The sequence below is a fragment of the Cyprinodon variegatus genome, unplaced genomic scaffold (assembly GCF_000732505.1).
Source record: "Cyprinodon variegatus isolate N-32 unplaced genomic scaffold, C_variegatus-1.0 Scaffold300, whole genome shotgun sequence".
In the NCBI taxonomy this organism is placed as follows: Eukaryota; Metazoa; Chordata; class Actinopteri; order Cyprinodontiformes; family Cyprinodontidae; genus Cyprinodon; species Cyprinodon variegatus.
This window is the reverse complement of record NW_015150753.1, coordinates 890379-945033: the sequence shown is the minus strand read 5'-3', so window position 1 is coordinate 945033 and position 54655 is coordinate 890379. Positions and strand designations below refer to the sequence as shown.

At 38.0% G+C, this 54655-nt stretch overlaps 4 protein-coding genes across 4 annotated transcripts in view; 1 reads left to right on the top strand and 3 right to left on the bottom strand.

The window, feature by feature from the left end:
• Positions 1 to 11762: 11762 nt before the first annotated feature.
• LOC107090577 (forkhead box protein I2-like) lies at positions 11763 to 13245 on the bottom strand. Its single transcript, XM_015384035.1, has 2 exons — positions 12747 to 13245; positions 11763 to 12658 (listed from the first exon to the last, which is right to left on the bottom strand). The coding sequence occupies exons 1-2, from the start codon at positions 13243 to 13245 to the stop codon at positions 12159 to 12161; spliced, it is 999 nt and encodes a 332-aa protein (XP_015239521.1). The 3' UTR covers positions 11763 to 12158.
• A 7654-nt stretch (positions 13246 to 20899) lies between these two features.
• lcp2 (lymphocyte cytosolic protein 2) lies at positions 20900 to 39138 on the bottom strand. The gene is made up of 21 exons (XM_015384028.1): positions 38630 to 39138; positions 34554 to 34616; positions 34348 to 34394; positions 33931 to 33996; positions 31986 to 32011; positions 31378 to 31415; positions 30466 to 30643; positions 30163 to 30257; positions 27934 to 27997; positions 27689 to 27766; positions 27567 to 27592; positions 26524 to 26543; positions 25953 to 26063; positions 25844 to 25862; positions 24817 to 24829; positions 24617 to 24698; positions 24307 to 24359; positions 24017 to 24087; positions 23621 to 23695; positions 23100 to 23249; positions 20900 to 21411 (listed from the first exon to the last, which is right to left on the bottom strand). The coding sequence occupies exons 1-21, from the start codon at positions 38699 to 38701 to the stop codon at positions 21262 to 21264; spliced, it is 1497 nt and encodes a 498-aa protein (XP_015239514.1). The 5' UTR covers positions 38702 to 39138; the 3' UTR covers positions 20900 to 21261.
• Positions 39139 to 45944: 6806 nt separating this feature from the next.
• Positions 45945 to 51594, bottom strand: zmat2 (zinc finger, matrin-type 2). Its single transcript, XM_015384020.1, has 6 exons — positions 51554 to 51594; positions 50045 to 50144; positions 49684 to 49807; positions 49480 to 49553; positions 48910 to 49055; positions 45945 to 46502 (listed from the first exon to the last, which is right to left on the bottom strand). The coding sequence occupies exons 1-6, from the start codon at positions 51569 to 51571 to the stop codon at positions 46359 to 46361; spliced, it is 606 nt and encodes a 201-aa protein (XP_015239506.1). The 5' UTR covers positions 51572 to 51594; the 3' UTR covers positions 45945 to 46358.
• Positions 51595 to 51919: 325 nt separating this feature from the next.
• The window catches only part of LOC107090576, a 5949-nt gene continuing 3213 nt past the window's right edge, over positions 51920 to 54655 (top strand). The window contains exons 1-2 of the mRNA XM_015384034.1: positions 51920 to 52003; positions 54333 to 54499. Coding sequence (XP_015239520.1) covers positions 51920 to 52003; positions 54333 to 54499 — 251 coding nt within the window. The remainder of the gene's footprint in view (positions 52004 to 54332; positions 54500 to 54655) is intronic.

Below are 54655 nucleotides of genomic sequence, written 5' to 3'. Positions count from 1 at the left end.
TCCCAGTTTAGCAGTCATCAGATATTTAAATTGTTACTGATAGAAACACTGCTCCTGTTCATTTTTTTGTGGGATCGCTTGCTGCTATTTATCATTTCCTCATATTTTTCTTTAAATATTCTTTATGATTAGTAGGCCTAGAGCAGGTGTTGACTTCATCCAACCCAACAGATAATAAAGCCTTTGCTTGTTGTTGCCTTTGCAGAGTTTATTTTTTATTTTTTAAGCTTTTATGCATTTAAAGTTGATCCTGGTTTAACTCCTCCTGGTCAGTAAGTGGTGCACTCAAACACACCCTCCTGTCGCCTACTGCTTGCCAGCTGGTCTGCTAAAGCTGGAGCTTGAACCTGTCTGAGCAAATGAAAAGCAACAACCTCTGCTTTACTGTTTACATCTGCAAAATAAGGGAACTCTGTCCTCCTGAAAACTAAAGCTCTTTTAAGAAACAGATATGTTATCACAGAACTCAGCAATGATTACCTTCAACCCCTTATTAAGGGATATACTGATTTAAGGACTGTGTTTTGGGAAAGTTTATTTTATACGATTTTGTTTTGCATTTTTATGCGCTTTTATCTACACATTTTTTTATTTTAGCATTTTATTATTATTTTATTGAACTTTATTGTTCTCACATTGGAGATATTAACCTCTGCATTTATCCCATCCCCTTAGGGAGCAGTAGGCTGCCACTGTGCAGCGCCCGGGGAGAAATCGGGGGTTAATGGTCTTGCTCAGAGACACAGTGTCAGTCTGTGGGAGTGGGATTCCCACTCAGAACATCAGGATTCCAAGCTCTCTGCCCTGACCACTAGGCAGCCACTCCCCATAATATTGCGTCTCCCCATTATATTATTACCTGTTTCTATGGTGTAACAAAAAAAGATGCACTATAGCCAGTTGGCTACTTCTGGTGTTTTTACAGCAATGTTTATTATTTACATTATCGTCCCTGAAAAAAAGTTGCTCATTGACAAATAACTGCAATTATTGAATTTAACCACTAGATGTCAGCAGATCACAGTTTAAACTACATGTTTGCTGTGAATTATTAATGCTTCATTCCACATGGTATTACCCTAACCTCTCCCCTAAAAAATCTATTCTCAATAACCCATGATGTTAATGTGAAAAGGCCTTTTTTTTAAAGATTTCGATAGAAAAGGGAAACTAAGAAATTCCATTTATATCAGAATTCATAATTTTTGCTAAAATTTTCTTGACCTACCTTTGCTAGCAAATATGACCTGTAGTCTTATTGAATAAAAGGCCATTCAGCTGCAGGGCATTTCAAGTTTCAACATCAGTGCACAGCCATTTTCCTATCTCTTCACAGGTTTAAGTCTGGATTTTGGCTTTGCAACTCAAGGACATTCACAAAGTGAATCTGAAGCCTCTCTTTCAGACCTTGTCTGGGTCTTTTGGGTTCTTTCCTCAGTCTGCAGTTAAACAAACTGTAGAGGGTTTTTATCCATTAGCTCTCTTTATTGCTGCATTCATCCTTTTATAGTACGTACAGTTTGATTTTTACGAGTCTGTCAGTTGCTGCCTCTGAAAAGCATCCCATAACATGATGCTTCCACCACCATGCTTTTTTGTAGGGGTGATTTATACTTAGTAATTACATGATATTCACTTAAAAGAGTTCAGTTTTTATCTCATTGAAACAGAGCATTTTTTTCCTCATGTCTGTGAGTCATTTCTGGGCCTTTTGGTCAACTACAGGTGGGCCGTTTTATGCCTTTCATTAGCAAGTGGCTTTCATCTAGCTGAATAGCTGGAATGCTGCAGAGAAACACTGGAGCTCAGGGGTCTGCAACCTTTCAAATCCAAAGAGCCGTTTTGCCCTGAGTCCAACTAAGTAAACGTCACAGCTGCAAAATTTGATTGACTTTTTAATGAAACCCAACTTATTATTTTTGTTAATTATCTGCCTAGGGAAATCTGTTGTCATTTAAAAAAGCAACAGTTTATTGGTAATTTTAGCTTTAGAAATCATAAACACATAAACCTGTAGCTTATTAAAAGTACATTTGCTCTAAAGTCTCATTTCTGGTTCTTCAATGTCACTTTGTTGTGAAAATTCAATTAAAATATACTATATTAACAACCTCTTAGTACATTTTGAAGTGTAACAGTTACACCTAGAGTTAAGTTTAACCAATCCCACTCTGGATTACTGTTAACTATTTCTATATAGTCCATATCTTACTCCAATGGTTCTTGTAATAACTCTGAAAGAATCCATTTACTTTGAAAATGCACATTCAACACTGTGGAATTTACTGCGTCAGACTGATGTTTGTGGTTATAGTACATTAGTTAGCTCTTTATATCATTTTTAGCCACTATTTAGAGACATTGTGGAGGAATCAAAGAGCTGCATATGGCTCTAGAGCCATAGGGTCATGGCCCCTGTTTTAGAGTGAGGTTCTTGGCCCCCTTCTCCCCCCATCACTCAGTTTAAACAGCTTGGCAGCTCTAGTTCTAACATTCACTGCCAACTGATCTTAAATATAAAGGCCAATATTTCCTTTTCCAGATCACATTCAATCAGCTGAATTCACAGAGGAAAATGACTCACCTTGGCTTTATTCAAAGCTCCTGTACAGTAAATACTCAGATAGATTAAAGTTTGTTTCACTTTCAGGATGTGCTGTATGTTCATTGGACCATTAATAACCAGTAATAACGGTGCTGCAATGCCATTTCATAACTGCCGCTTTATCAAACCGTCTTCTTTTATTTTGATTATTGTTAAAAAGACATTTCCCTCTTATCTAGACCATTAATCCTCTACATCTTAATCTTTTATTAATCAAGTCATCAAAGACCATCAAACCAAATGATTTGTTTAATTGTTATAGTAATTCATACTGTTAGCTGTTTTTTTTTTTTTTTTTTTGTCTGCTTGTGTTTAACTTAATTCTCTTGCTGTAAAATATATGGAGATATTCTTTAATGGCTGTTGGCTACTATGTTCTAAGTCTTTTAAAGTTGCATTTTTTTTATGTAAATTTTTAATTCCTCCTGTTGGAAACGGCCTCATGACAGCATTGACTCATAATGTTTTTAGATAACTTAAAACATTTTATTTTACAGTTGATCACCTTTGTTTTGTTCAATTATACATATGAAGTTCTTGACAAAACAGTTTTTGACAAATTACTTTTTTTAAACAAACTGGTCCTAGTTGTGCTGAACGTAACCCAAATGGACTGCTTCTTTCTGATGAAATTCACAAAAAATAAACAATCAACAAAAATAACGTTAAGCTTCATAATATCTGCTGAGAGCGACTGCTCTGGATCATTTAAACCAAAAAACAGATCAGCTACTGAATTTCTGCTCTATTGCAAGAATCTGATGAAACCATCCCACCCCTGGAGAAGATCTAGCTTTTGTTTAGATGAATCCACACTCTTTTATTTAAGCTTCTCACTGCATCTTCTTCTCTCAGTTATGACATCAATACTGAGAGGATGTTTTGGCTGGTTGAGGATCAACAAGCAGATAAAAGTTGACAGGAAATTGTCATGATTCTGCGCTTTGCCGACTTCATTTTAAAGATAATTTTTTTCCCCATAATTACACCGACATGTAGAGACATCAGGTATAAAGTAAGTACACCCCTCCTGCTTCTAAGGTTTCTAAATGCAGAGTAGCATCCATAGCATCCACCCATAATGGATCCATCAATGTCAGAACGTTCACTGAAGCAGGAGTCCTGCAGCATACAGGTGTGTCGACACAATATTAGAGTGAGAAGAAATCAGCAAGAATGTAGGTTCTGATCCCATTATTTACAGAACCTTCAAGAGATTTGATTGGACCTCCTGAGAACTCTTTAAATTTACACATTTAATTTGCATCCATATCTGCAGGTTGGTACCTCTGCCTGGGTAGGTTTAGTTCTTTCTGTTCAACCGTCCACACATGATGTGACATTTGATTAGATTTAGTCCCTTCCTCGTTCAATTCACTTTGTATTTACAATACAACTTCCTAATTTATAAGCACAGGTTCTTTAAATCCTGAACCAGCTTAGATTTGACAATAACACCTGTCAGAAACTAAGTGGTTCTTGAAGAACCACTTGAGGAGGATTAGATGCTTCCTAAATGGTTTCAGTCTGGAGGCTCTTTTACATCCATCTCTTAAAATGACTGCTGTAATTGTTTCACCTCCATGTTTCTTCAGATATGACGCTTTCTGCCATGAACTCTGACCCCTCTGGGGATCCAAGGGTCCGTTTGGCCCCTGCACTGACCTCTCTGTGGGGAGTAATGTGTTCAGGGTAAATTCGTCTGATTCTGGGTCAGTCTTTAAACTGTTGGAGCAGCTGCAGCTAACAGGTTTTCCACCGGCCCTCCTCCTTCCTCCCGCAGGCCTGCTCAGGCTCGTCTTCCCGATCCGATCCGTCTCCTCTGTGATGTTTATAAGCCCCCGTCATTGTCCTGCCCGAGGCAACAGGAACTTTCCACTGCAGAGCCAGCAGGGCCCAGAGGAGAAAGTGATGCGTTTTACTGGGCCGTCTGTCAGCAGCTGCATCTCATGTCGTCTTGTTGAGTTTATCTAAGAGTTTACTCTGTTCTTCACAATGGCTTTACGGTTGTTTTACAAACACTTTGGGGGGTTCTGTAGCTTTTCTCTAAATTTCCCAGAAGTTCTCCCACTATAGATGTCATAAGGTGATCACCGAAGGTAAAATATCTCCTAAATAGGCAGACAGAACCTCAGTGAAAATGCTGAAGGTCTCTTCTTGTCTTTCATGATTTACGACATAAACACCATTTGGTGTTTATGAAACATTTGGATTTCTTCAGGAAATTACCAGGAAACGAGAATTTTGGGTTCTTGGAAGAGCAACTGAAGGATCATAAAATGTATTGGAACAGTGTGTGACCATTCTTTTAGATTCTAGATATCTTCAAAATTTGTTTGTTTTAAAGATAAAAAATTTTCAAAGATGTTTTGATTGAAAAAAGCTTCTGGGATTAGAAGTAGAAAATCTATCTTCCAATGTCTGTACAGGGTCGGAGGCTGGGGTTCCTACCTGCATTGATCAAAGGCGTGGTACACACTGGAAAGGGTTGGTTTGCTAGTCCTTCACAGAGCCAGGAAAATAATATTGGGTTCTGAATGGTTTCCCATTCAGAACAATGCTCTCATGGGTGGTTTGTATTCTGTGTCTTAATCAGAACAGCTAGATGGTATATTTTACTTCAAATAAATGTGATGTTCGGCCCTAAAGAGGTTTCAGGATGTTTCTTCTTATGGGTTGGTTAAAAGGGGGTTAAGGTTTAACTGTAACTATACAGTCGCATGTTTACATCACTTTTTTCACCACAGTGTTTATTATCAAGGCTGCTGACCTTTATGAAGGTTGCACTTTAAAAAATTAAAAATTCTAGAAGAGCTGTACTAAAACATCATTTCGTTTTGTATACACTTGTGTGTACAAAATGACAAAATAAAATCTGTCTAAGTCTAATTTTGTTTCATCCAGGAAGTCCTAAATGTTTCTTTTTGTAAAATGCTGATAACGGGTTCTGGTTCATAAAAGAAGACTGTCTGATCGGGTTTTAAGGAGGGTTCTCTAAAAGGTCTCCCTAAAAAGTTCTTGCTCGGCTGCTCTTATCGCTTCGCTTGAGTTTTCAAATATTTTTGGACATTCTTCCACTAAAAGCCGAACTTGGCCCAATTATCATATCTTAACAGTTTTTTTCTTCCAGAGGAACAAAAATTCAACATCCAGCTGCTCTGGGTTTACCACATCATTCCAGCTTATGTTTGACCTCTGACCCAGATCACTCTTTGGTAAAGGGAACCCTTAACTCAATAATTCAGGAGAATTCGGGGTTCTGGGCTGGAGGTGGTGGTGGTGGACATGCCCTACTGTATATATGTGGTGTTCCATGTGAAACAGTAATGAAACTGAAGTTCTGAGAACGAACGGCTCCAGGAGGGAGGCCCTGATGTTTCCGCCTGACGTCCTCTGATGTAACGGACTCCACAGGAAGCATACGGGTCGGTTTCAGTGGATCTGTCAGGATACCAGCATGAGGAGGCGACCACCTGCTCACCTTTACCTGCTGCATGAGATGTAATGTCTTTATGGGGACATTAGGGTGTGTGCAGCAATCAGTCTCTTCATCTAATAAGTCTTTAAATAACTTAATAAAACTGGTTCATACGGGTCAAAGTCAGAATTGGGTCATTACACAGTTATGGGTGGATTATAGTTATTTTAGGGAAACCATTTTTTTTTTCTTGTAGTTTTTATTGTCTGTGTGAGGAATGTGTTCTTCCTCACCACATGCACTCACTGCAGTGTTTGAGTGGTCGTCAAGCTAACTGCCAGGATGATACTGACTGCATAACATTTGCATAACGTACCCACCCACCCATCCACCCCCAGACAGACTGCAGGCCCGCTTACTGACGGAGCCTCCAGCCTGATGAGACCTGATGACACGTCTCTTCACAGGAGGTTAACATCCATTGTGTTTGTGTGATTCCTGCATGTTTGGTCTCACTAACTGTTCATCCGCCGTCGTTTATTATTTCTGGGTCAGATCTCCACTAAACTCTGTTCAGTATTTAAACTAATCTTAAAAGCAAAACAAATCCATCCTAACCATAACACCACTGGCTTCAGAATAGTTGGAATCCAACAGAGTCTAATAATATTTTTGCTTAGAGACGGCTGCCAAGACTATGAAATCATGTTTAGTCACTCATGCAGCTTGATAAATAAAAGAAGATGAGCAAACTGAGCTGCTTACTAAAGAATGTATTAATCAAACAGAGCTAAACTGTTCAACCCATATCATCTGGTGCACAAGACCATCCATCTTCTCAGAAAGGATGTCCACTTAAACTGACAGGAGAGCAGAGAAGCAGATCTATAGTCTGCAGGTCTATAGTAACAGGCCCACTATTACTTGTCAGGTGAACAGGTGGCTGAACCTGTCTACAAAACTACTACTGAGTCTTTGCTCCACAAATGCAATATGACAAGAAAAGAATTATTGAGAGAAAATCAGAGAATATGTTTATCCAGTTTGGTACAAATGATGTATGAGACATAGTAGATATGTAGAAGGTATTTTGATCAAAGGAGACAGGCAGTTAATATCCAGGACCTACAGGCAAAATGCAAAATATGTAGAAAAAACTGCAACTGCACCTTATTCCTGTTGTGACGACCACCCTAAAGAGATCATGTTGGTAAGATTCATGGGCTATACTTGCCTGGTCAAAGTCCAGACCAAAATCTAAATGAAAGTATGTGGCAAGACTTAAAAACTCATGTTCTTGGGTGATTCCAGTCCAGTCAAACTTTACACAGAATATACAGAACCTGAATAAACCAGGCCATTTAAAGCCTTTTACACCCAGAATCAGAGAATTGAGTTTCTGGAGCTGGAGACCAACGACCTCCCAGCAGGAGGCTGATGTGTTGCTTCAGGCCCCTTCTTCATCCAGGTCCAGCTCCGTCTTCACCTCCCGCTGTCACATGCAAATGCTGTGCTTGAACTGTGGGGTCAGGGAGGCTGGTGGGGTGTTGGTGCCTGCAGCGCAGCGTGTGATGAGGCATGAGGCGGTAAACACACGGCACACTTTGACCCTCCTCCTGCTCCTGGCTCAATAACGCTCTCATGAAAACTATCTGATCCTGATACAACTGATAGCTGCTGTGTGTCTGTGTGTGATGACGTGTTGAGTGTAAACACGTGCCACACTTATGTGATTTTATCTCTCACAGACACTGGTACACCGTTTACAGAGCACAGCTTTATCTAAAATGGACTCTAATCCTGGTTTGGATCAGAAGCTCTCCAGACTTTATTAAGGTCCTTCAGACTTCAGCTTATTTTTGTTCTTACCTTTGATTAAATTCCTTATAGTTTTTCATTTCATTTCAAATACGTCAAAGTTCAGATAGTTTTACTGATGAGGTTCAACAAGCTACACATTTAAGTATTATTAAAACGAAAGTTTTTTTGATCCACAAAGAGAGAACAGACTGATGCCCCCGGAATTACATTTGTTGCCAGAAGAATCTTTTTTTGGCTCGTGTGGAATCTAATCATTGTGGTTAAAATTTTAAGCCTTAAATAAAATAAACCTCTGATAGTAGACTGAACCTCTGCATTAGCTTCAAGGCTACGTGGGAAGAATGGCTCAGGAGTTGGAGAGAATGTTTGGATCTAAGTGTAGATTGTCTGCTTCTCCATATTAAGAGAAGTCAGCAAACGGGGAGCAGCTTCACCCCACATTGAACTATTCAACAATCAAATCTTACATTTTTTTTCACCTAACATTTAATTAATATGTGTATTAGTTGATAACTAGAGTTATCAAACATTTTAAGTATCACAAAAAATTAAAAGATGCCTTTCCTCACCAAAAAGTAGATCATCAGACTAAAGCTGACTGAGGTCAGTTCCTATTAAATAAGCTGCAGTTATAGGCATGCATTTTAACAAACCTACCAGATCAGGAAAACAATGAGGATTTTATAGAATTTCAAATCACTTTACATTTGTAATGACTGTGTCATGCTTGATGCACTCCTGTTCTAAATAGTGCATGTGTATTAGAATCATAGGTGAGTCAAAATAGGATACACTATGCTTGCAGGGACATCACTGTCTTATAATTTGTGTTCATTTTATACAAAATATTTTATTAACTGAACAGAATTTTCTAAATGTCAATATTCTTTGAGAGCCTGTCAATAACAAGCGATCAGCATACTGAGGTGGGTGAATCCTCATCAGTACCGACAGAACATTGGTAAAGTTTATCTTATGTGAGTGTTAAAACGTTGCTGTGATGTATGAGTCGTAATTCACTCAATAGGCGGGTTTTAGTCACGTGATGATTATGACGCGGCCAGGAGGCGCAATTTCAGATGGAGGGCAGGAAGTCTATGAAGTTAGCGTAAACATGGAGGACACCGTTACCGAGAGCCCGTATTGTATGGAGTTAGAGCCTGTTTCAAGACGATACAAGGAGTTGATTGACAGATATGTTGGACGTGACCCGTACCTCATGAAGATGAGTGAGTTTTCGGTGGACCTTCAAGATTTGCCGACAGTGGAGGCCGTTGACATAACGAACTATCTGGTCCTTCAGACGTCGTATTACACCAAACAGCAAATGAAGGCCTATAAAAGTATGGAGGCATATAACTTCTTTGTCAGCGGGTGGGTCCACAACCTCGGCACCAAATGTCTCCGCGACTATCATCTTTTAGTCTTTGCTTGGGTGAGTGTTTGTTCTTATATTGTTTTATGTGTTAAAAGATGCTAGCGTTAGCAGTAGCGGCTAGCCTGACAGTTGTTTATGTTTCAAGGTAAAGCACTCACAGCGTTGGAGCGAAACATCTCTGAAGAGATGCTTCTGATTTGGGCTTAGTTTTTTGGTAACCGAGGTTGACCGTCGGAGCCCAGTCTACCGACTCAACGTCACCCAAAGCGCTAGGACAGCCTAAACAGTCACAATGAAGTCCATATTAGACTACCGGTAACTTATTAATCATTACTAAGTAAATGAGCATTTAACGACAACCTTATGCTATATAAACACAACCGCAAAAAAAAGTTAGCTAGCTAACATAACGTTATAGCTTACCTCCGACGAAGCTGTCGCTGCAGAAACGGGCAATGGCAGACTCTGCTCCTCCAGACCGCAGACGTAGGTTTAAAATCCATTTCTTTCGGCGTTGTTCTGTGAGCTTTTTACACTTCTCACCTTTATGAACGACAATCTTTGGTACTCTGTAAAAGCTCTTTTCCTTTTCTCGGTTCGAACGATTGGAGCAGCCGTAAACTACGCAAAACATAGGCATTATTTCAGACGGCAGATCCTCAGCTACTTCACTTCCTGCCCTCCATCTGAGTTTCGCGGCGTCGCGAAGCAGCACTGTGACGTCACGTGAAACCAAGCTATTATAGGCATCTGTGGTATCTTGTTGTGTTAGTTAACTTTTTACCAAAACCTAGAAAATCTTTCATTAATAATTTTAACTTTTTTATTTTAGAGGCCTGAAGGCTCTAAAGGTTCAGTCAACTTAGCTGTTCAAACAATAGCAACCTCAGACGAGAAGAAACAATAGGTAACATAATAATATAATTGTTTGTTGTTTTTAATACCTGTTAGTAATGGTTGAAATTTTGCTCTACAACTCAAAACAGGTTTAAAGAAAACTAAAAACTACCTACTTTGAGAGAGGCTTATACCGTAAAGATACAGGTTCTAAACGTAATACGTATTAAACTACATCACTGTTTATCTTCATATTCTATAAATATGCTCAATCTGTTCAAAAAAGTTTACAGGCATATGTTGTTACGTTGTGTTTTTATTGCTTTTTGAAAACTATTGAAATAAATTGAGTTTTTAAATTGAAAACTTTCAATTATTAATATTACTACTAATCTTTTATTTCAAAAGTCTGTTTAGCAAGCACAGTATCCGTTTTAATATTGTTGTTAAACAGTTTTCCTGTTTTTATTTGGCATTTAATAACCCAGCAGGTCTTGGTTGATCAGAACTGGTCCCGACCAGTTTGAGTCGGTTTGATCAAGCAGAAGCATGATGCATTTTTTCTGTTCATGGACAGATTTCCCTTCAAAGCCATCATTTGATGGTGTTTTAAGGTTGACCAGCCTTTACTTTTATTTAATACAGTCATGTTTATTACATTAGAATCTGGGTTTTGAAAGGGGTTTAGGTATTTTTTGATAATGAATGATAATTACAACATTTAAGAACAGGCTGTTCTGTAACACATGTTTTTATTGGTCTGTTGTAAAATTACAATCCTAAATGTAATTAGCAGTGAGCTTAAAATCGTTAATAACAATACAAGAGGCTTGAACCATCTGTCTTTGTGAAATTAATCTATATTTTGTATTTAATTTAGTGGCAGAGAGTCTGAAGTTAATCAGTAAGTGATATCTTCCAATGGATATGACTGTAGATGCAATAATGTCTGTTTCTGTGGTCCTGAATGTCCAAGTTTAGAGTTGACTTTCCAAATTAGGCCAGGAAGAGGATATTAACCAGTTAAGCCCGTTTGATAATCAAAACCCAACAGTTTTTTTTACCCAAGTTTAGATGTCAGTGGGTTTCTTCATGTTTTGTATCTCTTCAATAAGTTGTTTTCCAAAGTAAGAGAGAATCATGCTCCTCTTTAAAAGCGAACACTTAGAAAAGTGGTTTCATTTATAGTGAACTCAGTAATGAGGCCGAAATGTTTTTTTTTTTCTTATTCTGAATGAGATTAGCAGAAATGCCGAAAATTCGGAAGTTATGCTACTAGATTAAGCAAAAAGTAAACCATAAAAATAAGATTATGAATCAAGAACATGACAGCAAGCAACAAGCAAAATATTTTGGAAAGTAATGCTTAGTCTGCTTCATTGTATATTGAATCACATAGTAATTATATAACAAAGCAGTGGGATATCAGCAATTGGGGATTGGAGGCCTAGTGGGGTGTAGAGCTTGGAATCCTGAGGTTCTGAGTTTGAGTCCCACTCCCACAGACTGACACTCTGGGACTCTGAGCAATATCCTTAACCCCACACTGCTCCCTGAGCGCCCAACGATGGCAGCCCACTGCTCCCCAAGGGGATGGGTTAAATGCAGAGGTAAATTTCTCCAATGTGAGATCAATAAAGTTTAATTATGAAATTATTAAATCAACAGAAAAATATTGCTGTGACTGATTTATAAACCACAAAATGATATGGGGCAAACCGGTCATGCAAAAGCAAAAGGTCTAATAAGGAACAGCATTATGAATGGAAAAGATTATGATTTGTTTATTAGCGTTATTAGCATTTTATTGATTTAAATAGCAGTTTCCAGTAGCTCCAAACTGGATATAAGAACCACCAGATGCTTCTCCAAAGAAACCAGTTAGAAATGCACAAAACAGAACAAATGCTTGGATGTAAGTCAGGTCACATATTTAGTTAGGGAAACCAGCAGTATACATATATACAGTAACAGGACAGTATGATGAATGTCTCACTTTAACACACAGCTAAAACATTCAAAGCCAAAAGAGATTCCATCATCTGTCAGATTAAATTAATTCTAAATGGATAAATATTGGTCAGTCTGTTCAGTCCATTTCACTGCTGAAGGTGTAAGGTGTCCAGTGCTTCACTGAAGACCCCAGAGAACCCAGGTTCTGGACCTGATGCCGCCTGCAGCTCAATGTAGTCCTGATGGTCGCCCAGGAAGGAAGGAGTCCACTGAGAGGAGGGGAAGAGAGGAGAAGAGTGGCTGCAGGGGTCCCACTGAGGTACCACAGCACTGGGGGAGAAGGAGTAGGGGTACCCCTGGGGAAGAGGAAGAGGAGCAGGAAGAGGAGGGGAGGCTTGTTCAGGAGCCAGCATGTTCACTGAGGAGCAGGAGGAGGAAATAGTCTGATGATGAGGAGGAGGGAGGGAGTCCTGGAAGCTGCTGCAGTGCATGCTGGGACGCTTGGTGCTGGGCTCTGACGGTGATGGGGATGATGATGGTGGTTTGCTTTCACTGGGATCAGACTTCCTCTTCCTCTTTCGGCGGAAGTTTCCATTGTCGAACATCTTCTCACATTTTGGATCCAGAGTCCAATAGTTTCCTTTACCTACAGGAGGAGGAGATGGAGGAAGGTCAATGATGTGATGTCATTTAGTTTCAACAACACTAATCTGAGGAGGAGGAGTAGCTCTTACCTGGATCGCCATCATCCCGGGGAACCTTCAGGAAGCAGTCGTTAAGCGACAGGTTGTGCCGGATGGAGTTCTGCCAGCCAGCCTTGTTGCGGCTGTAAAAGGGGAAGTTTTCAGAGACGTACTGGTAAATCTGACTGAGAGTCAGCCTCTGGTTGGGCGAGCTTTGAATCGCCATGGCTATGAGGGCTGAGTAGGAGTAAGGGGGCCGGACCAGACTCATCAGCTCCTCAGAGGACAACCAGGATCCACCGGGGAGGTTCAGGAGATGAGGAAAGAAGTTTTGGATAGCTGGAACAATTCCTGGGGGGCCTTCAGGGACTAGGCCCATGTCCTGTCTGCCGTAGGAGGATAATGGGGTCCTTGGAGAGGGGTCCGCTTCAGGAGGAGGACTATACAGGCTGAAGTCAGACCCATCCAAGTCCAGAGAGGGGAGCTCCTGCTGGGGGCAGCGTTCGGGCAGGAAGGAAGACAGAGCCTGATCCAGAATGAAGGAGGCCATGATGTCTGTACACCTGCTGCTCACCTGAGACTCTTATACCCTGCAGCCCCGCCCACAAGGCGGCTGATTGGCTCCTGGGAGTGAGTGTGCGAGGTGAGGGATGATTTGAATAAGAACAGGTAGAACCCCTGCCCCAGGCTGTTCAGAGCCCCAGGATCTGATGGAGAGGTATGTCAACAGTCTAAGGACTGCAGAGTCACTGATTCAGCCTAAAAGAATAAAGTTAAACCTTCAGCCACAGCTAATCTCTAAGGACATTCATCCTTATAGAGACCCTAAACCACAGAGAACCCCTTCAAGTCCTAATCAGAGAGATGGTACCTCAGGTTCTGGGATTTTTTCCTGCTACTAATACTTTACTTGACAGAAAGTTGACCGGTTATTTTTATGATATTTTTTAAATATGAAGTAAATACAAAATTAACTGATCACTGAAAAGTTTAAGACATATTATGCCTTCTTTGTGTTTTATTTTTTGGAGCTTTCCATGAAATTTCAAACATAAATAAAACATACAAATCTTCAGGTAATTTAAACATTAGTATTTCTGCTTTCATGAGATCAAGGGCAATGCTGCAATTATCTTGATTCCATCATTTTTTGTATTTCAGCTTGTAGAAAGTTCCAAAATGTTTTTCCTGGAAATGTTTTTCCTACTTCTAAATGATACCATTCCTTCTCCTGACACTTGAAGCTGTTTCAACATAGATGACATGAAGCAATGAAGGTGTTATTTTATCTCTCACTGATGGATATCAAACAGAACAGGAGCATTCTTTTTATGTTTTGTAAACTCTTTTTATATAGTCCAAACAGGACTGCAGGGATGTATTGGACTCCAGTGCAAACAGGATGCAGGCAGGACAGTGGTGAAAGTAATATAACACTAAAAATGATTGGGATTATAAAACTGTTACAGCAGACCGACAGAGAGCAGACAAGTGAGACAAGCTGAGAGTAAGAGTTGAATCTGACAGAGAATCAAGTGAGTATGTAAGTACTTGCAAGATCTGTATGCAAAAAAAAGACACTGACTAAAGACTACTACTACTTATAAAGCACTTTCAAACACATGATATGCAAAATAGTGCTGCCTGGATCAATTAACATTGAAAACACAAAACAAATAAAGAAATTATTAATAATGATAATACCGCATCTGGATAAAGAAAAGACCTCAACTAAACTAAACAGAATGGAATACACTTTGTAAAATGAACAGAACTTAATTTATCAAAATACAAAAAAAAAAATTAAAATAAAAAACACAAGAATATAGAAATGTAAAAATCAAATTACTATATAGACTGAGTGGTTCAAATCCCAACTGGGGGACCTTTCCCACATGGCATATCCCCTTCTCTTTCCATCTGTCTCCTGTTTGCAGCTGATTCAAAAAATGGCCACTATGGCAAAAAAATGAAAAATACATCAGCATCATGGGAACATATTCAGTTGACCCAAACAGCAGCAGTGCATAGTAAATGTTGCCTTAGTGGGCTTTAAACAACAAACAAACACACACACACAAAAAACACACACACACAAAAACTACTCCTGTACAGAAATATATCAACAACTTAATCCAACAATACCGACAGATTCAAATGACATAACATCTAAGATGTAAGAGTTTTTGTTGTCAATATTCTTACATGGAAACATATGAAACAGAATTTAGGTTGGAGAAATGGCTATATAGCTTTCACAGAGTTAATATAAATAAAAAGTCTATACATTTTTCTTTGTCATCAAAAAAATACAGTAAAATTCTGTCTATTATTTAGATTGATTAAAATGTTTTCTATCTAAGGAAACAGTGCAGTTTGCACTGAATCACTGATTTGAAGTATTCACTCCTCTTGGATTAACTTGTAGCTACAGCTGATATTGACTGTGTGATCTGGTTGAACTGTAAAGTGCCTTGAGATGACGTGTTGTGAATTTGGCGCTATATAAATAAACTGAATTGAAATTGAATTGATAGTTGCTTGTGTTGTTGTGTTTGCAACAATCCATCATACTGAGCCGGCCTTTAGCCACAGTGAAAAGAAAAACTAAACACTTAACAGGAAGAAACTTCTATCAGAACTAGGCTTATTATATACAGCAGTGTTCCGTGACCAACAAAAGGATTGAGAAAACAGAGCATACGCACAAAAGGAACCCAGAATCACTGATCCAAGAGTGTTTTCTATGTGTGCGAAAAGCAAAAAAGTAGATCCCTTAGTGGCATCATCTAGGACAGAAACATAGCTAAGCTGATTAAAAACTGAAAGACAGGAATGTCTTCATCATCTGTTGAAGAAAAATATGGAAGTTGTTGGGAAGTAATCCCAGCCGATGCTCTTCTCCTTCACACTGTCACAGCTGAACAGGCCAGATGTAGCTGCTTTGACCAAAAAAAGAAAAAAACAGAGAAAAAGCAGTGTAGTGAATAGTGTAGTGAAACTACAAGTCTCATTTTTACATCCGGCTACTTTGGCATCTTTAAGTCTTTAAAAGGGCTGGTTGCAGTTGTGGAGATGAATTATTTGATGCTGTCACTTTATTTACAAAGAGCACACTGCTTTACAAAACATAACCCCATATATTTTGTAATTTTAGCCACTTTGTGCACTAACTGTCCTATACCAACCAGTGGGCCCTAGAGGCATAAGATGGCAAGAAGTTTTAGCTGAGGTTGATTGTTAAGAGGTTAAAAAAGCAAATGCTTCTACTTTGGCATGATTTGCATTTTTTGGCTGTTGAGACTTAGATAAATTGCTGTAATGTGCCGGATTCAAGCTTTGGGTTTAACACCTGTGACCTAGACTCACTGTGTTTTGGATCAGCTAAAGGCTTTAACTGAATTTTGAGGGGAAAAAAACATCCATCTTTCAGCGTCACTTCTGGACACTAAACATTTATTCTGATGGTGAAAGAAGGGGGTTCTAGAAACCTGTTTAAGAAGGGATTTAAATATTGTCTGGTTCAAATATAACACCAAAGCAGCAGATGTTGCTCCGAAACCTCTGTTTGACTTTGCGGCTGTGAATTGAGCATATATTTATTGCTGTATTTATTTTTAAATATGGCAGAGTTGGTCCTCCATAGAAGTAGACATAAGATCAGCCAAGAAAACGGATACTCCCACAGACTGCCACCCTGGGTTCCTGAGCAAAGACCCTTAACCCCACACTACTCCCCAGGCACCGCACAATGGCAGCCCACTGCTCCACAAGGCGATGGGTTAAATGCAGAGGTACATTTCTCCAATGTGAGATTAATAAAGTTCAGTTATTATTATGTTTTAGGGAGGTTCCCCCTAATATTAATGTTAAATCTAAGAAACTACCAAGTCATCACCTCCCTTTCATTTAAGTTCTGATGTTTTTTAGGTGGTTAAAAAAGAAAATAATTCAGCCTTCAGGAGGGTTTCATGGATAATGAGACTGATGTATTTATTTACTTTAGTAAAGTTTAATGCTTTATCAACAATGCTGTTTTCAGCGTCTACTTCATATCCCAGACGTACAGATGAGTGTTATTCCCACAGGATTCCTGTTGTTGATGTTTGCAGGATAATAGTTAAAACCAGATCAGATTCAGCAGTTATCTGCAGCCATCAGACAGAACCTCCAGGAATCGGATTAGAAGCAGAAACAGACGCTGATGCAGCAGGCTGCCTTTATTTTCAGGACATTTAACAGTCTACATCAGTGACTAAGTTAGGTTGTCTGTGGCAACAAACTGGAGTTGTGCGCTTGACTGCTTTCTGCTGTGCAGAACTGGAATCAGCTAATCTGAAAATGCACAATCAAGCTTAAGGATTCCTTTAATATTTAACTGTTTTTTTTGTTGTTGTTTTTTTTTTGGCATATATCTAATTTTGGAGTAACAACCATGAGGAAAAGAACATTAGTTATTAGACTCTCACTTCCATTTTATTTAAAGTCACATTTTTGTAGAGTTAATGCAGTAAATGTCTTGGCCTAGTGCGTTTTTGCTCTGAGAAGGTTGCAAGTCCCCGGTTTGATCCCCACAGCCTCCACTCCTGGTTCCTTAGCAAAACCCTGAAGCCCACACTGCTCCCCACACAGTGGCAGCCCACTGCTCCCCAAGGGTAGGTATCAAATGCAGAGAATGAATAACCCCATTGTGGGACAATAAAGGGATTTACAAATTTATGTGTAGCTTGGTGTTTCTCTAATATAAACTATTTTCTTCCACCACCATAGCAGCAAAATTTCAGGTTTCAGCCGTTTAGGCTTTTTCCTCTTAATAAAAACTTTAATAAACATTATTCAAATTTTATCTTTATATTAAAAATACCTTTAGCTGCAGTTGGCTTATAAGTCAAACTTAATTCTCTCTTATTTAATTAGGATACAAACAATCAAAACTATTTAGTGCTAGTTTTGTTTTTAACTAAATGCTGAGAACAAAACCACATTCATTCAATCAACATTTCTGCGGTAAATCTGATGAATCAAATACCAAGGAGTATTAACAGTCTGTAAAATTTAAAAACTACTGAACTAAAAAAAAAGTGACCCTGTCAGGAGCTGAACCCTTATTTAGTTGAGTTTCTGTGCTTCGTATCTGGGGCAATGATTGTACCAATCATTAAAAACTAGCATTCTCATATTTTAAAGGGTTTGTGTAGATGTTCTGTGAAGTTCCCTCACCTGTTGTAGACACAGCTGTTTAGAAATGTAGAACCTTTGCATGTTCCCTTTAGAAGACTCTCAAACTGAAAATTATATTTTTAGTGGGATGTATCAGATTTTAACAGTCCTCAGTTTAACAACATAATGCTGTTATGTTTAGGGTTGGGGGAGTTTGGTTCAGCTGGCTGACTATGAATAAAATGCACCACACTATGTCATGGTTGTTTGGAGTTTGACCTACATGCAAAATCACATGTAAAAAGCACAGATTTTCAAAATTTTATTTACAAAGGCAAGAAAAATCTGGAAGTGGAGAATTGCAGTAAGTGAGTAGAACTTTCTGGTTGGTCTGGGGGAAGAAAGCAGAAAGCATGGGTTTAAGCCGGGCTTACACTGTGCAATTTTTTTGCCCTTTTCGGGTAGACTTTCCAGTCGTGCAAGTTTTTTTCGATGGGGCTGGCTTTCAGCTTGATTGTGGGTCATGTAGTGTACAGGGGGTAACGAGGGGCAATCAGCCTCTCATGACCACCTCCTGATTAGGAATCGTGAGGTCGGGAGAAAATCAAATTTGATTTTCAGTCGACTGTTGTGGGCAAATCGCTCAGTGCGCAAACAAGTATTCTTCTTCTCCCTCTCAGATGAAAACACAGAAGCATGGCGGGGGTGCAAGTGAAATGTAGTTCTTTCTGTAAAATTGACAGACCGTAGTAGCTACGTTTTCTCAGCCATGTCTTTGTCCAAATATGTCGCCACCTTTTTCTTTTTAGGGCTTTCAGCACTAAAATGCAAAATTGCCAAGGCAGCACATTTCTCTCTATAGTGAGCTTGATATTCCTCTTCTACTGGTTTGGCTTCCGGATAGACGAGTCCCAGTAGTGCCATCTCTCTCCGGAGCTGAGTCCGACGTGGTTTTTAAACGTACAGTGTTAGCAGGTGGATCGGATCAGAGCGTCGTGCTGAACACGCATAGTGAGCTATGAACTCACATTGTACGATGAAACTGCAGGATTTCATCGTACGATGAGCTGCAGCTGTGTGCAACGACTGAAAAAAATGCACAATTTAACATTAGCTTTAGTTACTTGAGAGACAAAGGGGAGCTAGCATTGATCTGTAGCGGTTTAATTCAGCGGGCTTTGCAGACTGTACCCCAGGGACCCAGGAAATGCGAGTGAGACTGAGAAACTGAGACCTGCTTCACATAGGTAAGAGATTTTCTATGAAGATTGTAGACAAACAGAGGTTCACTGGTTGTAAATTTCAACAGGAAAGATATTCCTGGTTTAGGTCTTTGCCTGCAATACCATCAGGGGTAATCATCCAGGAAAAAGAGATGATCCTTCACCTCTTATACATGCTAGGTATCATGACTGAGAAATGTTCACAGGTGTGCTCTCTGTGTGACAGGAAGCTCATTCACACCAGAAAAACAGCAGTGGCTGATATTTGTAAGGTAAGGTACCTCGGAGATATTAAATAGAAGGAACTTGAGCTCTGGAGGATTTCAGCAGCAGATCACTCTGGTTGTCATGCACTGTAGGGAGGGTACTGTCAGAACAACTTTATAAAACCCACTTTTTTAGAAACAAGCTGTTTGCAGGGATAACTTTTCTGTATTTTTTTTAATGTTTTTCGGCCTCAGGTGTCTTCTTTTTCCTCGCTATCAAGTTTTATAACTACTTACATTTAGTTTTCAGTTGCCATTGGATTTTGGTTTCACATTCAGCAAATATTTCCAGTTATTCTTTCAGCTGAGGTTAAATGTGCTCTGTGAGCCGTAAAACACACAAACCTGTGTAAGAACGTCTGATTCCAGGACAGTTTCTGACCTGTAATAAATGGGCTGTCACTCTGTCATCAGGGAGCTTTCAGAGTGGATTTAAAGATTAAACACACACACACACAGTGAGGAAGTCTCAGAGATCATTTCATTCATCTTCATCAATCAGTGTGAGAGCAGCAGCAGCAGCAGCTAACCAACTCTTTATCTGATCACATCCTGGCACCGAGGGCACGCTGATCCTCTCAGTCTGCTGGCAGTTGGAGGTTTGCAGCAATAATCTCCACCCTGCGGTGCCTTTACGGAGGGGGAAGTCAAAACAACAGCATCTGAGGCAACCGACGGATCAGTGCAGTTATACGGGAGGGGGCTGATCGGTTCTCTGCATGGGAACAGGTAACCAAACACCTTCAACTGTCGCACCTGTAGTGGCCGCTTTCAATTTAAAACTCCTTTTTCATTTTTTATTTTACATATGAATTATATTTTTTTCATTATGTATTGAATTAAATTTGTAATATTTTAATCCTCTATTTCATCTTTGTTTGTTTGATTAGTTCATTTTTTTTCCAGTTCTCTTTATTTAGAGAACCTACTGTTAGAAAACATCAGAAATTGTTGAAATAAAGAGTTTAACAAAAACTTTCTGAAAATATTCAAATGTCCTGGACTGTTTCACATTCTGGGATTTTATGTTAGAAAACAAGATGGAATGGCCACAGGTATCTCTGGAGGAGCTATTAGTCGAAGACTCTGCAAATCAGGCCCTTATGGAAAATGGTCCAGAAGAAGGATATTAAAAGAAAGACAAAGTCCTGTCTTAACCTTACAATAAATGAACAGGTGGATGAAGGTTCTCAGGTCAGCAAAGTAATTTATGAGATGAAAACTAATGCTGCGTTTTATATGGTAAGGCAAGGCGGGTTTATTGCTATACCAGAGACGTGGGAAACCAGTCAATACCTTCATTCAATTAGGATTTAAGCAAAAGATACAGCTCAGGTGACATGCTCATTAGTTTAGGTGTTCCATTTTAAGCCTTCCTTTAACCATGCCTTAATGCAGAAGTACCTTAAGTCCTTTAAAGTAATATTTATCAGTATTCAGTTTGAGTCCAGTCTTTGAACCTGACTTTAAAGAAATGTTGTGTGATTGTAAAACACGGGTTTATTATTGAAGACTCTTTGTGATTTAAATAAAACTCAAGAACATAGTTGGTGTTTCCTGATGTTTTAATGAGATCAGCTGAGTGGCAAACTGACAGAATCAAATAAAGCTGAGCTAAAGGTGGGAAGGTATGAGAATTTCAGCGGAGGCAAGAAAAAACTCTGCTTACGTTTTAAAGTTATAGTTTGTTTTTGGGGTCCATATGCAATAGATCTGACATTAGCTTTCGACGTTGTACAGAAATATTCCAGCACAAATATTCTTTAAGGTTTGAAATGTAGAAAGTACAAAAAAAAAGCAACATGTGCAAAGATGGAGCATTTTCCACTCGTCAGATTGTGTTGTCTGAAGTGAACATTCGTCAAAATTCTCCCTCTGGGTTTGTCTGGAGACCGATCCTCAAACTGGATCAGTCTGTCAGGACCAGTTCTGTCCCGTCATATAGTATCCAGCCGGGTCAGACAGCAGACACTGGTTCTGGTGGCTGGAGGTCCTGTTTTTGGCATCAATGAGGACCAGGGGGGAGTGGGAGTAATGATTGATGATGTCACAGACTGATGGGAAAAACTGGAAACACAAAACACAATAAAAAAAAATAAGAGTGCTGCCACCTAGAGGTGGAAAACTGAAATCACATCAGTCGACTACAGGTAAAACAGAGAAACTATATAGCAGAGTGCTGCCTCCTCCTGCTGGTGAAACACAACTACTAAAAATGAGTGTGTTCCTCACAGGTCAGCATATTTGTGTACTGACCTGTAGGGGGCAGCACACTCAGATAGTTGTGTTGCTTTCAACAGGCCAGTGCTCTAGAAACTTACAAGTAAGCAGACAAGCTGACATTAGGCAACCTGTAAATCAGTCCACAACATTTGTCAGCATCTGACCAAGCAGTGTTCACAGTTGTGTTCCGTTTGAAGATGCATATTGCATCTTGTGGTTGCATGTATTTGGTCTTTACTCTGAGGAGTTAACACTAACTCAGAAGCACTATAGAGAGCGTTCTGACCAGCTGTCTCACTGTGTGGTGTGGAGGCTGCAGCGCCTCGGACTGGAAGAAAGTGAGGAGAGTGGTGAGAACGGCAGAGAGGATCATCGGGGCTCCTCTTCCCTCCATAAAAGACATTTCATCCCAGCACTGTGTGTCCTGAGCCCGTAACATCATAAATGACCCCTCACATCCCCACCATGGACTGTTCTCCCTGCTGCCTTCGGGGAAGAGACCTCGAAGCATTGGATGCAGGTCTAGCAGATTCCACAACAGTTTCTTCCCCACTGCCATTAGACTGCTGAATGTTTTGTAAAATGGGTTTTGCATTGTATTTTATTATATTTATTACATCTTATCATTATATATATATATATATATATATATATATATATATATATATATATATATATATAAAGTTAGAACTGTACATTTTCAGTTTTTTTAGTATTTTTCAAGGCTGCACTTTTAAAAAAGAAATTGTCCAGAGAGCTTTTCCAAACAAATTTTCTTTTTGTTTTACACTTGTGTAAACAAAATGACGAATAAAATATACATAAAATCAAGTCTAACTTGTATCTTGTATCTGTGAATTTTCCAATTACAGCCACCATGACTTATGTCCCTCATCAATCTTTTTCTAGCTGCAGGAAACTTGGATTTTGACATTAATTTGTCCAATAGGCCTTGAAAAAATGCTGACCTGATGTACGACTTAGTAGTACATTTTTTGCCAGTCATCTTTGCCCTAATTTTGGCCTATAAGGCAAAAAAAACCTCACCAAATCCCTCATTTAATGCCATCCACTCATTACAGCTCTCTTGTGTTGTTGCAGGTTATTTCACCTTAAAGGTATAATGGAGGATGCTCTTTTTCTGCGTGGATTATAGAAATAAGTGGTCCTCCTAATTGTCAATCATTCTGGTGATATGTTTACGTAAGGCCGTCCCCATTTTCACTTACCAGTGGTGAGTCTGACATAGTAAAAAAAAAATCTTCTTTTTAAGTAAGCTTGTATGACCGGTGCAAACAGCAACTTTTAAACAGAGTGTGCACGAGGAGATTGGGTCTCTCGCACGCATTTAATAGCCAGGGTTGTGCATGTGCATTTGTTTTTAAATTGGAGAGGTCTTTTTAGAAATTTGCAAAAAAAATCCTTCACTATACGTTTAAATCCAATTAGTTACATGAAAATCCAACATTGAATAAAGCAGAATGTTTCTGTTAACTTGTGAAGTTCTCATTTATGCATGATTTTATATTCACCTCCTGGGCTTTGAGACCAGTTCCCAGTTGGAACTGTTGGTTCTGCTGCCTGATCTGGATGTTGTAGACTTTGTCCTGGTAGAAGACCATCAGAGTGAAGGGCTGGTTGGGTAGCTGCTTGGTGCTGTCCCTCACAAGGTATGCCCCATCCTAGACACAGACAACGAGAGACAGTAGATATCTTTTAAAATCCCCTCAAAGAAAAAATAACGGGGAAGCCTCCTTCATCAGGTGGATAAAGATTTTTATTAAAAATCTATGCGATAAACTTTCTACTTTGAAATGAAAAAAAAAAAATAAATCCTTAATAATCTCTGCATCTCCCTCTCTGTGTTATTCAGATTTTTCTGTTATTAGAAATAAAAATAAAAATGGGAGGTTGCCTGAAATGTTCTTAAAATGTGTGAAATTAGATCCCGCTGATTTTATAAATATCTAAACTAAATAGTTCTTCAGCATCTTAATGAAAAATGTCCTGGATTCATACATAAAACATAATTTAGATGTTGAGTTGTTGTTACCTTGTAAACTCTTTTCAGACATCCTTCAGCCTGACCCCGGGTCACTTTACCTACATACCAGTTAGGGTCCAAACCCTGCAAACAGACACACAAAACTCCTTAGTTCCTAGGCTGATTTAGACTAATACAACAGCACCCCCTACTGCTCAAACAGAGGAGCAGAAATATTTTTTCATCATATCAGCTGAGGAAAAAAACAAAAACCCAGCTTTATTCAAATAAGAATAAAACTATCTTGTTATTTCACAACTTCACTTAGCTAATTAAATGGCTATTACACTTTGTTTTTTTTTTTTCATTTTTACATATTATTAACACAGGATTATATTTCAGGCCACCCTCCTTTTTAAAAATCAATGGATCTTTATATAAAAACTGTGAATCTGAGTTTCTCACCTCGGAGGAGGCAACTGCAGGAGGAGCAGCATGACCGGGTCCCACAATGCTGCCTCTGTGTTCGGCAATGGCTGCAGAAAAACACAGCTGCACTTCAGATACACATTTCCAGCTAAACAACAACCTAACAGCTCTTCTTCTCTAAAAACACAGAGCACCAATTAAAATAAAGGTTTGTTATTTATTACTGAATGCAGCCTGAGAATACACCATTAAACAAAGCGATTCTATGAATCTTTAATCAGAAGATAGAATGAACATGTTTGGACTTTTTTTTAGGATTTTCTTACCCGATTGGAGTTTGTGAGGCAGAGAGCCTAAAGAAGGAATGCTGGGAGGCAAACTGATCAACAGGAAAAAAAAAAAAAAACATGTCAGAGATCATTTGGATGAGAAACTTTGTACTCTTGACCTCAGCTGGACAGTCGGACGAACTGTTAACCTGAGAACATTTGCATTAAACATTCAGTTGCACAGCAGAGTGCCTCAGGGGCCCATCCTGGGCAAACTGCTCTTTGTTTCATCCACATTTCTATAGGAAAGGCTAAAAATAAAGAGATTAAAAGAAACCAAATAGTCTCAGTTACTATAAAGATCTACCTGCTGTGCTGTGGGACAGGTCCAGGGATCCCAGGGCGGGGAGGCAGACTTTTTTGAAGAGGAAACGTATTGTGTTTAGAAACTACAGGAAAATGAGCAGAATAAAGAAACGTCCTTTATTAACTCAGTAGTCATCCAAAGCATCGAGTTCAAGAAATTAAGATTTAAAGCAATGGAAAGAACTGATCTATGAAACTTACCGTCTTGTGCTTGCTGATGAGAAAAAAAGAAAGAAATTGATCAAAGTTCATTCTCCTTCATTACTGATATAATGTCTGATCATTTATTTGCACCCATATCTATACTCTGTGCAGAAACTTTTATCGATTCAGGTCAAACTAAGAACCTAGAGATAAGGTATAACATTCAACCTTGTCACAGAAGTTCATAACATTTTTCCAACTGATCTGTTCTGTAGGCTCATTAAGATCTACTTGTTGTATTCTCAATAAAGGCCACAGTGGAACACGATTCCTGTTGATATTAAAGTCTGTGTTTCCATAAGAAATTTAAAAAATGAACTCAACCAACTGCTAACAAGCTCTCAATACTGTAATTATTATTTTTTTATTTCCATGGCAGAAGCCTTTGTTTATGTGTGATTTCTTTTTAAATTAACTAATATTGTAAGATTATTTATGGGCGACGGGGAAGTGTCTTATTAAACTATTTTTGTATATTTGCTGTTTTTATTTGTTGAAGGTGGAATGTAATTAAAATGAATTGTGCACTGCCAAAGGAAGCGCATATGCAAATTAGCCTTTGGCTAACTCTGATACAATGCATCAAATGGTAACATTAAGGTTTTAATTTTACATATTATTTACACATTTTACTAATTTAATTTTACACATTTTATATATATATATATATATATATATATATATATATATATATATATAAATACATATAAAATAATAAAAAAAAAACACTTGTATATACACTTAAAATGCTAGAAGAGGGTGTCCACGAGGAGTCTGAATATTTGTGAGATCAGCAAGGACAGTGATAACCTCAGGGTGGCAGATGAAGAAAGCAATGATTATAACATGATGGAATTAATCAGTTAGAGAACAAAGGTTTTGGTTTTTATGCAAGATTCAAAAATGAAATGCCTGGTCTCCTTACCCAAAAAGAAAATGGAGAAGATTTACAACCAAAAATCTTAAAGAGTTATCAGTAACTGTGGATAACTTTAAGAATTGTGTGTCTTGATATGAAGCTTACCTCTCTGTGTCCATCAAACCTGAAAAAACAAACAAACATCAAATTATCATCAGGCTATTATTACACCAAACTCTGAACAGATTAAATCCGAGCTGGGTCGGAGGAGGACCTGCTGGGTGGCGCCCCTCTAGCAGAGGAGTTGCTCCTTCCTACTGAAGAGTTGGGAGGATGAAGAATAGGAGGTTTGGACCTGAGTGGTTCAGAGGAATCCAACGGAGGCCTGAGAGGACCAGAACATTAAGACACATGATCAGTGGTTCTTGACATCTGATCTCATACTGTGATAAAACTAAACACCAGCAGGAAACATCCATCTGTTCAGCTAACTTATCAACAAATGGCACACTTCAAAAAAATAACATATAACCTGATATAGTTTTACACTCCTGCCCTGTGAACTTCAAATTTAACAAAGTATTACAAAAAGCATAAGGACTAATCTTGGCAGCAAGCTCTTTGGATTTCTTATATAGAACATGTTTTTCTGCTTCTTTATTACTGAGCTTCAGGTCTTTAACCTGCCATTAAGACATAGTTTGTTACTGCATTATTTGAATGTAATTTGATAGTTTTTTTAATTATGCTTTTTTCTTTTGTATTTTGCAGTTTATGTGTCTGTAAAGATAGCAAATCACAACTGGTGTGTGCAAGTGTGTGTGTGTGTGTGTGTATGTACAAACCCCCAGGATTGCCCACCAGGCTGCAAGAAAGAAAGAAAAAAAAAATCAAGTTACAAACAGAGCAGCAATTTTTGGTGTTGCATTTGTTGTGTGCAACATTGAGGCTCCTCGGGGTCGAGTTACCATATTTCCTTTTTTTTTTCCAGGAAATTTGTCACTCAAAGCTTAGTTTGCTACGGAGGCAAGTTAGAAAAAAAAACTGATAAAAGAAGTTCTAGTTTTTCTTTTCTTTTTTCCTGTTTTAGACTTAAAACTCTAAAACATTTTATTTAGTGTGTTAAAAATAGAAGACTGACATTTAAATCAAGCGGGGGTTTTTTCCCCCCACTGTTCTTTGAAGTTATAAATAGTTTGTTTCCAAATGACTTTTTATTCAACTGACATATACATAAATAAACTAATAACTACATATAAAGCATTAGCATTGATATTTAAATTGCTCCTACTTATTTCTTTTACCAAGGTCTAATTTATTGCAACAAGTTATGATAAGCATTTTTTGACAGCGAGTTTAGAGGTGATTTAAGATTAGGATAATTTGTAGATGTTGTCCTACATGTATCCAGGATCACCACTGTAATTTATTCTATATTGTTCATAAATATGCAAGGTCCAAATGATACCCACATACCATCGGCAACAATTACACTTTTTTTTTTTTTACTCTAATTGTACCTTATTTTGTTTGCAAAAAACTAGTCTAAATACGAATGTTGATTCTTGGAAACCAGGCCTCTGACTTTGAAGAATACAGCTGTCAGTATAGGTCTGTAGTTTTATTTCAGTGTCTCTAGTGGCAAAAAAAAAAAAAAAAAGTATTAAGAGAACAAATACTTAAAAAAAAACCTTTAATTTTTTCCACTTGCCTTTCGAGTTAGGAAAACTTAGAACTTTCCTTTTTTTCAAACTTGCCTTTCAGGGCTTCCGTAGTTTTTGGACTGATTGATAATGTTACATTTATAAAGACTGAGTTGAATAATGGTGGTAAATGTTTTAGCTGCTTTATGAGATCAAATGATTAAGTTTACTGAAATAAAACTTACTCTGTCTGCTGAATTGAACTGATGTCCTGAGAAAAAGAAGATCAACATTCAGCTCCAACAGAGTAGAGGATGGGATATGGAAGACTTGAAATCAGCCTACAGTCTAGATTCAGGGTTTTTACCTCTGACGGGGGAGTGAGTGCTTCTTGTGTCACGACCAGGTTTGCTGTCACGGCAAACCCTTGGCGGCCCTGGGGGAACTAAACATGAATATGTCAACAACAGCAATTATATAAACGCCTGTTGTTGGTTTTCAAGAATCATATGACCTGAAACAACCTGAAAAATCTGCTGATAAATGCAAAATGCTGGTTCTCCAACTGACAAAAAAAAAAAGCCCTGGATCAAGTTGATCTGTGAAACTTACAGTTTCCTGATGGTCGTGCAGGCGCATGGGGGGACGGATCTCGTCTGGACAGAGACTCTAAAGACTGCAAAAACACAAAAATAAAAACACCATAAAGAACTCACAGCTCATAAATGTCCAAACCCCCTTTCAAAAAATGTTTTTGTTTTTTTTGTAGTTAAGCACATGTTTAGCTATATTTATTCCCTATATTAGCTATATTTATTAAACTCAAAAAGGCAGATATTGGGGGGAGGAAAGCAGGAGAGAATATGCCTTAAACATGATGAGAAGATTTTTTTTTTATCAGGCGTTTCCAGCTAAAATTCAAATTAATCACCAGCCGGATGGATCAATGCATTTTTAACTATAAGATGTTGTTTTGTTGTTTGTTGTATTAATTACGATGGTCAGTGAAGTCAAGCCATCATGAAAATGTTTTTGAGCTAAAATACTTTATCAGCATTCGTGTCATTTCCTAAAATACATCAATTCATGCAGATCAGGCTTTAAAATACCCCAATAAAAGATTAAACTGATCTTTAAGTTTGGTTGTGATGGTAAAAAATGAAATAATATTAAAAAAGTGCCTGTCATAGAAACCTGGGACTCCAAACCAGACAAATTAAAAACAATAAAAAAGGAACAGCAAGCCAACAAAGTGCCAGTACTCTAACATAAGATTGAGTGTGAATTCAAGTATCAATAAATCATCAAAATATCTCTCTGAAATAGAGACTGTTTGTGATTCCCTGTAATGAGTAGAATATCATGAAATCATTGCGACATCTGGAGGAAAATTAGCTGGAGATCCTTGATGCCTGATCCCTTAGAAAACTCTGCATCAGGGACTTTTAGTCATTTAAACCTGATTGAATCGAATGGAGCAGGAATTATTTTCGAAAAGCTTGGTCAAGCTGCATTAAACAGAACACTGTTACTGACCATATCCAATTCCATCTCACCATAAATGTGGTCAAATAAATCATAATTCTATCATATCACAGCATATATACTGTAAGCTGTTCATCTCCATGGTGCTGCATGGTTTTATCAGGGTAATGTTTTGTACCGGTATTCTGATAAGGCTGTAATAGAAGAAAGTCCTGTGGATCTATAACAGATAAATATTTTACTTTAACACCACACCCTTATAAAGGGCCTCTACATATTTTATACCAAAAAAAAATTTAAAATGATTTTGGAAAGGCCTGGCTGAGAAAGAGGATTGGGCTGCCTGTGAATCTGACCAACAGATAATATTGCAGCAATACTAAAATATTACTAACCTGACTGGTCCGATTGTTTAGTACTCAGGTTTAGATCTACACATTATTAATCTGGGACTGCTCCGATTAAAATCTGTTTGGGGAAAGGTGGACCTTCAGTAATGCTTTTCAAATTGATAAGGTGAAGCGACAGTCATTGCCTACCAAAGATTGGTTTTACCCATTTAGCGTAACAATAGAAATAGCAGCGAACATTATAACAAACCACAACCGCGTACGCTTGTGATGCTTTTGCCTTTCCGCTTTCAAAGATGTGAATTGTGACAAAACGCATGTGTCAGCAGAAGCTAGGCATCTGTCCTCATGTGGCATCATGTTTATTTTGGTTCAGCTAGGGGCTCATATGTCTCACCTAAATTGTTTTCCTAGTGGTTAGAGCAGTGCGCTTGTGCTCTGAGAAGGTTACAAATACCCGGTTTGATCCCCACATGCTGCACTCTGGGTTCCTGAGCAAAACCCTTAAACCCCACACTGCTCCCTGGCGCTGCACAGTGGCAGCCCACTGCGCCCCAAGGGCATGGGTTAAATGCAGAGAGTGAATTTATCTAATGTGAGATCACTAAAGTAAATTATAATTATTAAACTGACTGGCTGACCTATATTGGGTTGGAGTCGAACAGTTGAAGCAGGAGTGGGACAAGATGGACTGTCGTGTTTTCGTGAACGCAAAAATGCCCTGAGAATTCAGCTTTCTGGTGAACCTCAACCTTCTGTCCGCTGTGAATAACTTTAGGTGTTAGTGGAAGGAATAGGAACATCCTAAAGTTAAACAAACTGGACTAAAACATGATAACAAAGATAAAAGAATCCATAAACGCTTGACGCTTGACTGTCTGCATTTAAAAAGAAGTCAAATTAAAAAATCTTTAAAATGTGCTATTCTAAATTAGTATTTTATGTTTCTTTGTATTTTCCAGTTTTGCAGGTTATGGTGCTTCAGTTTGATGCTTTTCATACTCACCATATGGCCTTTGGGTGCAGAAAGTGTAGAATTTGATGGGCGAGGTGATACAGCAGGGGGCTGTCCCCTGGTTGGCACGTTGCTATCCCTCCTATCTATATACACACACAAAACACACAGCGTTTAGTTTATCCACATTCAGCCTGGTGACTCCAGAGCAGCTCAGGCTGGATTTGGGTTAGTTTGTTCTGAACTCTTGATGATGCTGGAAGCTGAAGAATGCCCTGAACATTTTAAACCCAACTACCTCCTTAGCTGCTGACCTAAACCCCATTAACATGCATGTAGCAGTGGTATGAGTACCGATGTAATCCCCGTCCCCAATGGGCTGAGAAGGGCACAGTTTGTGAGTCAGATCATCTGCGGGTTCAGAGGGAGGAGGCTCGTAGTCGTTACCCGAGTCCAGCTCTTCGTCTGGGGACTCGTAGTCTCTATCTTCATCGCTGTATGGACTCTCGTAGTCATCAAAGTCTTCATCATCCTGTTAGAACAGATCACCTATGATTTAAACAAAACACTGCAAACAAAATCTCACCAGGTTATCATAAGAACTAGAGTAAATGACATTATGTATTTCATTCTATGAGCCAAGTAATCCTAAATCATACAGTTGTGTTTTTGCACGATTTCATGGAAGTCAAGGATCTCAGAGCAGCAACTTCTTCTGCTTATCTACCTGTGAAGAATTTTAAGGTAATTTAAAACTATTTCAAGTCCACCGTTCCTCACAGACATTCTGCTAAACGCAGGCATGCCCTAACTCGATCATTAAGGGTCCCTGTCCTGCTGGTTTTAGACATTTCCCTGCTTTAGTACAGCTGATTCTGATGATTGCAATTCAGCAAAAAACTGTTAATCAGCAATCAATGAAAATCAGTTTTGCTGATGCAGGGAAATCTCTAAAACCTGCAAGACAGCGGTCCGACTTTGAGCATCCCTGTGCTAAAGTACGTTGGTAATAAAGCAGGGTAAAGTAGGATCTACAAACTCCTGTACCATTTCTACTACTACTGGAAAAAAAATAGAGGCAGTTTGTCTGAAATCAAACTGCTTTTATTTTTCTTCCAGTAGCAGATCTCACAACCTCATATTCTACTTCAGACTGAAGGATTCTTCATTGAGGTTTGAATGACCTCTGAATAACACCAGAGAAACCCAAATATGATAAATCAATCTCAGAGAAGTAAAAAGAGAGCAGATAAATGTAGGACTCACAAACTCGTCTTCACCCCATCCTCCATCTGTGGTCATCTCTGTATAGCAAAGAAAACAAAACACTTTAGAAAGCTCCCATGTGACTACAAAGACATTAGGCCATGTATTAAGTCGCTAAGTTTCTCTGTATTCATAGACTGGAATAAAGATCTGTGGTTCTGAAGCCCAGTGAAAGAGCACTGCAAAGCTGAATATGAGCCCAAGTGGAGCAACTGGGAGTTGGATACTTTCTGGTTCCTGTCTATCTGGCTTCTGAGCCCAGTAAGTCTAACAGTGTTCCTTTAAAGTCCTGGTTTGCAGAATTAGTGTAATAATAGTCAAAATGAGCAGTAGGATGCAACATCCTACTCCTATCACTTTCACAAAGTCTTTCATTCTTTTCTGTGTGGGCTCATAAAATTGTGATAATCCAACTGGACCCAACCACAATAAGTTCTTCATTTATCAAAGATATGTTATAATATATTGTGTGTGCATTAATGTTTTCTTCATTAAAAAAGCGAACAAATAGAAGGATCCAAGGTTAATATTGGATCTCTTACTTATCAGGAAACAGATCATGAGTTTTCATGCTCATGAGAGAAACATGAGAAAGTAAACAAGCTCACCTGGTTCATTATACTTTGTTGTTTGTCTGTGGAGGAGAACAACAGGGTTGGATTTCATTAGGTTCTGTTGTTAGTCAGGCACAGTTATTAATCTGGTTCAGCTTTCATCTGGTTTAATTATTATTCTGGTGTAGCTATTTATCAGGTTCAGCTATTTTAATCTGTTTCAGTTATTAATCTGGTTCAGCTTTCATCTGGTTTAATTATTATTCTGGTGTAGCTATTTATCAGGTTCAGCTATTTTAATCTGTTTCAGTTATTAATCTGGTTCAGTTCTTAATGTGGTTCAGTTGTTGGTCTGGTTCAGTGATAAATTGAATTTAATTGTCATATCCTGTACTGTTATAAATCTGATTTCAGTTATTATTCTGGTAAAGTTTTAACCAGGTTCATTTATTAATAATGTTCAATTATTAATCTGGTTCAGGTATTAATCAAGTTTGGTGATTAATCTGGTTCAGATATTATTGTGTCATGATCTTGGCGCTAATGACTGACTTAATTACTAATTTCATTCACCTGTCTAACTCTGCCCGGTTTTTCATTACTGCTCATCTTATCCACCTGCTCCTGCCTCTATTTAGGCTCACTGCTACTAGTCATTAGCGCCAGATCATTCTTGAGCCCGAGCCAGTGAGAAGATTATTGATGAGCCAATGGTGCGATGGTTTCAGCATTACCTTAGTGTTTCTGATTTCCTGTTCTACCACCACTGAGCCTGCCTGTTCCCGTCGGATCTGTTTGCCTGACCTGTCTTCTGATCTTCTGATCTTCTGGGTCTGAATCCTGAGCACAGGCTTTGGCTTAGCCATCTGGAATAGCCTGTCTTCCTTTGTCTGCTTGGATTTGATCTCCTGCTTGTTCTAAGTTCTTTGGGGTTACAGCGTCTGAGCGGTGCCTACCATGTCTTGTTGTCAGCTGACCGGCTGGAATAAACCTCGTTCTCTGGGTACGAACTGAACTATAAAACCAGGTTAGTGCCTCACGTGTTCATAATCATCCTTCAGATTATCGTGGTCACTAACCTGTGTTTCTTTCCTGCAGAGTTTCCTGCCTTAGACGCCCTATCTGCTATAACTGCAGATCCAACGTTTTTAATTAACGCTTTTGAGTAATCCTACAGTCTGTCTACTTTCAATACTGGGTCTTCTGTTCTGAGCCGTGACGTATTCAGGTTCAGTTATTAATCAGGTTCCGTTATTATTCTGGTTCAGTTATTCATCAGGTTCAGTTATTCATCAGGTTCAGTTATTAATCTTGTTCAGCTATTAATTATGTTTTAGTAGGCTCAGTGGGCTAACTGGTTGAGTGGGATTATGCAAATTTGCTTAATCTTTGTGTAGAATATTAATCTGAAAATTAATAAAAAATGAATTAAACAACAGAAGCATAGAAGATGTTGTATCTTTGGGTAATAATCAAATATGTTGAAAAAACTGTTTCCTTTAACAGCTGAACACAGTGATCCAATAAGATCAGAGGTGGAGCATGTGTCCCAGTAAAGAGCAAATTATGTTTAGAGTAAAAAAAATCACAAATTCTTAACCAAGTAGGCTTCTCAGTAGAGGAAAAGGTGAATATGTCCTGGATAATTGCTGTCCTCAGCAGGTGTTTACATCTATCTGAGTCACAAAGAACTCCCTGGAACAGGTTTGAGCCTTAAACTGAGGTATCAAGTGAATGCCAAAACGTCAGTTCTTTGACAAGAAGGAGTTAAGCTGAAAATTGAAAGTCAGGGTTTACTGGCCCATCTTCGTTCAATGGCCGTGAGATATAAATCATGCATAAAAAAACAAGATCCTGGATACAATCTGCTGAAATAAGCTTTCTCTGCAGGTCACCTGGACTCCTGAACACTCGGAGGAAACTCTGAGTGGTGCTAAAAGCTTTAAAAGTGTCGCTTTTCATTGTATATTCTCGATTTGTGTGAAACATAGTTACATACTTTTTTCCAAAAATGCTTGATTTGGGCACTTTCTTGCTGATTTCACTGCTGAGCTTAGAGATCATTCTGCGCAAACAGAAACATACAAATTAGAGTCAAAAACACCTCAGAAAAAACATTAGACAGGAAATTGTTTTAATTGAAGGACTGAGCTCTGCAGGACATACTGAATGTAGACATGAATATAACAATAAAACAAAAGTAAATTATGTTAATATTTTAAACAAACATTATGGTTATTAAAAAAAAACCCATCAGATTACATTTTAAAGGCTCATAATATGTTTGTTGCTAAAAACGAGCTTTTAGAGATTTTATCCTAACAGTTTCTTGGAAACACAGCAATCCAAATACCTTCACAGAAAGAAACCAAGGAGCAGAAAGAAAGTTTCTATTTATTTTGAGGTATATACTTACGGAGCATGAATCTTAGGAAATTTCTGGAGGTCGTTATCTGTCAGATTCTGTAAAAAAAAAAAAATCAAAGCAAAAAAAAAAAAAAGTGAAGTTGATGCTAAATCAGGAAGATTGGACCGATAGCTTCATCCATCGCTCTTTCTCCACTCTGCTGCCTGACAAAGGACGTTACTATAGGATTTTCTGATCTTTGGTTTTTAACTCACCACAAATCTCGCACCATTGATGGAATTCTTCAACACAACTTTATCACAGCCCGGAAGATTCATCTGAAAAACAAACACGGTTTAATCTTCAAATCTTTAAAAGCAAAAAAACATTTGATTTCCATCTCAAACCTAAGAAACCTATGAAGAGATGATAAAGACCAAACAATTGTAAAAAAAAATCTGGCTGCTGAAAGAAATGAGAGATCAGAATAATAGACGGATGGTCTATATTAAGGGACAGCGACGTGCACAGATAAGACCCTATGTGGGGCTGTAGCACCGGCGCTTTTTTCTTTTGTGCAAAAAAGTGCCCGTCTGAAGTCATTTTTTTTTCTTCCTCTTCTTCATTTTATTTATTTACTGCATATATCATCTGGAAAAGTAAAAATTCTGAATCTAATAGCCTATTTTACCAGTGCACCACATCTTTTGTAAAATGTCCTCCTCCCCACCTCTGGTTTATGTATTTTATTACAAATACAAGAGATAAGTTAACTATGTCTGTTGAACGTTTCATTTAAATACATATTCAATATACATATTCACAATTAATTAGTTCTTAAAAAATGATATTAATAACTTAAATGTGAGGCATGCAGGCTAATGTATTTTAAATAATAGTTACTCAGAATTCTGAAGATAACTAATGTGATCATTTGGTAAATTTGTCAGCGTAACGTGCTTTGTTAGAACAAAAGTTTAGATTGTGCTTATATTTTTAGACCAAAGTACAGGCTTATGTAATCACGATGAACATGTTGTGTTTAGTGTCTAAAAATAAAAAATAGGGGTGATGTAGGGTTGAAATATGATGAGGATAGTACATCTTAAAAGCTGGTTGTGAGCCTCTAATAGAACTTTAAAATATCTAAAATAACAAGTCACATCACTGATCAAATCTATTTTTTTTTTAAATGCCTATAATGAAACCTTGTGTTTTCTCCCATTTAAGCTCCGTCAAAATGGTTAATGATTGGTGTGTCTAATAAAATCTTTTGTGTGTGTTTTTTTTTGTGTGTAAAATGTCTTAGAAGAGAACACTCGTTTAAGGTACACTGTTTTTCTGTCTTTTTAGTGAAATAAACTCAAGCAGACAGTCAAAGTGCTTGTGCAATTTGGGCAATGATGAGCAAAATGAAAGGTGTTAGTCTTTTTTATAAAAAAAAAAAAAATAGTTTTTCATCAACTTTTTTATTTTAATTGGGTTAGAAGTTATGTGTTCCAGCAATGTTTTGATTAAACCAACAAATCTAATTTGGCAGTGTTTTTACCCAATCTATATTGATAAAAGGACAAACCAATACACACTGACCAAAATACTTGTTAAGTATTATCGCAACTTTCAAAAGTCTAAGGTGGATGTTGACCCAACAACCTTAGGAATGGAAGTCAATGTCTTACAGCAGCTAACAGCAATGGTAACTGCACAATGGAAAGCAATACTACTCAATACTGATGTTACAATTGTACCAACCATTAGCTTGCTCAGATTTTGATCATTATATTGTTTAAAGCTACAGTGTGTAACTTTTAGCGACATCTAGCGGTCAGACTGCAGACTGCAGCAACATGAACATATCCCCCCCACCGCTTCTCCCCCCCAACAGTACGGTGAGCGTTACGGGACAAAATGTCTTCCACGACGTCCGCATCACCTACCCTCTCAAGTGATGAGGTTTGTTTACATAGATAATTTTACAGATAGTATTTCATTAGTCTGTGTAGGGTATAGATTTCATGTAGACTTAAGATAATAAATATACCCGTTATTTTTTCTACATCGTTGTGACGTTTTGGCGATCTCGCAATCACTAGTTTGTTGGCTCTGCGCTGCCGTAGCGCAAAGATGTCTGCCTCCATGGCTGCGAGACCCGCTCCTATGTAATTATAAATAACGAATTCTAAGGCAACGCAAATATTAAGGTTAAGAGGCTGAGCTCGTAGATGATGATAAATAACATAGTTATGTATAATATATTACATTTCTGACTGTATATCCCTGTAATTATTACACACTGTAGCTTTAATCTCACCAAAATTGTTTTAACCAACTAAATTGGATGTTTTCCCAACTAATCTATTCTTAGAATATATCCAAACTCTATCAAACTGACCGCAACTGTCCCACAAACTCCCACTTCTTGAATGAATACTGAAGCTTTGAGATGCCTGTCCAAGTTCCGGGCGAGCTGAACCACTTCCCGAAGTGGTCAAGTGGTATGGAGGGGTGGCGAGGCATCAGACGTCACCGATTTTGGCGCCTGAACTAAATGAAGCAAGCATTGTTATGTGCTTCTCGGAGACACCCCCTCCATTACTCAACGCACGCCTCGAAGCCTCAGGTTATCTGACCTGGCTTCGGATTCCTGGACCTCTGAGCCTGCCTGTTCCTATTCCCGTTCTGAACATAATTAAGAAAAGACAATACTAGGGTCAAGTAAAGGAACGCGTTTGGAGGGACCAATCTTAAAGATCCGAACTAATATATTTTTTATAATAATGATAATAATAATAAATAAAAAATGAGCCTTGTGATAGGAGTTATATGTGGGTAGAAATCCACTAATGCTTTATCATTTTCATTTTAAAATCTGCACAAATACAAGCGTCATTAAAAAAAAAAGGATGGAATGAAATGTGATTTGAGATGCAGTTTTTCATGCACGCTTGTAGGCATTTCATGTGGTTTTAGAGGGCTACCTGGTGCACCCAAGCCACAAATTGGTGACCCTTGATCCACTCGATTCTTCATCTATTAGCTGCAGTAAATTTACATCAAAGGCATCTTTATTTTGTGGCTCTTATTCAAGCTTTCTTTTTCTTTGGACATTAATATACATATCGTACGACTTTAATAACACCCTGTACTGAATCGAACTAGACTTTTTTTCATATAATAGAAGCTCAAATATCTACATTAAGTTAAGGTAGGTTAAATATCTCCCATTTCCAGAAGCCATCGGACTGCTGATGGTTTTTGGAAGTAACGCTACTCCTCCGCCGTTTACTGTAAAGTGCAAAAAAAATAAAAAAATCTGTGAATTACGAACGTTCAAGAAACCAACTTCAACTGGTTCTGTCTTCATAGGAGACGGATGATTAGGCAAACATGAAACAAAATAGGGGAAATCCCACTGGTATTTGACCTTTCATCCAACAACATCCTACAATCATACCTTTAAATACACAGCTACATTTTTATCATTATGCTGAATACGTTATCAGAATTGGAAGGACCAATGCAGAGATATTTGGCCATAACAAACTAAAAGTTAGTAGATGTTGGTCGCGAGGTCGGAAACATCATAAGTTGGGACGCCACAAACTCCTCTATGTACCAGAGCCTTCTAAAACCAAATGTGAGTCAGTCTTTCCAACAACCAAAGTATAGTCAAAACTGGTTCTTCAACAGAGCAAGGGTCCAAACACAGCAGCAGATTTTTAACAGAACAACTGAAAATAGGAGAAAAGAAATCAAGGAGATGCAATGGTCTGGTCAAAGACCAACCTAACTGATAAAAAAAAACTGTATTGGAACTTTCAGAGAAGCTGAGGCCGCTTTAAAAACGACTTTGCAAAAATTTTCCACACTGATGTGAGAGACTGAAAAGTCGGTGAGAGGAATGAGGTTTACACCCTTCTGAAGAACAACCTGCAAAAGGAGCCTCTAGAATCTTTAGAAAAGTGTTCCACCTGCTGCTGAAGGATGTTCTATTTTTATGGTTTGACCCTTAAAATCCTTGAAGCAGAATACCGATTTGCTTCCTTTTTGCCTTGCCCTTACATAAATGTACTTCTTGTTCTTGCTGGGTTCAGCATTAAAGAACATTTTGCTCAGTGTTAGCAGTTCAATGAGCAGGAAGCAGTTCCTGTTTACTGTGTCTTTATGGAGCTGAAATTACTCTTGGAATAAAGTAAAACTGGATCCAAGTCTCACGCAACGCCATAAAGCTGTCACAGTAGGACTCAGAACCTGTCCTTGATTCTACAGGTGCTGATTTCAGGCAACTTTTAAGTCCAAGAAGGCTGAAGTCGTGTGCTGCACAAAGAAAGAAAGCTCCCTGTTTCCTCACCCGCTTCAGGTAGTCAGCCAGCTGCTGGGGGTTCCACCCCAACACCTCCGTCTTGTAGGGCACCGAACTCATCCTGCGTCCTCCTCAAGTCTCCTCCGACCCTCGAAGACACAACTTCTATCCAGCTGATGTCAAAGCCAACACTTTTTACGGTCTACTGACAGGAGACCAACATCACCCTGAAAGTTTCTCTGGTTTCTATATTTGCTTCTGCAGCGCTCCGTTCCTCTGCTGCAAGTCAGTCCTCCACAGTTTCAGTCTTTCCAACCACTTTGAAGGCCTGGTTTCTTCACGTCTTCCTGTGATATGCAAAACCGAACTCAGAAAAACAAAATAACGGCCAAGTTTCTTCAGCTTTCACTTCCTTAATCCAACCCACCACCTTTTATTCTATAGACCTCTTCTAAAGAAACAAGAAGGTTCCAAAGATAGGACAGACTTGTCACTAAAAAGACTCAAGATGGCTTCCTTCTTTCTGTCTGCCTCTCTTTTCTCTCCTCCCTCCCTCCCTCTTTGAGGAAGTGAGCTTGCAGAGGGGGGTTGAAGCAGCATCATCCTCCTTCCCCTGTATGACCACAGAGCGAAACAGTCGCCGCAGCTGCACCCACTTGCTGCAACTTGGCCGCCGTCAAGACGCGCTGCTGAGAAAATATATCAGAGGAAGTAAGAGGTGACGACTGACTCTGGATCAGTGTTAATGCTCTGTACCATTTTTGCAACGCCTACTTTAAAATGAAAGTTTTTTCGGCATTTCAGCATCCTAAAGGTCAAACTGCATATCCAATGCAAAGGAAATATATAATTAATTAAACTTTTTTTGATTTCACATTTGAGAAATTTACCTCTGCATTCAACCCATCCACTTTTGGAACAGTGGGCTGCCATCGTGGGGCGCCCAGGGAGCAGTGTGTGGGAGTCGGAATCTCAGAACCTCAGGATTCCAAGCTCTATGCCCTAACCACTAGGCCACCACTACCCATCAGGATCATTTCTGTGGACAATTGATGCACATTAAGGGAAGCAGACCTGCACCCGCAATGTGTTTATACAGGGAAAAAGACTAAAGAAGTTATCTAGACCAGTTGAACCATCAATTATATACAAGTCACTTTATTCAACTGTTATTTCAGTTCGATTTAGTCTGAATGTAAATAAACATTGACAGACATCGGGGGTGGAAAAAAAAGGTATATTAAAGTAGGTCAGATACAAGAAATATTAAAAACAGAACATCATTGATATAAGTGAGAAATGAATAAAACTGCCTTTTCAGCAGTAATTCAGAAAATGGGGAATAGAAAAATAGGAATATTATTAATGGTTTCAAACCCTTTAATAAGTAATGTGGTTTATAAATCACTATTAAACCATTTATGAATTAAATGTGAAGAGGCTGGCTAGTTCAAGTGGTATGTCACATGACTTGCACACAGGAGGTCCCGGTTTGAATCCCTGCTGGGGGGGGGGGATTAGCTGTCAGTGTGGGTCCTTAGGCAAGATTGATCACATTAATCTCATACTTGTATCTACTTTGTTAGTTGCTTTGGATAAAAGCTGCTAAATGCATAAACATAAACAAGATCGCATGGACTATACATCTATACTCACCTGCTGGAAGGAGAGCATTCATCAGAGAAGTAGACAATCTAACATTTTGGCCTGAATGCCAATCACTGTGCAGTTAAAAACAATCACTGTACATCACCATGAACACACCATTTCTACATTAAAACACAATGACGGCAGCATTATGCTGTGGGGATACGGGGAAGCTGGTCAGTGCTGATGGGAAGGAGGATAAATCAAGGATAATCTTGAAGGAAAACCTCTTAGAGGATGTGGAATAGCTGGAGTTGGGCTTGATGCTCATATTCCGGACAGCATTATTCATGGTTTTTGGTCACTTCTGGGTTTTCATTGGAAGTAATTTACTCTGTTCCAGCAAGTAAACATTACATGTTGTAAGTACTGCTTTCATCAGTTGTGGAAAATGTTTTTCTGCAGCTAGAATTTCCTTATTTTGATATGTAAGGAGTCTTCTGAGAGTTTTATCTCTGCACGAGGGTCAGAAGCTTGAACCAAACCATGACAAAACACACACTGCAAAAAAAATATATATAAATAAGTCTTTTTTTTTTCTTAAAATAAGTGCATTTTTTCTTAAATTGAGGAGGTAAGTTAGACACTTTGCCAATGAAATGAGACAGTTTGCACTTAAAACAAGACAAAACAATTGCATTATCTTATTTCAAGTGCATGTTATCTAATTATCTTATTGTAAGAGTAAAAATACTAATTTACTAGCAAACAATCTTATTTACCTGCTCAAATTAAGAGTAAATAAACTTTATTTAAGACATTTTCCCTTATTTCTAGATTGTTTTTGCAGTGCAGGAATGAGGTTAGCAAATACAAAAATGAGGCGAACATACAAAAAAACTGCGGTTAAATATAAAGGCTGCCATCACAGATAAAGGGAAAGTGCAAATGTACTACAAACACATAAATTATGCCAACCCAATAAACACATGACACAAAAAAAGGAAGTAAATATATATATATATATATATATATATATATATATATATATATATATATATATATATATATATATATATATATATATATATATATATNTATATATATATATATATATATATCACTCTAAAGCTTTAAGGTAGCTCTATGTAACAATTTGACCAACAAATTTTAATGTACCAGCCACCAGAAACGCTTATCACAAAGTTTGCATCAGGAAACTTCTGCCTGTAAAAGTTTCATTTCCTTTGGTAAGCTGGTGGTTAGAAATGACCTGAAATAGTATAAACAACTATAACCGTAAAGTTATTTTACTACAATTAAAAAAACCATTAATATCCAACACTGCCATATGGTTAAAAGATGATTTGTTTAATTCTTCAGTGCTTCAGCTCTATTTGAATTGGTTTCCCATAAATATATACGGTTATTGTTTATAACATTACTTTACTACATTACTAAATATTATTGAAACAGTTTTTTTTAAATCTATTTATTCTTATGGTAACAATTAATTAATTAATTAGTGTTTAAATGACTGGTCATGGTTAATTGTTAATTAGTTTCCCAGGAACCTTGCTGTGCACTTCCACCTCTTACAGTCATGGTGAGCTTGCTGCCACTGAAACGACACTCTGAGTGACTCTACTGTTACATCAGAAGTGGGGATCTGCAGCAGGATCATAGAAGCTGGATCACAAATGCTTCCTGTGGGTGAGAACTCAGAAACCTGCAGCTGGGAGAGAGAGGTGCATTCTGGGACTGCAGACAATGGGGAGTCTTAACACGCAGAAGTGGTTTCAGCTTACAGTAACAGGTCTGCTGAAGTGTAAACATGTAAATTTAAATTCAAATATGATACTACACCACCAACGAAGATATTATCAAAGCATTAACCCTGATTTACAGGCAGCCTTCATGCTGTTATTTATACAGCCCTGTTGGATACTTAATCTGTGTAATCCAACTTTCTCAGTTACACATGAGAAGAAATCATTTTTGTTTTGAGACTGGGAATGTGGAAAGGAACATAATACAACTAGATTGTAGTTTAGCTGAGCATAAAACCCATAACCTGTATATCTATCAGACCTCGGTGGCAGAATTCCCCCACAGACCGATCTATAGTACAAAATTAGACTAACATTGTCTAAGTTATCTAAGTTAGTGGAGTTTTCTTAAAATAACTGTTTTCTCTTGATTTGAATGGGTAAGTAGAACAATTTACCAATTGAATGAGATAATGTATGTGTAAAATAATTTTTTTGAATCTAATCCCTTATTTCAAGTGGATAATAGAATAGAATAGAATAGAATAGAATAGAATAGAATAGAATAGAATAGAATAGAATAGAATAGAATAGAATAGAATAACATATGGAATAGAAAATCCCTTTATTGTCCCACAATGGGGAGATTCTAGTGTTACATCAGAAAAAAGATTCTAGAAAAAATGGTCTCACCAATGTGGACTATTTTATGGTTGATTTTATGCATTCTTAGAAGAATGCATAAAAATAACACAAAAGTGAAGAGTTAAAAGATAAACAAATAAAATACTGTACTGTAAAGTGTTTTAACAATATAAAACTGTGCACCTGGAGAATAAATAACCAATACACAGCTATGAATAATTTGACAGTAATGGATATTTGAAAATAGCAGCAACATCAGAGATGTGCAAAATAACAGCTGCATGTTGTATAACTGACTAAGGTAGAAACTGTGAAAAAATCAGCATGAATGTAACAACTTACTGAGGTTGTAAGGTCTTACAGCTGCATGGAGGAAGGATCTGTGATAACGCTCCCTGGTGAATTTAAGGTGCAGCAGTCTGCCACTGAAGGAGCTCTCCAGTTCTGTGACAGCTTCATGCATGGGGGCGAGACATTATCCAACAGAGATGTTATTTAGTTAGGATCCTCTTGTTTCTCTCCTCCACTAAGTCCAGAGGGCATCAAATCACAGAGCTGTCCTTCCTGATCAGCTTATCCATCTGCTTTTTCTCAGCTACAGATAAACCACTGCTCCAACAGACAGCTCATTAGAAGATGGCTGATGCCACAACAGGATAATAGAAGATCTTTAGGAGCGCCCCAGCTCTCCAACAGATCTCAGTCGCCTCAGCAGGAAGAATCCACTCTGACCTTTCTTGGATAATATTTTTAGATCAGCTCGTGTAATGATCACTTTATGAATCACATTAGGTTTTTTTCTCTACAATTGTCTTTGGGCATCTTATGTCTTTTACTAATATGTCAGTGTTTTTCATAATGTATTCTAGGAGATAATGATCAGTAAGTTATTTTGATTCTCTATCAGTACTTTGGGGTTTTTTTCTGCTTGTTGGCGGCAGATCAGTTAGACACTGCTACAGCATGAAGGTTAAGCAATGCCCAGTCAAAAATTAAACAAAAAAACACAAAGAAAGCTTTTAAAATTATAAAGACTAATCTGACAGACTATAGGAACATATGTTTGCAACCCAAAATAATTTTAGAAACTGGATCGGAATTTTCGGTTTGTGCCGTCAGGCTTCATCTTTAGAAGAGTTAAGGACAAAATTAGCACATATATTCAAAGTAGGGGGGAGTGTGATAATGTGGTGGAACAACACAACATCCTGTGATGATGATGATCTTCCCTAACATTAGCTCTGTGAACAAGAAGGTGCCCTCTGTCACATCACCTGGAGCCATTAAACCTGCTGTGTTTTGGGACAATAATTGCAAGATGTTTTTAAGCATAAAGATGAATAAAACTTATTTTAATTTTTACTTTAGAAAATGCTAAATCACTGAAAAGTGTGTTTAATACCAGCTAAAGGTTTGTTTCTTAACAATTTATCTTTGAAAATCATCTCCAGTGGTTTGCACATTCTACATGTTTAAATACAACTAAATAACGTAAATACTGAGTTAAACTTTGACTTAATAAGGTGCAGGCCTGTTTCAGCAATGGCATTGGACCACAAATAATGCCCACATCCTTACTGAAAGTGAGCGTCAGCAACTATGGTTGCTAAGCTGAACCTTATCAACAACTCCACTGCAGCACAGGAAATATAGCATATCAGCCTTTTATTTCCTCAAAATTCTGATAATTATGGCTTATAGACCATGAAAACCCACAAAAACATGGTCAGAAATGTGAATATTGTAGAAATGTTATGCAATGGAAACTCATGGTGTCACATGCTTATCAAATAACTTTCTATATTCATCTCCAAAGTTTTCCTGAGCCTCCGCATGGTCTCATTTCAAATCAATAGGGGTCAAGGTCACCTAAAAGACAAATATTGACATTTTTCACAGGTTAAACCATGAAAGCTCATTGTTTAAGCAGCTGGTTGTTCATAGAGTTCTGTATCCAACTGGATCAATAGAAAGTTGAGAGGAAGGAAGAAGTGTTTTATGAAAGGGGCGCCACCAGCAGCGATACCCACAGCCTAAAGAGGATTGTTTAAAGTCTGGAGGGTGAATAGAGATGAGCAGCGTCAACATTGCTGGATGTCCAGTGTGAAGTTTTTAGATTGCTTTGTCATTGGTTGGATCTCTTCCTCTGGGTTTTCTAAATATAAGTCAAACAAGTCATCTACCAGGACCTATGTGATCACTTTACACCGACAGGCTTTACAGGGATGATTATTTAGAACTCGGCACTTACATCACCAAAGGAAACAGAAGTTGGTCCAATGACTGTGATAATATTGAGCTCATCGGGTCTGACCTGAGCCCCCATAGAGAATCTAATAAACTTTGTTAAGAGGAAGATGAACGGAAGGCTGCGGTCAAAGAAAATTTAGCTTTTACTTAACAGCAGAACCAAAGGCGGGTCGACTGCTGGTAACACCAGCAGCAGCTTCACGTAAAAGGAGCACAGACCAGGTAGCAGAGAAATAAACGTACCTCTCAAACAACCCACATTTCTGTCTGAAATATTCTTGAACATCTCAACTCTCAAGTTATAATTCCAATTTTCTGAGATTTTGTTTTCATTGTGTAATGAATCGTTTTGTGAAATGGACGTAAAAGAAAAAAAAAATACTTCAAGCCTACTTATATTTTCAGCAAGGTTGTTTTTATTTGTTTTCTCATATGCAAGTTTCAGATCAAGTGATCAGCATTTTTTTTTCAGCTTCAAATATAGAACCTCAGTGAAGTCGGTTTCAGCTGGTTCTGGTCAATAATCAGCAGCTCTGAGGAAACAAACTTCCTCGTCTTCTTCCTGTTGATCAAAAGTCGATTCAGCCGTGGCATCACTGACGGAAGCTCAACATGACTTCCTCCTTTTGCTTCATGAAGTTCGGCCCCAAAAGATTCTGAATAAGAGCAGCTTTCTACCCTGAAGTAAAAGAAGCTGCTTTTTGATGCTTCTGGTTTTAATTTCATCTGATCAGAATATTACAATCGCTAAGAGATCGGAGGATGACGACTCCCCGCTCTCAAGTAGTGAAGCGAGTTGAACACTGGACCTAAACAATAAAACTATTAGTTAAAATGTGACGTCTGCTCTCAGAACCCGAAACTCATGTATTTTTATCAATGCGAGGTTTTAATATGAGATTAATAATCAATCAATCTGTACGTGAACAGCGTGGTTGATAAAAAAAAAAAAACAAAGCTTGGAGAAATCAAACGTTTATTAAAATATGACCTTGAGATCAACTGCAGCAGCTGTCTGAGGTCCTCTCCTTCTGAAGATTCATTAATTTCCGATTTTTAAAACACCCAAATCGTAAACTGCTCAAACCAGTTTTAAATGTTGTTGTATTTTGATCCAGAAGTGGAAAAACCCAGTCAGTGGCAAAGCAGTCGATCAAAGTAAAACTTTTACAGCCAGATAAACGGAGATGAGTCAGTCAGACTTTTGTCTTGAAGGAAAGTTCTGTAGATCTTGGTCCATATTCCCTCTTAAGTCTCTTCCTTCAGCTCCACTGCTGATCCATCACCAGTTCAGAGCTGCTTCCTGTCTCACATGTGAGCTGCAGCTTTGCTTTAAACAGACACCTAAAGACTCTTCATCCCATTACAGAAACACGGGTCAAATTACCAAAATAAGAGTCTGGCTGTGAATGAAGTCTGGAGCAGGGCGATGCTTCCACTGGGACCCCTCCTCTCTATGTTTTTATTATCAGTTTCCTCCACATCACAAAGTCTCTATGAACTGGTTTCCGGTCTGCAGGTGAGCATCAGTGACTCTTCTTGGACGATCCAAAACCAGAGAAACCCATCACAGCCGCCATCTCATCGTCCTCCTCAAAGTCCAGATCCTCCTCGGCTCGCCGCTTCCTCTCCTTCTGCTTCTCCTTCTTGTAGGCCTTTGCCTTCTCCTCCTGGAAAGACAACAATTAAGTCATCTAAAGCCAGGTCATGTGTCTATATAAGTCAGAGATAGTTATAGAGGACAGGATGCACACTTTGTGACAAAAAACTAGTCCAGAAAACAGCATCGGTCATGAAATCAGGAGCTTCTCAGACAAGGTTGTCCTTTAGAATTGTAACAACAAAATAATACAGGCTTTCTTGAATGTATCATCATCTCCTGTTTAGGGGTCTGTTCTGCCTCCACTCTTCTCGCTGTACACTAATGACTTAACCTCAGCTGACCAACAGTAAAACTCCTCAGTCTGCAGATAACATGACTGTCATTGGTCTGATCCATATCTGCGTAGAGATAGGAGGTTCATTTGATGGTGCACTTCCATCGTTGTGGTTTCACTCATCGACTTAAGCTTTTATCTTCGTCTCTTTGCGGCTTCAATATATTACTTTGAAAAAAAATTGGATTAATAATTGGATAGTAACGGGCACTTAATACAAATCTCTTTTATTACCACTTTAGGAGTAGACAAAAGAAGGTTTATGGCAGAAAATGTCCAAATTTACAGCCTGTTAACTGTCCTAGTAACTGTCATTCAGTTACCAAATTAGTTGAGGATTATTTCTGTTGTCATGATAAATTCAAATAATTGTTTCGGTCATAAACTCCTTTAAGGGTTCCTCATGGGTAACAAAGTCTTCGTTTGGACTGTTTATTAGCATCTGAGTGGCAGAGAACCAACATCAAACTCCCCGTGTTGAATATTGTTGTAATATGGCTAATTGATATTGTTCATAGGTTAAATAAATAAAATTGAATAAATACAATTCAGGTTAGGATTGTAGTGGTTTTATCGTATAAGTAATTCTCCACCAGATGACGTGGGTGCCATATGTCAGTCATTGTTTTCGTTTTTTTGTTTTTTTCTGACCAGCGAAGAAGTCAAGCGTTTCTCTTCTAGAAAATGTAGCTCAATGTGTTTGTGAGGGTTGCCACAGTTCAGAAGTAAAGCGATGTAAAATGAAATCAAATCTCCAGTCGTTTTCCCCAGCAAGATGGGATGTTCTCAGCAAAACCCACAACACCGTTTTACCTCTAGCTTTTAATAAACACAACACTGTAGTTTGTCTTTTTACTTATATTATCGCTTTACATTGACTACCATTTATTTAAGTTCATCTGCATTTCTACCTAACCCAACATTTACCTTACCAGTAAATTCCAAACCTTAACGTGAGTGTAATTCACACAACACAGGGTTTATAATTTTATGCTTCTTAATGCTCTTAGAAATAATTTTAATTCCATCAACAAGTACCCAAGACTCTCATATATATATATATATATATATATATATATATATATATAGCCATTTTCTGCGCCTCAAGCTTCTTCTCCAAACATACAGGCTTACGATCAACCAGAGGTTGTGTTTGATATATCTGACTAAATTGTTTAAATAAACTTTTTTTTTTTAAAACAAAGCCTTTTAAATGACACAATAGTCACATAATATGAACTTTAATGCCAATTAAGGCCTCGATAAAAATAAAAAAAAAATCATAATTTAATGACTTTTAATGGTTTTTAATGACCGGCGGAGACCCTGCAATACCTTTAAAACCCACCTAAAATTAAAAATGAGGTCTCGCCAAATTAGAACCAGACTTTGGCCTCATAAGGCTTATCGGTCCTCAGAAGGTTAGTAACCATATGACAAAAGGTCCTAAAAAAGTAACATAAACTAACATGTTTTTCTACATTTAAAGCAAAACGTTCAAAGGAATTATAGAGCACATATTTCAATTCTGCAGGTTCTATAATCCAACCTTAACTATAATAGTGACTGCTCTTTGTAGAGATGTTGCAAAAAAAACAAAAGGCCTTTGTTGTATGCTGAAAGTACAATGTTTAAAAAAAAATTCTCTGCACTCTACTTTTGACATCATCTAAGGCCCAGTTAGAAACTGCCTTTCTTGACTTGTGTGGTTTCAGAGGAAATGCTGAGGGATGACCTATAAATAACCTCCTACACATCATATGGGAAAAAGAAATATGAATTGTCTGGTGTTGATTGATTAAACTTAATTTTTCACACTGAGTGAGAATGAGTAGTGTATGGTTGGTTTCGAACTTAATCACCCAATACTAAGTTTTGTTTTAACACAATTTGTTGTTTTTTTCTTTTTGAAAGAAATATTTAAATTCCTGCCTTACATTAATGTTTCATATTTATTATTTGTGTTGAATTGAAGAGAAGTTTTCTGTAAGGTCTGGGACTGTTTGGAGTCCCAGTGGTTATACAGTATGTATGTAATGTTTGAAAATAAATACATTTTGGGAAAGAAGTCTGCTTTAGGAACCACAATTATCAGTAGAGAGAAAACAATCTAGTGACCAGCAGTTCCCTCCCTCCTCACCTCCTCCCGCAGCTCCTTCAAGCGCTCCTCAAAATCATACTCCTTCTGCTTCTCCTCCAGCTTCTTCTTATTGACCTCGAAACGTTTCTTCACCTGATCCAGAGATGATCGCTCCACTCGCATGGACATCCCCAGATTTCTCTGATCTGCACATAAAAGGTCAGAACTTCCTGTTACAACATCTAGATCCCCTTATTCCCCAGTCTGGACGACCCCTCACTGTGTGATCGTGATTTTATTGCTGCCTTCATGTTTCACTGAGAATTTGGTTTAATTCTACCTGAGCAAATAGTCGTGACCACATAATCAATAATAATAGACCACTAAATAAATGATTCAAGGTGTTTCCATACTAACATCTGAAAACAAATGTATTCAGTTTAGATGTTTAAAAATCGTCTTTATGGCTTTTATGTTAATTTTGTTCTTTATCAACATGTGTTTCATTAACTCATGTTTTAAATAAATCAGTATTGTATTTTGGTTGTGACAAAATGAATTTTGTTTCCAGGTTAACAGCAGCGCAGAAACCAGTTAGCTGGTTAAATATCAGGATAGATGAGGACTCACGTTTCTTTCCGTTGATGTGATCCAGGAAGTTGATGGAGTCCTTCACCACACAGTCGCACACATTACAGTAATACCTGAAACATAAGAGGAGGAAATGAGAGAAGATCCTAGCTTTGAGCTTCATTACCTACAGACAGCTTCAAAAACAGGCTCATCTCTAAAAACAGTTTCAGATTTGTTTTATTTTGTTAGAAAGCTAGATACCCGCCCATCTCCGCCTGAGGAGTTGTCTTCGTGATGACGATGGTCTTCCCCAGCTTGGACTCCAGGTCCACCTTGTAGTCTCGGTGACGCAGGAGTTCCCGCTTGACCGGTGGAGCAATTTTTCCTGAGAGGAACGGCAGATTAAAATATCATACATTTTTAACCGCAACCCTGATAAATAGACTTACAGTTTTAGAGCTCACTCATTTCTTGTCAAATATAAAAATCTATAAGAAATTATGCTTTCATCAGGAAAAACAAAATAGAAATTTATATTAAACCTGGAAAAGATGCATCAAATAAATCAGTAGAATCTATTATATTAAATGAAAACTCAGCAGGTTCTCCTCGTTCTCCTCACCATCTCTCTTTTCGAGATCCCTCTCCTCTGCCAGACGTTTCTGAGCGAGGGACTCGTACTCGTCTTTGTCCCATTTTCGACGGAAGTCGTTTTTATTTGACTGGAAGAGAAGATACAAAATTTTAAAATACAAAAGATTCCAGACTGTTGAATAGAAAACGAGTAAAACACCAAAAGCCTACCGAGTATCCCGCTTTTACATTTCTTTACCGGTGTTCTGTCAGATGAGCATACCCGGTCAGACCAGCATACCCATAGTCAATACCCGTTTATCCCTTTAGTTTAGCACGAAAAATAAACTTTAAACTACCTCAACGGGCATGTATCCCTTTAGTAACATGGAAATTTTTTTTAAAATACATACTTTGTGTTTTTTTTAATGAGTATTGCGATCTGACCTTAAATACTTTTTTTCCTACATGACCGTTGAGGTAATTTAAAGTGTATTTTTCGTACAAAAATAAAGGGATAAATGCAAATCTGACATCTTGTGCATGCGTATTGACTATGGATATGCTCATCTGACAGAACACTGGATCTGTTATTCTTTAGATTACATTTACTGTGAATTACTAGAAAAAGATGAATTCTTATCAAATATGCAATAATATTTTAGCTGGGTACAGTTTGGCAAAAAAAAATATTTTGCAGTGACAAGGCAACTATCTTAGATCTAGGAACAAGCGTTTAATAAACTGGTTGACAAATTATTTATAAGTAATGTCCAGATGATTATTGAAACGCCTAAAGATCTAATATATATTAGTTCTCCTTTTAAAACAGACATTTTCTGACAGAGAATTTTAGGTTTTCATTATAGCTCATTATTAGCCATAATCATTAATAGGAGAAAGTACAAAAAATATTACAATAGCAAAGCCTACAAAAGTAACTATCAACAAAATTTGGTCAAAGGTTTTAATAATCATCTGGACATTACTTATAATTTTCCAACCAGTTTATTAATAGCTTGTTCGTTGATTGTATATGTGAAATTTCTTACAAAAAGTACACTTAAATAAGAAGAATAGATACGGTTTATAATTTCTAAATGATGTAGAATCTATCGTGAGGTTTCCCCATCGGAATGCACAACTAGTTTGGAAAACATGTTGCCGCATTAGTACAAATGACGAGCTTTATTTTGACAGACCGGAAGTTTATTTGTAGGAGGTACAATCTATTCTAATAAACAAAGGCGTTTTTATCGTTTTCTCTAGAAAACAGATACTCACAAACAACTGATATCGACTATTATATCAACTACGACCTGTATTGACAAGCAAATATTCTTCATAATAGCCTATAATACTGTGTTATTAATATTGGGGGATTTGCCTGTTAGCTTGTTAGCCGGTAGCATCATCGCGCTGAGGTTGTTTAAAAGGGTGAAGTTGGAGCTACAAGCGGCTCTGGTTTAAAGAATAACGCTAACTGTACTATGAGACCGGAAAGTGTTTGATAATTTATGATTATAAACCCGTTATTCTACGGAACAAAAAAACTCACCCCACTGCTAGACGCCATCTTGTTTGATCTGTTACCGGAAATGGCTGAAAGGGAAAATAAAATTTTGTGAAGAACAACGCCCCCTGCAGATTGCAAGCGCTCTGCAGCGAGAAAATGATAAATAAATAGAAAAAAAAAGTTATTTTGAAAATATGTTTTCGTGTCTAGTTCTTTTAAATTAAGTCTGTGTGCGATTTTTTTTTCTTATTTTGAATCACAAAGACAACGCATGTGTTGTTCTAGTTTTAGAAGAATAACGGCACTTAAATTAGAAATGTCCAGGTGTATGATAGATGAGCTTGTGGCCCCGCCCCATGCCCCCACTGCCACAGGTGTTCCTCATTATAAGGCAGAGAAAGCCGAATGATGGCGTGTCTGTCTGCAGCGAAGAACAGAAATGTCTACCAGCGGAGTGGAACCCGCAGCCCAGAGTCCGCTGATGTCCTGCAGGTAGGAACCAGAACAAACAGGCAGCCAATATTCTAAACACACAAGTATTTTTTTTTTATTGCAATTTTTTTTTCTGCTCTTGAAAATCTGTTTAAAATCCAGATATTAGTTTTACTGTCACCTTCTGACCTGTTGGTCCAGATATATGCATATTGTTTGATTTTTCCTTATGTTTGCTGTTAGGGTTTGGGGTGTGGATTAAGGGCAAGCTAAACTAGGATCCTTACCAAAAATTTTTATCTTATCTTGGATCTATGGAATTGACACAAATGCAATCATGAGGAAGACTTGACCTGACAGCCTTCAGAGCAGGAACTTCCAAATGGACATCACTAAAATGTGCTGCTTCCAAGCAGTAATGGAAAGTTAAGTGGAAGGAAAAACTGTACAGAAAAAGACTAACTGCTGTCTTGAGATAAAGTTTTATTTAAGGGTATGGGGGAGGTTCATGTGGTGAGAGCAACTTGGCACTCTCTCAAAATTTCTGGAGATTTGCAGACTGGTTTCACACTCTGTAGATGGGGAAGTTTGCAGATCCTGTTCAGTCTCTGCTACAGGAGGTCTGTGTTTGATTGGTTAAAGGGGCATTTTCTCATATGCCTTCAAAGAAATAATTATAAAGTAAGGGTTATTGTATCAGGTTCCTATCCTAATACCATTTTTAATATTCCTTAATGAGCCCAAATAGAATTCCAGCACCTGGCACAATGAGTAGACATGACTGGTGCGCCATCTACTGGAACTAGAGGAAAAAACCAGAAAGCATTTTTTTTTTCCATTTACCCCAGCTACATGATGGAGCTGACTTTCATGCCTCATGGTAAAGCGACTAGGACTTGAACAATTAATTGATTTACTAAAATCATCAACAAATTTAGTAATCGATTAATCGTTTACTGGAGCGACTGGTTAACTAAAACATGTCTAGCTGCTGAGTGTCCCACTTAGAGCAGTAATTATACAAAAATTTAAGGGGGGAAAAAGTTATCATTTTGCATTTTAAGATGATAAAAAAAAAAAAAAATTAATCAATCAATATTCTCCATCCAGATATCCTCAAGTGGAAAGGTTTTAGTTCCACCGGTTCAATTTAATAAAAAAAATTTGTTTTACAGAACCTTTTATCAAATTATTGATTCATTAAAAAAATGACAATCGATTTACATTATTAGTTGTGGCCCTAAAAGTGACAATTGGGTGTGATCAGACCAACCCATACTTTTTTTTTTTTATATTAAAAATAAAAAATCTACTGAAGCATTAGTTCTATAACATATGTTTGAACTTGGTCTGTAGAGACTGACGATATTATTGCTAATATAAGTAATGGTAGGGAGCTTTACTCAAATGTCCATCTGAATTAAATCCAATACTTCCACAGCTCTGCTTCATTGAACACCAACGTTCATACTGTTATCATTCCTATCTGCCTTGTCCCTTGGAATCAAATACTTTTATTTTTTATTTTTTTTTTAATCACACTGCATTTTCCACTTTAATATTTTCATAACACTGCTGGGAGCTGCTGACTTAGCCCATTGCTTCGCTGAACACGAGTTCTATCGTACCACCAGTAAAGCTCTGTAAATGCACACAATGCTTAATTTACAAAAGAGAAACAATAAGCAAACATTAGGCACTGTAATGATCTACTAACACATACATTTGTCATAACAGGGCCATGAACCTTTTCATAACTTTTGCTCTTGGACTGCAGTTGCATATTTTTAAACTTGCAACCTCAAAGGGCTCCATCAGGGATTCGTTACATTAAAGCAAGAAAACAAATCCATTAAACCTGCTGACCTGTAGGGAGACTTGTGAAATCTTAAAAGGCAGGCTTTTTTAGTTGATCATCTAACAGCACTCTGAATGTTTACTGCTTTCTCTCCATAATTCCAAATATCTGAATTTCATTTGTACAGTTTGAGGGAGATGGTTTTTAACTGGACTTTAGTTGTGTTTATGGAGGCTGAACAGTTGAGTTCTGGTTATTTGATTGATAAAGGAAAAACTTCTGCCGTGGGGTGTGCTCTGCAAATATTTTCATTGCTGTCCATCAAAAACTTGGTGTTTCCTGGACCTAAAACAGAGGAGTCGGGTTCACTCCCAACACATTTTTATGCACCTCTACTCAAGACCTAAAGAGGCTGACTTTGCTCTTCTAGTCAGTCGCAAAGTTCTGCTAAGTAGGAAAGAAGCAGGATGCTGACATTGAAGGACCAGAATAATCAACTCTTTTCTAAAACTTTTTGTCTAAAACTCTCATTTGATGTCCTGTTCCTGCCCCAGTTTCTCTTATAGCCCCTGGTCGTGTGTCTGTGCCAAGGGTTGGTCGGCTGCCATGTGGAACGGCTTCCCTGACCTGCTGCCCCCCTCCTCAGGATGCTCAGCCCCTGAACCATGGCTCCTCCCCGGCTGCAGTTCTGTCTATGACAGCCTTGTCAGGTGGGTGGAGCACCTGGTCACTGATCCCCTGCTTTATAAGGGATCGGGGTGAGATGGAAATGTGTGAGCAGTGTTTTTTCTCAGGTCTAGATCCAGTGGGAAGTCTTTATTTTATTTTTACCCCCTCTAGGGGGCAGCACACCTGAATCAGTTTTCATATTATCAAATTAGTTGTCATTTTTAAAGGATGGGAGTTTTTGTTTG

Bases quoted from the DNA above. Each gene is read 5' to 3' on its own strand.
- lcp2 (XM_015384028.1), bottom strand. From the start codon at position 38,701: ATGAGTTCGGTGCCCTACAAGACGGAGGTGTTGGGGTGGAACCCCCAG. The intron at 30,258-30,465 runs GTACTCATACCA...GTGTGTATATAG, and splicing joins TGGGGACGGGGATTACATCG to ATAGGAGGGATAGCAACGTG. The intron at 23,250-23,620 runs GTAACAACAACT...GTCTGTGTCTAG, and splicing joins GTCTGAAAAGAGTTTACAAG to GATGGGGCATACCTTGTGAG.
- LOC107090577 (XM_015384035.1), bottom strand. From the start codon at position 13,245: ATGGCCTCCTTCATTCTGGATCAGGCTCTGTCTTCCTTCCTGCCCGAA. The intron at 12,659-12,746 runs GTAAGAGCTACT...CTCCTCCTGTAG, and splicing joins CCGGGATGATGGCGATCCAG to GTAAAGGAAACTATTGGACT.
- zmat2 (XM_015384020.1), bottom strand. The intron at 49,808-50,044 runs GTGAGGAGAACG...CGTTCCTCTCAG, and splicing joins GGATCTCGAAAAGAGAGATG to GAAAAATTGCTCCACCGGTC. The intron at 49,554-49,683 runs GTATCTAGCTTT...CTTATGTTTCAG, and splicing joins CCTCAGGCGGAGATGGGCGG to GTATTACTGTAATGTGTGCG.